This window comes from Ambystoma mexicanum, chromosome 4p, assembly GCF_040938575.1.
Source record: "Ambystoma mexicanum isolate Mex_15411 chromosome 4p, UKY_AmexF1_1, whole genome shotgun sequence".
Lineage (NCBI taxonomy): Eukaryota > Metazoa > Chordata > Amphibia > Caudata > Ambystomatidae > Ambystoma > Ambystoma mexicanum.
Window position 1 is genome coordinate 189652527 of NC_090927.1, and position 72089 is coordinate 189724615.

Here is a 72089-nt window from a genome sequence, read left to right on the forward strand (position 1 = left end):
GGGGCCAATCTGTGTCAGCATGGCCCTCAGGCCGAACGGTCTGGCATCCACTATTATTTCAGACTGTAGGGTGGGATCAAAGAACGCCATGGTGTCTTCCGCCGTGAGGGCGCTTTTAATGTTGTCGAAGGCCGCCGGCTCGAGCGGTCCCCACTGCCATGCTGTCTCTTTCTTGGTGAGGGCCAGCAGGGGCTCGGACCTGGATGCCAAGTTTTTGATGAAGCGGCCACAGTAGATCACCATGCCCAAGAAACTCCGTACCTCAGACACGTTTTCATGTGGGCGTGCGTCCTTGATGTCCTTGACTTTGCGGGGATCAGGAGACACACCTCCCTCCTTAAACATGAATCCGAAAAATTCGATGGTCGGTTTCAGAAATTCATATTCCTCCCGATGGAGCATCAGGCCCAGTGATTGCAGCCGCTCAAATGTCTTTGCAAGCTTGTGTAGATGGTCCATCACAGACTTTGCGAACACAAGGATATCATTGGTGATGTTCAAGACACCGTCAAGGCCTGCCAAGGCACCCTGTATTATATTTTGAAAAACCTCAGCTGCCGAGGATACCCCGAAGCTAAGTCTCTTACACCTGTACAGGCCTCTGTGAGTCGTATAAGTTGTAATGTACCTGGACTCGGGGTGTAATACAACCTGGTGGTACCCGGCCCTGAGGTTTAGTTTCGAAAAGAAACGGGCCCCCTGCAACTCGGTGATGATGTCGTCTATGGTTGGTGTGAGATGCCGCTCCCTTCTGATTGCCTTGTTGGGGAGCCTCATATCCACACAGATCCTCACCGAGTTTGGTTTTTTGGGCTTTCTGGCCACCACAATGGGGGACACCCACGGTGTCGGGCCATCCACTTTCTCGATGGTGTCGAGTTTGTCCAGCTCCTTGTCCACTAACTCTCTCAAGTGGAAGGGCCCCCTGCAGTGCCCGAGAGCAATGGGCAGCACAGATCCGTCGATGTGCAGACTTACTGGGTCGCCAGCCATCTGTCCAATTCCTTGGAGTATTTGTCTGGTAGAGTTGAAATGTCTTCCACGTATACTGAATACGCGAAATTTACAATCCGCAGGGCTTCTGCCGCAGCACAGCTCAGCAATGTGTTGGTGCTGACAGGTGTTACATAGAAGCGTGCTCTTATTTTTGACGCTCCATGTCCCACCTCCGCTACAAACACACCATCCAGGGGAATCGGCTGAGAACACCTGAACGTGAAGACGCGAGCCCTGGGGCGACGAGTTTCGGGGGGCATTCCATGGCGTCACAGTGTTCTCTGGCCATCACATTGACGGATGCCCCTGTGTCCACCAGTACCGGGATGGGAGACTCATTGACTGCGACAATGCACCTTGGTTGCCGCCTGCTCTTGGATTTGAGGGTGTCAATGCTCGATACAAAGAAATTGTTCTCCTCTTCCTCCTCGTCCAGTTGTGCACCTTCCACACCCTGATCGACCTGGGCAACGATGGGTGGGCGACATTGTCGGAAGAACGCACCGGACCCTTCGGCACCATCACTGGCAGAAACGCCCTACATACCTGGGCATAGTGGTCGGCCAGGCCGCACCGGCCGCAAGTCTTTCCTGCCGCTGGACACTCAGCCGGTGGGGCAGGTCATACCCGCACTTAAGTCACGCCTCCTCTGGCTTGCCACTCCTGTCGCGGAAGTTGCCTGCTGGCCACCGGGCACCTCTGCCGCCATGACCCATGGCACAGACCTCCTCCGTCTTGACTGGACGTGCACCCACTTCCATCCTGGACGAACGTACCTCTGATACTTCTTGCCAGCGACCCAGTTCCAGGATGCGGGGCAAAGTGATTCCCAGTTTCCTCAGCACCTGTCTCCGTAGCTTCCCCGACAAGCATCCTTGAATTAGCTGGTTCCTGACCATGTCGTCAGGGTTGTCCCAGGCACACACCACTGACAGCTGTCTGAGACGGCCATAGAATGTGTCCAATGTCTGATCCTCTTTTTGGCGAGTGGAGAGCATTGCAAAATGTTCATAGTCTGCATTGGCTAAGGGAAGAAAGTAGTTGTGGAGAGCCGTCTTCGCTGCACCATACGAAGCATCTGCAGGCTGGAGGGAGTCAAAAATGTTGTGAACCGCAGGCCCTGAAGCATACAATAAGGTTGCCAGCTTGCTGTCGTCGTTGGTCTCCATTGTAGCCCAGAAATACATGTCGAGGCAATCAATCCATCACTTCGACCTGGGCCCCAGGCTAGATGGAGGGCCTGAAATGTCAAATTCTGGGATCGGCTGAAGGGCCCCTGGGGGCCTCATCTGGGCCATGGCTTGAGGCACAGGTGGAGGCCCAGGCTGGGCTGCAGATGGAAGCTGGCCTTGAGGCGGTGGCTGTGCTGCTGGTTGTCTCCCGTCTTGAATAGCTGGCTCTCTCATGGGTCAAGCGCACAAGCACCCCTTTGAGATGACACAGGGGCCACAACTCACCCAGAAGGTTTGGCCTGTACAGGCCTCCTTGATCTTCAAGCTTCCGCACCAGTCCACCATGAGGCATACATGTGCAGGCCTTCCTGATCTTCAGACTTCCTCACCAGTTCAACATTAGGGCATAGGCCATGCAGATCACATGCAGTCATAGAACAGCCGGCCACCCAGATGTAGATGGGCTCACAGGCTAGTAGGGAGTGTCCAAATATTGAGCCAGGGATGTCCAGGGTATTCCCAGGGAACAGCAAGTTTCCCCCCAGCACCTCACCTTCACTTGATGCAAAACACCTTAAAATCGAATATTTTCCGTATTTAAAGGGTCGTGTGAGCAGAGATAGCTGCTTGCTACATGATTGTCAAAAAATGAGGCGTGGGTGGCATTTGTGAGCCCCTCAGGGGCACCGTGATCATCTTAGGCCTCAGAGGCAAAATGGCCACCAGCCACGTGGTCTACGCCCTCTCTGCGGCATGGAACAAGTGGATTTCCACCCTTGTTCAACATAAAAGAATTGAAAGTATGTTCACCGCCGGGCCCGGGCGAGACTCCGGTCTCGTCGCCACTGTTGTGGGGAACTCTGTACCCCTGTGTTGTTCTGTGAGCCCCCGCTCCTGCCACAGACTCACACACAAGACGTCCGCTCGGTTCGGGCTCCCCGGTCGCACTGCTGGGGCACTCCCCCTTTATTTAAAGGCACGCGGCAGAGTGCAATGTCACTCCGCCGCGTGCCGAAGCCCTTAAAGGGGCAGCACCACACTGGCCACTCTGATGTTACTTCCAACATCAATAAGCTCATCTGGAGCAGCGAATGACCCGGTGGTGCTAACCACAGTTTCTTCTCAGGATGCACCCACTGAAGACCTTGACAGACCAACACCCAGAGGAGCGCATGTGTTCAGAGAGTTGGAAGAGTGTGAATGTGGTGTTTGCCTCTATGTGCATTCTCCCCCTTTGCCAAGAGTTCAAGAACTACATCACCCACAACTCCCCTCTCTGCCTCCGTGAGGAAGCCTGTTGTTCTTGTGGTAGAACACAGATTAACTGCAGCGATCGAAGTTGGACAAACAGTCTAAACTCTTCTCATTCAGCACTGTGTATCAACTGGCATTCTGAGATCTCTCAGCAACTACCAGGAAAGTGAAAGGCGCAAAGCCCGTAATAAGTCCTGGGATGATCGAGGACATAATGATCCCTCTGCCCCAAAATCCCTCATACAGCTGCACATTGAAAACACTTTGCAAAGCCCTGCAGTAACACCTGAGGAAGACCCAGATTCCTTGTTTGAGTATGGAACTCCCGCTACTACAGAGCTTGTGTGTAAATCCATAGCAGCGACTCATGAAACCAGAGCTCCCAGAACCACTCTCACTGACTCACTTAGTTTAAGAGAAGACGAACCGGACAAGCAAAGTCATCTGACCACAATTCTACTGAGATGTAACCCTCTTACTACTTGCCTGCTCGCCGCCTGACTCCGACCAAACATATGTGAAGAACTCACAAGCATCAGACGGCTCGCGAACCACCTTAGCAGCCGAAGTCGTGCAGCTCCAAGAGCCGGAGCAATTATATGCGCTAGAAACATTGGAAACTGAATGTTTTCAAAGCACCACCACAGCATAAGTGTTTAAACAACGGGACACCTTGATTCAAGAGAATTCATGTCTCTCGTCGTCCTGTTTGTCACAAAAAACAAAGTACATGAACACAAACTGCAATGGTTAAAGTAAAATTAGAAAACACACAGTAACTAATACAGGCCATTGCAACACCTTTACCCACCAAAAGTGTCTTTGCGGTTTTTGCAATTCTTACTCTGACACTAGCAGTGATTCGATTAATAACACATTTGTTGCCCCATTCGCGGATGCTCAGCCTAGGACCCACGTGAGCAGAAGGAATACTGCGGTTCAAAATACCTCATCTAGCTATGAAACCAACTGTAGACTTATGTCTGCATTAACAATTTCTTTAGCCCAGTTCCTCAAATTGTATGAGTCAATTAGCGAGAACTACAACGACCAAGCCACTTTACTGGCAGACCATATGACTGAAATCGGAGCGAGTAAGGAAGTCCAAATGGAAGTAGCAAAATACATTTTTAAATGGTGACAAGATGCTGCTGAAAGAACACACCTCAATCCCATGCATCAAAGACACCTGTCTTTCCACAACGCAGCCAATCATCCAATTGAATCCCAATACCTAGCGAGGCGAGATTGAGGGCATATCAATGACCTCAGAGATGGACATAAACGAGAATGTACAACAGAGTGAAATACAATCTGCACCCAAATTGCCAGTGCTAGCAATAAAGGAGTCTGAGAAGATTGTCCCAAACAGCCAGCATGAAAGCATAAAACTGGATTTAACGACCAAAGTCATCGGCCCTGTCACATCGATGCTGGTTGCCTGAATAGCCAAACTGGCGACAACTCTGATACTATAATCCCATGTGCATCAAGCAGAAGAAACCGCTTTCTTCTACTCAAGGAGAAACCTCCAATGAAAACTATGACATATTTTATTCATGGAAAAAACGAAAGCAATTTCTAAGAAATAATAAACAAATCCAGCAACAACAACAACAACAACAACAAACTAAAAAGATGAAAAACATACCTTAAAAAAATACGCTTGTGCGGATTCATACTAAACCTAAAGGCTCACCTCCCTAATACAGAGTACTCTAATTCTGTGTTGAAGAATAAAGATCGCAGTATGCTCAACTCAAGCTCAGACCTAATATACTACTCTTTAGCTCAAAACGACGTAGCAGTGTTTGGAGCCTTTTAACTGTGATGAAAGACAGGCTCTCAGTGATTTTGAAGAAATATCTCTTTATGAAGAATAAGCTGGAGAAATAATCTGTGTAGTAGTTCCATACTTCTTCAAACTCAACAATAGAACCTTCGGCTACACTAGAAAAAGAATGGTAGCCCAGTGTCAAGTTTGAATTACCCGACCCCAGTTGATTTGATAGAGCAAAACCTTTTAACTTTGGAAGAAAGACGACGGAAAACTCTTCTACCGGTTTAAGATAGCGTTCCCGCAGGTAATGGAGTAATGACAAGGGGGTGCGAAAAACCAGCTGCATCGTTCCCATGGGTTCCAGTATATCCGAAAACCTTTTCGACCATAAAAGCCTCCTCAGACTGTAATGTCTCACAAGATGATCTTCGCAATTCAAAAATATCAGCTGAAACTGAGAAACCAGTGACTGAAGAAGATACTTAACACATATGCCAGTACTCACCAGCATATCAAGGCTTGAAATCCTCGATGAAGTGCACTGCTGGTAGGATGCAAATAATATTGGAGAGAATGCTATCATTCGATGATGGCCTAATGCTGGACCACTTTAATGTGTTTAGATTATTCCAGCACATACCGAAACTACAAGACCTAGAATCCAGTGATATTTCAGCTATTGATTTTCGAGTGTGAAATTGCTTCGACTGTGCTTGCCTCTACATGAACTCTAAGACAGTTTGCTCACTACTTTATGAAGCAGTTGAACTTTTCTGGCCTATGGGGTTTGACCTAAAATAACTTAGATCAGTCCCGGACCTACCAAGAGCAAAAGTAATCGAAAGTCTAAGAGTCTTCCCAGCTTCCACACAGGTTATGTGAAATGAAAACACAGTCAATGGACTACATAACCAACACATCTGCACTGATCCCTTTAAAGAGGTTGAAATAGATCTACCAGCTGAAAAAGTCATGTTTAAAATTATGATTAGTAGACAGCAGGATGCCAAAAGAGAATTACAATTCCGGACTCTAATCACCGGAGTCCCCAAGACCAGTTAAATTGGGGCTAGCTTATCCAATCGTTAAATGCAAATAAAGCGCAATAACAGCCAACTTGCCTGTCAGAAGAGTTTACCACCATTAGCAGCTAGAATACCTGAGTATTTAAACATCTTTTTAATGCTGGAAAATCTCTGCTACTTAAATTTGACATCTTCTGCCTACAGGAAACATGGTTATCTACTCCACCTGTTGTAGATGGCTACTCTGTGGGGGTCATTCTGAGATTTGCGCCATGGCTGCCTCCAATACCGGGTCTGGCACCGGTCTGGTTCAATGGGGACTTAGGGTGCATTCCGACCCTGGAGGGACCGGTAAGTCCCCATTGAACCAAGCATTCCCCATTCCCATTTGAGCCCCTGTAGGGCTCAATGGGAATGGAGAGGGCGCTAATAACGGGCTCGCGTATAGCAGGCCCATCATTAGTGCCCTGGTCCCTTAGCGGGACCCATAAAGGACGTGCGGTCAGACTTCAGGTCTAATGACATTAATAAAAAATGGTAAAGGCATACAGGTTCTATGCAAGACGTATCTTAACCATCACATGCAGATTATAACATTAGAGCTACAGAAGGATTTCAATAAGAAACCCGCCTACCTAGTTCTTTTGAATCTATATTGGAATCCCGTTGCATGGAAAAAGGAATGCTTTATTGACAGTAATGTCGGCTATCGATGACAGTATCATCGAATACGAGACCTCAACCTAAATTGTATCGGAAAAACCCTATGCAATTTGAAAACACTGGCTGGAGTCAAAAATAATAAGGGATCCTCTAATGACAAAAAGTGGAAAATGGAAAAGTGTAATTTCCATCTTCTAAATGGCCAAGTTAGCGGTGACATTCCAGCTGCATCAACATGGAAGTGAGGCAATCAAGCTTCAATACTCGATTATGTTTTTGTATCATCTAACTTGTTGGCGCTGGTTACATTTTTAGTCGTGACCAGCATGTTTCGAAGTGATCATGATCTTGGCGAAGTAGTCCTTTGTTTATCAACTGGTAAAAATCTGCTGTATGGGATCATAAGGTATGGCAGGACCAGGTAGAAATAGATTCTACTTTTTGCCTCAAGATATACAACAAATGAACACCAACTACAAATGTGCACTGGCCAAGTGAATCATTGATGCCAACTATGTGACGCCGTTTAGCGACTTTCTGATGTATAAACCATCAAGTAGTAAACACAATTTAAGCCAAAACACATATACAACGCTGAAGTTGCTCGAATGAAACAACAGCTCAACCAGGACCTGAGTGAGGCATGTTAGACTAGTTGACGGAAAGAACATTAGATATACCATCAAAAAGCACAAATAACAGTATAAGAACTGGGTGCTTAACCATAAAAGTATAATACTCCAAAGAGATGCAGAAAACATACTGAAAATCTTAGCAGCGAATGATTCAAGACGTCTATGGCTGTTATTGAATGAACTAGATGGAAAACAGTGAGCTCTCCAAAGTAATCCAGTACTGGAGAAAGATTGGGTCATCTTCTTTGGTTCATTACACGCTCCCCGGAAAGTAAGGCGACACTTAACAGACAATCTTCCAAGCCCCCTTGGGCCTTGAATTTTGAGAAGGAAGAACTGATTCACAAAATAAGTAACTCCCGTGCGCCAGGCACAGATGGCCTCTCCAATGCAATGCTCGAGAAAAAACCAGAATGAATGAGCAGAGTTCTGTATGAGCCTATTTAAGGAGATAACAACTAAGAAACAAATTACGGAATCAAGGAATACCCATCTTTAAAAAAGGCAAATAGGGAAGATTCCAAGAATTATCGGACCATCGCCTTATTGGACGTTTTGGGTAAACTGTAGGAATGGGTCAAGAAATCAGGCCATTTTGATCAGAGACATACAGGTTTTGTCAAGTGGGTAGGCTGTACTCTAAATGTATTCATTTTAAACTTCCTTAAATTAAGGGTACTAAGAGAAAGAATGACAATTTACATAGCAGCAGAAGACCTTGCACAAGCGTTTCACAGCATTGACAGGGAGCTACTGTGAAAAAAAATGAACATCTGGGGCTGCCCTCTTGACATCTTGGAACCCATAAAAGCTCTTAATACGGCAACCTCAATATGTATAAGGTTGAATCAGGCGGGCCAACCAACTAAACAAACGTTTAGACGTTTTGACTGCTAAAACAAGGCTTGCATTTAGCTGCTGAACTATTCAATCTTTTCATCTCAGATATAAAAGAGCCAATGTCATCTGATGGTTCCTTCCCACCGAAAATTAAAGGGTCATCAGTGGGGTGGATGTCATATGCTGACGACCTTATTATACTCGACCAACCTCCCATTGGCCTACAGAGAAAATTAGACAAATTACATACCTATATCTAAGCCAATGCGCTGAAGATCAATGTCCCCAAGTCCGCTGTCCTGGATTTCCAGAGACTAAATGGGAAGATGAAGCAACAAAGCTTCCAATGGAGGATTGGAAACAAAAGCTCGACACAAGTCTCAAATATGAGATACCGCGGTCTTGACATAAATCTGAGTGCAAATGATACACCGCAAATTGGTGAATTAAGGTCTAAAGCAAATAATTTGGCAACCCAATGAACCATCAACCACATAAAATGTTGAAAGTTTTCTTTGCTACCAATGGTCAAATTTTCCAAACAAAAAGTAATTCCCGTATTGACTTGCAGTGCTTAATCATCCCTATGCCTCCGGTGGGATGTATGGAGTACCTTAGAAGGTCTATTTTGGAAGAAAATATTACGACTACCGAGCTGTGTGCCTATATCCATCATAATGCATGAGTTAGGCCTGATTTCTACCTATGCAGCCGTAGTAAGGAAATCCTTGTCCTTGTTCAGGAAGCTGACCTTGGAAAAGCAACCGATCAAAATTTCATATACTCCACCTGGAAAACATCTTGAATCAAAACTGGGCTCTTAGCCAATGGGCAGACCATTGTCTAGCAGTGCTTGCAGAAGTGGACATAAAGTTGGACATTTTACTTAACCACCCGGATGCTTCAAAAAAAATATATGGGAGTGGGACTGGATGAAAACAAAAGAAACTAATTCCAAATATACGCTCAATGAAGCCATAATAAATGACATCAAAGCAAGAAATGTCCTTCCTAAATATCTGACTAAATTCCCAAGTAGCTACCACCGATACCTATCATTGTGCATCAGATTGAATATTCTTCCAACTAACCAAATTCTCACATCAAGAAAAGAGGGATTTGGTGACACAGACATTTGTAGGCTATGTAAACTGCAGAAAGAAACATTAATGCATCTGGTTGCCCAATGCTACGAGAGCGAAGAAATATGTTTTTGGGCCTCTTTGTGACTAAGCTAAAAATCCTAAATGCTGAAGCCTGGTAGCTTTCACTGTGTCGAGGTGATAAACTCAGACAGACTTTTGCCTTGACGTCTTTTGTACATGAATTACTTAAAGGAATAGTTCGCTCAGAAATATTATTGTCCCAAGGGTTCGGGCAATTGTTTTTAAGCATACGTTGATCGATCGTACAAACATTTCCTATGTGCCTTACTGTAGTTTTCTGCTTTTGTACACATGTGAAATCAGGCAGCATTGCGCGGTCATCTTGTGATAATCTGATCAGTTGCCGCATCGCCCAAGCGGGAGTGCCCTGGCGGCACTAAATCATATACCCCACCCCTGAGGCTGAGATCACTAGACACGTACCACCCGTTTCACAATGCCAATGCACGTCTCGTGTCAACTTTCTGTGCGCTTCAGCTAATGACGTGTCTCCATGGAAATGGCAGGACGCCTCTTTCCTCAATAAGTATAAACAGACCGCTTCTCAACAGACAACATCAGATTTTCTTTTCCATTCCTTTCACTGTATTTTTTTGAGTATTCTGTGCCTTGTTTCAGTGCTGTGGTCAGCTACCTTCGTTGCTTGTAGCCTGTGCGAACAGATACCAGGACCATTACTGTCAATTTTTTTTGTTTCCCCCCATAATGGCAACAATACAGCCATACCAGTACGAGCCGGATTATTCCGAGGCGGAATTACTCAAAAGAGAAAGATGCGCAAACGATGGGGCTTTGGACGACAGTTAGGAGGACGATTCAACAGATCAAGAGCCTGAGCCTAGTCGCATGGACGGCGTTTCCACCTGGTGTACCTGCAATCGGTGCGCGCTAATGCCAACCGAGGAGGAAAACTACTGCTGCCGAGAAAACTCTGGATGCTTGTCCTACATATCGGAAGGCGAGACACGGCCACAATGCGTTACCGAGCTGCCAGACTTCAGGGCAGCCTGCCTCACACGGACCGTGTTGAGGATTATGATGGTCCTTATGCACGAACTTCGAGCAACAGTTCGCCCTCGGAATCCAAGTAACGAGTAATTGTACTTTAGTTGTGATGTCACTTAGGCCACTACCATTTCATGGTTGTCTCCTATATTTTCATAACTTTGATATATCAATGTCAAACGTATGTAGTCTTGCAAATCTATAGTAACAGTCGTATAATAGTCGTTCAATATTGTACAGTGTCTAGGTAGAATTTGTACTGGCAACAATGCCAAATGGATACAAGAATTGTCATTGGCAACTAAGGTTTAATACACTTATCTTGTTCATTTAAAAACAGTTTGTAGCTTTCTATTTCAAAGCTTGTACAGGCTGGTGGTCTATCGTTCGTTTACATGGTGGCTTCATGAGATGCATGGACACCGCGTTCGACAAGTAATACCCGCCTGTGTCGTTGGTGCCATTAGAGAAACTTTCCCCAGTGACAGTCGTCAGTACAGGGGATTTTCCCTCACTGTGCTGCAACCAGAACTTTACAATGTCTAGTAGTTTTGTGCCATCAAAATAAGAAACAAAATATAACACAACAGAACTATTATCAATGGTTGTTTTAATTTTTCAGTTAATCAAGTGTGTCTCCATTAAGCAGTGTTCCGGGCCTTGCCTGCACGCCTCAGGCCCATCCACCCCCCCTCCATTATCAAAGGCAGTTAGCACCAGTGGATGGGCGCTGCCAAGGGGTGCTGTCGGGGGTGGGAACGGCCAAGGTGCCAAACACCATGTACACTTCAAAGGTATCCTCCGCGCACGGGCCATTGTACACATGGCCTCCCCAGACCCAGTGTCTTCAGGCGCGCTGCCGTGAGGCAGGTCGCGCCCCTATAATCCACATAAGTGTGTCTCCATTCAGCAGTGATCCGGGCCTTGCCTGCACGCCTCAGGCCCATCCATCCCCACCCAATTATCAAAGGCAGTTAGCACCAGAGGATGTGCGCTGCCAAGGGGTGCTGTCAGGGGTCACCACTCTGATGCCCACAAGGACAGTCTTCTGACAGCCACCCTTATCTATAAAGAAGCTGTACTCCAGGCAAAAAAAGATTCTTACAATAACCGCATTATGTCAGCCCAGTCTAACACCAAGGAACTCTTTAATATTCTTAAGGAACTTGAGACACCTGCAGCCCCCCCTGACTCTTGTACCAAAGACAGCACTTGGTGCTCCAACATTCAGTCAGCACTCTTGGGTAAAATTGCCACCCTTCAATCCAAAATCAGAGACAAACAGAAATCCCTACAGCTTGACCAACCACTGACCACACTCACACTCAATACACACCTAGCCAATCCTTCTCATAAACCTTTCTCCTTCTCCCCGCTCACTACTCTCGAAGTAGAAGGCATCATAAACAATTTAAAACCATCCAATTGCCAAGGTGACCCTTGCCCAGCACCTATTATCAAGGAAGCATCTCATGAGTTAGCCCTGTTCATCACAGCATTCATAAATGCTTCTTTCAAGACGGGTATTGTCCCTGACAACCTAAAGGATGCATGGGTTATCCCACTCCTCAAAAAACCCTCCCTTGACCCTAATATCCCAACTAACTTCAGACCAATCACTACAGTCCCATTCTTGCTCAAGATCCTGGACCGTGCAGCCTACCTGCAGATTCAGGACTACCTCGAACTAAACAATCTTCTGAGCTTAAGACAATCAGGGTTCCACCCTAAACATGGCACGGAATCAGCTCTGATTGACCTGAAAACTCAGATGGAGTCACTAAAGGACAAAGGGAAGTTAGCTCTTCTCCTCCTCCTTGACCTCTCTGCAGCTTTTGATTTGGCCAACCACCAAATACTCTGCCAGCATCTCAAATCTGCAGCCCACTTCTCTGACTCTGCCAATGCCTGGATCCATTCATTCCTGAGCAACAGATCTATGAGGGTCTTCTCACCCATGGCCTCAGCGGACCCCTCCCCCATTCATTGTGACGCTCCTCAAGGCTTGTGTGTATCCCCTACGTTGTATAACGTATTCACCAAGCCCGTCTTCGATGTGCTTGACTATCTGGGTGTCTCCTACACCAACTACGCGGATGACACCCAGATACTCATCACCATCACGGGAAACTACACAGCTGACACCAAAGCCCTTAACAATGTTTACTTGGTCATCCAGGCCTGGGTGGCACATTACGAACTTTGCCTTAACGATGATAAGACCGAGCCCCTACTTCTAGGATCAAATCATCGGCTCAACAAATTAGATCAAACTTACAAGCCCTTCATTATTGACGGCAACGATATTAAAGTCTCCAAAGACACCAAGACTCTAGGCGTCTATCTCGACTCCACGCTCTCCCTGAACAGACAAACTAATGCAGTTAGGTCAGCTTCGGCTTATACTTGCAAACTTATCACCGCCTGCAGACCCTTCCTAAACTCTACCAACTGCATCACCCTTGCCAGAACACTTGTCATGGCCACAATTAACTACTGCAGTGCTCTCTACCTTGGGACTAGTCAGTCTAACCTTAATACATTGCAAACTGTACAAAACAATGCCTTAAGGGCAGCCTTAAACATCCTGAGACGTTCCCATATCTCCTCCATCAGATCAGACTTACGTTGGCTCCCGGTAAAACAAGGAATTGCCCTGAAAACCCTAGCCCTGACTCACAAATGGCTGAGCAACAACGCCCCACCTTACCTGTCCACTCGCTTCACACTCCACACATCCACTTGACCCATTAGAGCAGCGCAAACTCACAGCCTCATCATGCCGAGATGTAAACTCCAAAAAGCTGATGGGGTGAGTTTCCCTGTCCTAGCTTCCAAACTTTGTAACACTCTGCCCACGCCTATTAGAACTGAACCATCGTTCCACTCCTTCAAGAACAATGCTAAAACATGGCTGTTCTCCCAAGATCCATGATACCCTTACTCAGTCCAGTCCCCCTGTGTGGTACAGGACATGTATATACATCTCTGTCTGCTCTGTACTTTTATTATATTATGTTAATGGTACTCCTCGGTACATGTATATATGCTGTATATTTTGTAACTTACTGTGTAACTACTGTTTTATTGTACCATGTTTAAGAGTATGCGCCCGGTTGCCCCTGGGCCTGGTTTTGTGCGCTTTATAAATAAATCGAATCAAATCAAATCAAATGGCCAAGGCTCCAAACACCATGTACACTTCAAAGGTATCTTCCACGCAGGGGCCATTGTACACATTGCCTCCCCTGACCCAGTGTCTCCAGGCGTGCTGCCGTGAGGCAGGCCGCACCCCTGCTATGCACATAAGACCACGACATATGTACGTCATTCATTCACATACACACCCTCTTTTCTAATTCTTTATAAGCCACTTGATATGTACCATGAGAACATCTTTGAGCAGTGCAAGTCAACTCGTGAACGTGCTACCTGAGAACTTCTGTGACCACTGTGAGTCAGCTCCTCGTCGTGCTACCTGAGAACTTCTGTGACCACTGCGAGTCAGCTCCTCGTCGTGCTACCTGTGAACATCTCCCTGTTCTCCTGCCACTACCCTGATTGCAGAATCTAACTGTTTGTTGGTCAAGGTAAGGGCAGGTCACCTAATCATATCTCCTTGATCTCTAAATTTCTATCTATATCGAACGAACGTACCCAGTAGTGTTATGTTCATTCATCTCATTGCCATTGGCTTGAATTAAATTTGCTATGTTATCGATATATATCAACTGTCATCAGTCTCAATTAGGTTCGAAATGCATCCTTCGCGGACCGTGTCTACAAGCATGTTTCCTTTTGATGCACGACAGTACATTCAAGGGACGAGTAATATGTTCTGATTTTTGTCACATCAATGAATTGTTTTTGAAAGTTATCCTATATTACAGCCGGCTACGGTACACTGGTTTTGCTGTGGTGAACAAAACATAGCTTGCATAGAAGAATGTATGGTATCATTCCTTCTTTCTCACGTTTTTATGCAAAGTAGTGTTCAAATAATGATGACCTTTTTTTTGCAGAATTTCCAACAATGCCTGCATGTGCGATTTTCAGTTGCCCTTCTAAGACCCATGAGAAATCTGAAGGCACTGCAATGCATGTATTCCCAAAGACTATAGATCGAATAAGAGAATGGATGAGATATTGCGGATTTGCGCCAGCAGAGCTTGAAAGTAGAGTCAAAGAAGTCTTGCAGGACAAGAGGGGTGATCGATTCCGCATCTGCAGCCTGCACTTTACCCTGAATATGTACGACCCATCCATGTACACAAAGAAGAATCGACTCAGAGCGACTCGTAAATTGCTCCCAAATGCAATTCCGACTATTCGTTCACAGGCCGCCTGAGGTGAGTCACGGTTCCGGATTTAGCCCTTGGGGTAGTGAATAGGTAACTAAATGGACGGATTGGTGTTTTAGGTGTAAATGTCCCTTGTAATACTTTTCATATTTACAATATTGTATTGCTTTATAACTAAACCCCAGTTTGCTAATCATCTGTCCTTGGTTTTTGGAGCATCATAGAAAACAATTTAGGGGCACAGATAACGATGCTATAGTGCCCTTTGAAATAAGCATAATGTTTTCATAATCTGTCTCCTTACATGCCAATTTTTAAGATTAGCATTTCTAAATCAAATCAAATTTTTCCTTTACAACTCCATGCCTATGCAGTGAATATCAAGGAGCAAGATTCAGCATCCATGTCATGTCTTTCCTGGAGTCAACAACAACTTTGAGCGCGTATCAGGTAGTCTTACTTAGCTATTCAGTTCCGGAATTGTTTTATGCATGGCATTTGAGATAATGTGATCATATTTACGTATCGTGTTATTCGTGGTTTGTTATTGATATGTACCATTGTCTGCTTCACACTTGTGTGTAATCAATGTCAATATTTTCATGTATACTAAAACAAGTGCTGTGTTACAGGGAGATGCTGAAACTTCAACAACAATGACATCATCCATCGCAGTTGATCCAGAGCCAGAGGTATGCGTACTGACAGTTCCCTCGAATGAGATAATATGATCATATTTCCATATTGTGTCGTTCGTTTACACAATGTTTCATTTGTGGTTTTTTTATTGATATGTTTCACTGTCTGCGACACATTGTGTGTGTTCAATTTCAATTTTTTCATCCATTCTAATATAAGTACTGTATTACAGGGAGGTGCTGAAGCTTCAATTACATCATCCATCGTAGTTGATCCAGAGCCAGAGGTGTGCGTACTAACAGTTCCCTCAAATTAAAGAAAGTCGGTCCTAGATCTGATACTATTAGACAGTGACAATATTAGAAACAAGCAGTTTTAAAAAATTGCTTGAGTACAAAATAAATTTCAATCAGTGTGCTTTGCACAGTCAACTTTGATCGAGTAAACTAGCCATCAATCAGGTGAAATTCAAAATGTATATCTGGACTAAATGAAGTACACGATGTACGAGTTTATCTCTGTAAGCCATGTGTGCGAAGGAATAATTTGGTTTCTAATACAAATGACTTATTTTTAATGGATACTCTTTTCTAGGGATGCATACAAGATCGGGATATAGAAGAGGAGGCACGTGGATCCGAGTTGGTGGACAAGCTTGCTGTTGCTGATGTTACAGTAAACAAGAAGGTTTCACAGAAATGCAAAAAAGATAAGGTAATTTACAAACAATTTCATTTGTAAACATTGTTTTGTGCTGGCTCCTTCATAACATGCTTTTTTTAAATGTAAATTGTCCAATATTGTATGTATCTTTTTCCAACCTTTCTTCTTGTTGCCCGATGGTGTACAAACTATGCAGACACAAACAGCTACAGAAATGAGAGATGCTGCTTGCCAAACTGATTTCACCATGGAGCAACTATTATTTGAGGTGCAGTGTGTTCAAATCAATAAGCAGACTCAAGATGCTTTTGCCCAATTGCCAGGAAATTAATTTAATGTGTCCGGCGAAGCTAGCAAAGTGTTGTTGGACCATTGCTACAATGCGACTGCTCCACCAGATGAAGATGAAACTGAATGTATTGAAGATGCTTTTGAATTAAACCACTTGACACAATCGACACCTGCCAAAAAAGGGCCACCCAAAAACCAGTCGACATTGATGTTTTCTCCGATTCATGTTCAAGTAACAGACTCTGAAATGACAGAGACTGAAGCTTCAATACAAATGACCCAGGAACTAGACAAAGATCTCGACTACAGTATGTCCAGTATGTCTGATATGTCAACCACAGTTCAGTCAGAATCAACTTTAATGCAGGATGATAGTCTAATAAAGGAGGCCAAATACATAGTATTCGACAGCAGCTTGTTGGAGATTATAATGATGCTGAAATGTGTGCATTCAGTGAGAGTGGAAATATGTGGGAAGCCATTGGTGAATGTGACCCGTGTATCACAAGGCACTAACCTCAAAATACATGCCACTCCATGAAAAATGTTCATGGTCCGCTCAACCGATGCTGGGGAAACTGCCAGCTGGCAATCTACTGTGTGCAGCAGCTTTACCTTTCAGTGGCTCTAGTTTCATTAAGTTGTCCAGTTTCTGTCAATTTGTGGGACTCCATTTCATTTCTAAAATGCAGTACTACAAATATCAACGTCAATATCTATTCCCTGCCATTAGTGAAGCTTGGAAAATTGAACAATTGTCTATTCAAAGTACATTCTCCGACAAAAGGTTCAGGCTAGCTGGTGATGGACAGCGTGACAGCCCCAGAATTTCAGCAAAGTACTGCATATACCACTTCCAGGACATGGAAAGTAAAAAAATGGTGAGTTTGGTGGTCGTGCAGGTGTCCGAATGTAAATCCTCAGTGGCCATGGAGAAACTTGGTTTTATAAAATCACTGCAAGATCTCCAATCGAGGGGAATGCAAATCGACCTCATAGCCACGGACAGACACATTTCAATAGCCAAGACAATGAGAGAGCAGTTTCCAAATATTCACCATCAATTTGATGTATGGCACGTTGCCAAATCCATCAATAAAAAAATCCCAACTGCAGGGGAAAAAAAAGGTTCAGAAAATATTTCACAGTGGTCCCAGTCTTTCAGCAACCATCTTTGGTGGAATTCCAAAACTTGTGATGGGTCTGTGGAAATTCTACTAGAAAAATGGTGGTCACTAATGCACCACTGTTCCAACGTTCACTCTTGGACAGGAAACCAACATTTCCACCATTGTGAACATGGACCTTTGTCGCCGGAGCAGGAACGGAAGAAGAAGTGGTTGATTCCATCTTCACCTCCACACAAAGCCCTTGAGAAGATTGTGTTTGATAAAACTCTATCAAGAGATCTGAAGGGACTCAAAGAATTCTGTCACACGGGAGATTTGGAGGTGTTCCACAATATGTGCCTAAAGTACAGGCCAAAGAGATTGCATTTCGGCATAGAAGGGATGAAATATAGGACATTACTAGCGGTATTAGCGCATAACGAAAATGTCGGCCGTGAACAATTGAGGAATTAGGGATACTTCGCTACACTATGGCCTTAACGAAAAGAAGCAAAAAATGGGTGGTCAAGCTAGTATATGAGGAAATGGAATTCGATTTTGGGAAATATCTTATTATTAATGTCTTGGAGATGCATACTCACGGAATTGCACACGATTTTGTTCCGAGTACACATACATTGCCACAAAATATTGCCAACGTGCCCTGTCCACCTAAAGCAGAGCTCGTGGAACAGTTCACTTCCCGGTTCAAATGATTTCCATCTCTTTTTTTGATCAACAATGTTTTAATGAAGTGTCCAAATAAAGCATTCAATGTTTCTTTTGAAATCTATCCTCTATGTCAATTTTTTTTGCAACAAGTACCATTTTTACGAATGCCATACAATGTAACGCTGAGCTTTCACAGTTGGGGGCATGTGAGCCCCCGGCCAACATAAATTATACGCAAAAGTGACCTCCTGATCTTGCACTCGTGGGGGCCGCCTCCTTTGCCCATCTGCTGCCATAGGGAAGAAGGCCTTGACATAAGCAGAGGTAGGGTTATTGCTAAACACACTTTGACTCCATTTTGTGAACCCTCGACGAATTTTGGGCTAGGGCGCATTCTGTCATTGCGAAGTTTCCCCTACCCCTCAGCAGCGCAGCGAACAGTTCACAAGTCCAGTTCTCATGGATGCGGTGAGACAAGATGTTGCAAACTAAGAATGTTTTACAAAGGTAGCGGGCGCCCCTCTCTCGCAAGAACAGACATGATAACCTGTTCAGTGGTTATTAACCACTTGAGAGTTCGCAGCCACTGCTTTTACTCACTGTGCCTTTCACAGATGGGAAATATCCATTTGCATATCAGTCTTTGTCCTGCCCAGGGGCAGTCCAGCACCGAAATACAATGGCAATTCCAATCTGAACGAGAGTACCACCAGCAACCCCATACACGTGTTTCACCCTTGTTGGGGGTTGCTGGTGGTACTCTCGTTCAGATTGGAATTGCCATTGTATTTCGGTGCTGGACTGCCCCTGGGCAGGACAAAGACTGATATGCAAATGGATATTACCCATCTGTGAAAGGCACAGTGAGTAAAAGCAGTGGCTGCGAACTCTCAAGTGGTTAATAACCACTGAACAGGTTATCATGTCTGTTCTTGCGAGAGAGGGGCGCCCGCTACCTTTGTAAAACCAAACTAAGAATGTATCTTCATTCTGAGTGAAGGTCACCAGCTTTGAATTTTTGCTTGCAAGCTGAGGAAGCCCACGCATCGCACACAGTATAAGGTTCAATTGTTTTTCGACCTTGAGAGAAAGGGACCATTCCGAAAGGAATTGAATTAAAGGAGGGGTTTAATAACATAAGATATGATAAGGTTCACCATTCCTAAACTGGACTAAGGAACATGTAAGTTCAGTTCATGAAAAATCATTGATCCGACGGAGTCTGCGTTACGGTCTGTGTTACGCCAAGAGAATGGAAATGCCGAATATAATGTAAGTTTCACTTTCGACGATTTTATACCCGACAAGTCAATTTATCATTAGCTCACCGTTTTTGCTGGGTTACATTGTACTCGTTTGATCTGTGCGGCATATTGCAATGAAACGCAAGTACAACCTTTTTGTGTACTGGTCTTTCTACCGGGCACATGGGAAGTCCAGCATCGAGATGCATGTAGACCACCACTCGATTACCCCAGGTTCAATGCTAATATTTCATTAACATGCCATCTATGTGTTCCTCGAATGGTAGCGTCAGCTTCCGCATCCCGTTTCGAGCTGAACATACTCCATAGCACTAACATCCAAAGCAAACTGTGTACTACTTTCTACGCTAAAATGATAAATTGTAATAAAGATCGACTTTTCTGTTATGTTTTCCAAACAGGTACATCATGCCATTCTGCGATTGTCATCGATTCCAGATACTAACTGACGGCTTCTTCAACCGGCAGCTGCAGATACACGTCAATAGCTGGATATCGATCACTCTTTTTTGGGACGATCGCCAAGGGCCAATATGCCCTTACGCGGTACCAGCGATTAGGAGCAACATAACATCATTTACGGTGGTCTAGCGCCAAGTTGATGCACAAGCCTTGCGATTCACTGTGCGACCAAAGCGCTTCTTTTACCCAAAAGGAACACCGTGTGTACCCAAAAGGAACACTGTGTGACTCACGATAAACATTTGTGGACCGAGAAAGAAATTACCCATTTGATTGAATATGCCATTCGCCGGATGTTCTCGGAGCGTTTATTGTGAAATAAAAGTACTTTACAAATTGTACAGTCTTGCTAATTCACTTTTAAAGTACAGTTTTAAATCCCCAATTTTGACGTGCTGTGTTGTGAGACGATGTGTGTTGATTTCCCGGTTCTGCGTCACGTCACGTAGGTGATGACTGGGCGCGTTTGGCTATGCTGGCCAGTAACGTCATGGAGATAGGTGGAGAATATCACTAGGTTTGGTGATGTCAGCCTCAGGGGCGGGGGATATGTATTAGTGCCGCCAAGGCAGTCCCGCTTGGGCGATGCGGCAACTGATCACATTATCACAAAATGGCCGCGCCCTGCTGCCTGATTTCACATGTGTACAAAAGCGGAAAACTACGGTAAGGCACATAGGAAATGTTTGTACGATCGATCAATGTATGCTTAAAAACACATGCCCGAACCCTTGGGACAATAATATTTCTGAGCGCAATATCCCAATAGCAGCGAACAAAGAACTTAAACACATGGTCAGAAAACTTAAAAGGAAAGCTATCAGTTATTGCATGCTCAGTTGAAGACCTTAAGCATAACCCAGAAAGAGTAAAAAGAAAGTTGAAGGAACTGGACTGGATCCTGACCCTGTCAAAAGCTCAATCAAATAAACTGACCATGAACCTTCCACCTACCTTTAACAGACTCAAGGTACCGATACCATACTGTTCTAAGTTTCCAAGCCAACAGCTAAGAAAATTCTTCATGAGAGCCCGTTTCAACCTCCTGCCGACGAGAGAAATTTTAGCAATCAGATCCAGTTCAACAGACACTACCTGTCGCCTTTGCCACAATTCCACTACGACAGAATCAATCAAACATCTCTTACTTAGTTGTCCTAATGTGAGAAAAATTTGAGCCACCTACCTGTCGACACTAATCTGCGAACACTCATCTCTCGGAGAGGAAGAAGAACTTACGTGGTGGAACAGGTTAATGTCGGGAGAAAAAACCAGATGGACAATCGCGACTGTCAAAATCCTGGAATCTGCCTTTGAAATGATCAGTTCCAGTTCACAAACCATGAGCGAGAGTACAATTCCCGAAGACTCCACTCCCCCACAATAATGCTGTGAAGGGAGATCATGCTTCCTTCGGTATCCACTCCTTGTTCGGACTCCTATGTCCGTTTGAGCCCTTACCAACATCTTTTAGACATTACACTGAGCTGGAAGAGGTAATCCCGCTCTTACTGGATTCCGACATAACAACATGAAAGCTCGAGGCGCATCTCATTAGGGGTTGCTGCCGTCCTCAACCGTTTGTAAAAATTCATTTCAATGAATTATAAACAAATAAATAATAAAAAAAAAAAATATCCCTTTAAAACAGTCATCTAAAGAAATGTGTAGAATTAGATAAAAAGACTACTGATAATAGACACATTTTTTTGTTTTCTTATTGTTATTTAATCATTAATGTTACATTGTAATGAACTGTTAGATTTGTATGAATTGGTAAATGGTTTGCAATAAACCATAAGCCAAATAAATAAATCCGGAACAGTGGGCTGCATTGCTTAAGATATTGTTTGACAAAATCTGTGTAACTGGGCAGATCTCGCGCCTTGAAACACTTGTGTATAGGCTCGTTATAAATGCCATATCATATCATATTATATCATATCATATCCCTATATCTTGGTGTTGCTCTATCTTGATACCAATCTACAAAAAGAGCGGCTGCACTAATCCTGGCAATTATCGTTTACTATCAATGATTGACATCACTGGCAAGATTTTTGCAAAGTTGTTATTATCGTTGCAAGATTGGGTGATGGCACAGAATGTCTTGGGCCCATTCCAAACCGGCTTTAGGGCTGGCTCATCAACTACCCATAACTTACTACTATTCGACACCCTGGTAAGAAGAGCGTCTTCTGAGATATGCCCCTGCTAAATATGCTATTTGTAGATCTGCAGGCTGCATTTTACATGGTAGACAGGGTAAGGTTATGGGGGAAGTTAAGCTCACTGGGTATCCCAGGGTGGCTTCTATTTGCCATTCGACAGTTACATGAGCAAACCCATGTGTCAGTACAGTTGTACAGGAGTGGTGCCAGCATGCCGCCTATCCCCACCAGGTGTGGGGATTAAGCAAGGCTGCATGCTGGCCCCACTTCTGCTGAACCTTTATCTAGCTGATCTGCCTGGGATTCTGTCTGGGATTCAGAGATACCCCCAATGATTGGGAATACTCATGTCGATTGGCTGTCCTACGCAGATGATATTATATTATTCGATCATACCTTGGTAGGCCTGCGTAGGGCAGCCATCGCCTTAGAGTCTTACCTGGAAAGAATGGTATGATCATGAATTACGCCAAAACTAAGTTTATGAGGAATGGTAAACGTGTATCAATCCCTACCCTGAGATTAATAGGGGGGCTGGTCGAAAAAGTTCCTACATACAAATACCTGGGGCTTGAAATGGACATGGGTAAAAATGAGACCATGAGGGTGGGAAAAAAAACACAAAGACATTATTCAAACCCAACTTATAAAGAAATATGCACTGAATACTGCAGGGTATTTGTTATTCTGTGATATTGAAGCTCTATAAACAGAGCTTTTGCCCAGCAGTATTATACGGCTTAGAGGTCATATATATGGAAGACCTGCAGGGGGTTAATGGGCTTGAAGGGGAATTCGGCGCTCTCTTTTAGGTTTGCCTCTCTCAGTTCTAATCGAGCGTACAAGCCTGGAACTTGGGTTGTTCTCATTGAGGTCTGAAGTTTCTAGGAGAAGAGGATTTCTATTATTAAAGGCATGGAAAACACCTCAATGTCCTCTGCTTGCCTTATTGGACCAGGAGATGAAGAGTGATCTTGGGAATAGCGGCGTTTACGTTGGGGTAAAACTGTCTCTGGCCTTTTTTGAAAAAATGTATTGGCTACCTGATGAAACATTGGACTTCTTGAAATTGAAGGAAGAATTTACGAAAAAAAGTAAAGGCATGGGACTAGATTGAATATTTTAAACATCTAGAAAGCTTAAGACGATACCACAAACACTATCAATTGAACTATAAATATATGTCCCCTCAACGGTACTTGATCAAATGTCCTGAAATCCGAATAAGAAGTTTCTATCTACTCTTGAGGTTGGATCAACTCTCAGTTTTGTCAGTAATTGGCCCACAGTAGGGTGTGCCGAAAGGGAACTGGAATTGCTGTATCTACCTAGGGATAGGCATACAAGAAACTGTTCACCATGTTCTGACTGACTGTAACCAATTGGCTCAAATCTATGAGAAATGTTTGGGCCGTTTTGTTGCTCAAACGTCCAGTTTAATCAGTGACGCTTTTTGTATTTATTGCATTAATTCATGTAATACAGTTTTAATGATTGCTCTGTACAATGTCTGGAAGATTGTTCAGGGTATTCTAGGGGTTTGATGGGCTGATTTGTGTAATATGTCATCTTTACTGTCTTAATTCGGGTTGAGTTATTCTTATTCATTTGCACATAACTATTTATTTATTTATTTCATTTGTAAAGCACGCAGAAACCCTTAGGCATCAGGGTGCTGTTGAAACAGTTAAATGGGGCCCGAAGGCGAGAAGACATAATGTTACAGAGGAACTGGCAGCAGACAACGTTCAAGAGGTCTCAAGCAGGTGCGCGGATTGATACATGTATTGATAAGTGTTTAGCTTTTGTCTCTTTATAGTTTGTTTACGTGTTTTATACGATGAAATTACATGCATATGTGAAATAGTTCTTATGAACTAATATATACATTAAATTAAATAAATAGCATTTACGTACTTATTTGTAAAAACAATTTTGGGTGATTTCCCCGGCATGAAGTTACGGAGCCACATTTTACTTTGATTGATGGCTTTCAATAAAACTCAATATTCAGATCAAAACAGCCTGTTCCTTGTCCCAGAGTTTTCGGGTGGGATTGTTGTGGCAGACGGTGCTATATCAGATGCTCCTCACTGCATGAATATGCAAATGAGATAGAATCAATTGAAACTCCACAGGTTAGAACGCGTGGCTGTAGTATGTAGTGAGCGGTGATGGTTGTTTTCATGTTCCCGGTGAGAAAGGAGGTAATCCAGCATAGCGCAGCTCCTTGTATTCCAATGTGGTCTAGTCGCTAGAATATTGCGACTGATGGGGCCAAAAGCTGCTGAAATGTAGAGCAGGATGAGAGGAGGGCACTGTGAAAGCTGTCATCCACTTTGTTCTTTAGCATGTTTCAGATCAATCAGACAGTGTATTCTGTACCCCTTAATTGCCTAAAACTATGCTGGGATTAAACGTAGTCTTGGAGCTGGAGGTATATATATATTTTTAGAACTTTTCCATTGCGAGCAGTGATTGAGATGGGGAAGTAGCTTACTGGATCGTTTGGGCCCTTAGTGTGTTTTTTTAGGAGTGGCCTGAAAAAAGCTGATTTCAAAGCCGCAGGGAACACTCAAAGAAGTGATTGAGCCATTGAGGAAGGATAAGACCATAGGGATTAACTCTTGGTGTTTCATGCTTGTTTGTACGGGCTGGAGGTCATCGGTCTTCTAGGGATCCCGCTGGGTTGTAGGATTTGAAAGTAGACACTAGGTCTTGTATGAAAACGATGGCAGAAAAGTGATATTTGGTGCAGTGGGTGTTGGTGTCTTGGTTGGGTGGAGTGGCAGTCTATCTTTTCTGTTCAGATGATCTATTTTCTGAAATGTGCAGCAATCTGCTTGCAGAGTTCTTGAGTCATTGTTTTTTATGCTTCTGGGTCTTTCAATTCTTGGACGATCTTTATCATTTCCTTTTGGCTATGTTGCGCCGTTTTACTATGTACCTGTGTTTTTTGCTTTGATGATTTCGGCCCTGTTCCAACCTAGCTGGTGGTGGTAGGCAGCTGTATGCTCATGCAGAATCTTTGCCATTTGAGATTGAATTTTGGAGTGAACCACTCAGCAGGTTTCTTCTTCTGTGAACTTTTAAATGGATTTATTAGTGTTGTGCTGTCCAAGGTGGAGTTTATCCTTTTGGGAAGGTTGTGGAGTTTCTATTATGGTGTTGCAATTTGTGAATCCAGTGTAATGTTGGGATTGCTCGCAACAAATCTCTACATTAGGATGTTAGGTTGTACGTCCTTGTAGAGACTAATTAAGGGGGTGGGCCTTTGCATGATTCTGCTAGTCAGGGGTGCATTTTTGAAGATTTTAAATGGGATAGATTGGTGATCTGCTCAGTGAAAGTGAACTGGGGAGCAGATATGACAATGTTCTCATTACAAAAAAAATCAATTTTAAAGTGTGAGCAGCAATGTGGGTGTGACCCTTACCCATTTGTTTGAGATGTAAAGCAGCAACTATTTCTGTAAGTGACCTTGTAGCAGGATTGTCCTCTTGTTCACCTGCCAGATGTGGAAATCTCTGAGTGATGTGAGGTATTTGTCGACAAGTCTGCAACCTCTTGTGAAGGTTTGTCACTGAAGGTCGGCTGTACGATGGTGGTCTGTAGATGAGAAGAAATCTAAGTGATGGGGTCTTGGAGGCTCAGCAAATAAGGAAGAGGGATTCAGAGCCTGGGATGTTGTCGATGGTGGGTGGTAAGACTTGGAACAAGAGTCTGTTGACAAGTGCTATTGCTCTTCCTCTACTTTTGGCAGGAGTTGAGTCTTTGATCTTAAAACCTGGCCACAGGCTGTCATAAATAGCTGGCAAGAGATCGCCAGAGGGCCAGATCTCAGTGAGCTGGGTCTCAGTGATGAAGAGTAGATCTATTTGTTCCTCTGAGAGGAGGTTGTCAGAGGCATGCTTGGCAAATGAGCAGGCATTGATCGAACGGAATCTGGTGCCAACCCTTTCCTTGTGGTTCTTGGTGGTGTCCTGTGGGCTGTATGTTGTTGTTTTCAGTGGCTTTCCTGGCCTCTTGGTTAAAGTGCTAATTTTCGAAAGGCTGAGTAGGTTCTTCTTGTGGCATGGGTCCTCATTCTTGCGTCATTGAGGTGGTTACCACCTTTTTGTGGTTGTCTTGTAACGAAAGGTGGGCCTTGTGTCCAGTTGGTTGGATGGTGGGGTTTTGGTGACCTGGCTTGTTGGAATAATGTTGTGATCTGTTGCGCCAGGAAATGTGTCGGTCTGGAGTATGGTGGCCTGGTCAAAAGAGCTTGGCTTGGGTCAGTGATTCAGGAGGTGTCTGTATATATAGGTTGTTAATGGTCCCTGAAGGTCTGGCACTGGCTTACCTCCAGGGTTTTTGATGTTTTCCATCTCTTGGGTTGAAGCTGCAGGGTTTGGGTCAGGTAAAAACCCCCAAACACTGGGGAGTGAAGGAGGGTGAAAGGGCAGGGGCGGTTAGTACTTACCTTTTGTATATGATTTAGAAGAGTAAGCTGGCTGGAGATTGTTAGAGCATTTGCTTTGAAAATTGGGTACTGAGAAAATCTAGACAGCCCAAGGCATAGATTGAGGTTGTCAGTAAGTAAGATAAACCAGTCTAGCTGTACTATTCAGTTCCTAGGATTCGGGGATCAAACGAAGTTAAGCTACTTGTCCATGGTCAGCTGGCTGCAAGATAAGTTAGATAACCTTTGCAATGATATTCACAACCTGCAGCAAATAGACCAGTATGTGCATGTGGGCAAGATGGCATCCAGTAAGCAGGATAATTAAAATGCAATTGGTATCACTGGCTATAGATTGGAGAAGTTCTATCTACCGGTAGCACCTTCCTGGTAAGTACAGTGAAACAAGCTAGCGATGTGATGGGCTTATTTGACAGCAGAAAGGTTGGACTGGGTAGTGCTATGTCTGTGAAGGTAAAGGAGAAGAACATTATACACCTTGCAATGGTCTTCTCTGGGACACCTAAAAGAAACACACAGTGCACAGAAAAATGCCTTGCGTAGCAGACATAAGCATAGAATAAGCAATGCAATGTGTTCGGTCTACTCTGTTTAAAGCAGATACACAGTAAAAAGCTGCATGCCGTTACAGGAAAAGAAAAACTAAGCTCAGTCTGCAACATTAAATGAAGGACAGTGTAAGAAAACTTAATGTGTTCAGTGAATGCAGTTTAACCTGCAAAGTAGTATAAATGCTGCAGCACAGTGTAGCGACATGGTGAGCTCAGTCCAGATCATGTGGGTCTACAATATAAGATATGCAATGCTCTCAATCACAGCATAGAGGCAGCAAGCACAATATAAGAAGCCTAGCGTGAGATGTTAACAGGGCGCAGTGTAAGTAAGGTGATGTGTTCAGTCTATACGATTCAAACAGAACAGAGCAAATACATCAACTCAGAAAACCAAATTGGATATTTAAAAGCACGAGAAACAGTTGTGAGAAACCTGAGGGTATTCTCCCAGTAAGAACCTCTCTTATTCAGGTGACCAGGACACAGCCATCGTTGTTGGATCAGTTCCTGGGGGTGGACCAGTGGGGGAGGATTAACTGGATAGGGGAACCGAGGGTTATGCTAGGGGGAATACCCAAGGTGAGACGTGGTATTCTACAGAGGAAGAAGAAGAGGGGGATGAACTACCTGTGATTTTCTTTAGTTATTCAATTTCTACCTCCATTCCACCCATAGAAGATCCCTTAGTAAAGTCCTATCAAGTCTACACCTCTGATAAAGCAACTAGAAGTCCAAACTCTGTGGCATCTCAAAGCTGTATCTCCCAGAAACCCTTTTTCCCTGTTCCCTACCTGAATACTCCCGGCCATCCTTTTCCACGCCCCTCTAGTCAGTATTTCCTGCGCTTCCCATTTGCACAGAGGAAACACTACCATTCCCACAACTCCCCTTGTCTATATTGTGAAGCCTATCAATCCCATCCCTTTCATTCTCATCTTCCGAACACCCAATCTGCTCAGATAAAATGCTACAATTGCCACCCTCCCCTATGTTCTGTCCTCCATCCCGGTAATTCTCTCCCATTTCACAAACCCTACCCATTCTGTTCTTCTCAGCCTACCACTCGGACCCCTTTTTACAATAGCACCGTTTCCCAATCCTATCCCGTATGACATTCCAATATGCATATTGTTTTACGGACTGGTAATAAAGCTGTTTACCTGACATGTCCTGACATGAAGGTCAGGCAATTAATTCTAATCACACACACACCTGACAGCCCTTCCTTTTCCCCACAGGAATAAAAGGTGGAGCAAGAGAGCACAAGACGAGCAAGGCAAGCATAGCAGACATCACAACAAGACAGCTACAAAGCGCAGTTCAAAAGAAGGAGAAAGGTGGCAGGAAGCGAGAGGTTGGCAAAGCCAAAATTAATCTTGCCCTTTTCGTCCTAGACCTGCAGAACCTTCACTGATGAAAGCCTAACACTGTGAACAATAGCACAAGTGTCCTGCAACAGATGTCAATGGTGCACGGGATGCTGATAGGACAGAGCAGAGGAGATTCACATGCCTGTGGTACCGGCCTTGACTCCAGAGAAGCCCAAAAGCCAAGCGGTTCATCACAGCCAGTGAGTCGAGAGGAGAATCGATAGGAACAGGGCTGTGTTGGGGGACAATTGCAGGAGTGGCAAAGCTTTGCAACAAAGCCATATTGAACTTTGAATTAACTGTTCAAAATGTGATCGGTAGACCAGCAGTAGAGGGAAAGCAGCACCACGTGGGTGCTAATTTGAGAGACTCTGCCGAGCCCCGGACGAGAGAAACTACAGAAACCAGAAGGCCATAGGAAAGCCACCAAAGGAACTCAAAGTGGTCATACGTGAGGGTCGAGCAAAAGCCCTGTAAATTCGAAAGATTTTGATCTGCGAATTGGTATGAAAGCAATAAAAGTGAATCCCGTATGGTAAATAAGAAAAGGGACGTGATTCCTGCAAACATTTGAAACCATTGGAAAGCAAAAGAGAAGGGTCCGAGCCCAGACGAGGGAGATCCGGGGTGAAGCTAAACTCAATACTGCCAGTTGAGAGAGGTCCGAGCCCGAACGAGGGAGATCCAAGGGTGAAGCCATCACACAAGGGCTGGCAGTTGAGAGAGGTCTGTGCCTGAGCAAGGGAGATCCATGGAGTTAAGCTATCACCCAAAGTTTAATGAGAAAAGAATAAGAGATGCACAGAAATACTATTGAGAAACAGATGAAGCTATAACCCAAGTACTAGCAGTCAAGAGAGGTCCGAGCCCAGCTGAGGGAGATCCAAGGGTGAAGCTTTCATCAAAACATTATGTGGAGAGAGCGATACGAGAAGGGTCCGCCCAGAAGAGGGGGACCCAGGAGTAAAGTCATCACCCTATTTGTACTATGGAATACAATTGAGAAGGGTCAGCCCAGAAGAGGGGGACCCAGGGGTGAATCGTTATCACCCTAGTGAACTTTCATTTGTTAAAGGAACTTTTATTTTTGTTATTGAAACACATTGTGTCCTGAAGGCAAGAGACTTTCAGAGGAAACGAGACTTGAACATCGAGGCTCCTGAGAACTGCCGTTGGGACTGTCATCTTGTGCTGGAGAAGCCAGAGACAGTACTGTGCTCCAAGCTCCCATCCTACCTCGTGTTAAAACGTGGGGAAGGGAATCCCAAACCACACCATCCTGACTTATTATTTGAAGACACTTGTATCTTTTCTTAAGAACTATCCTACACCCCTTTGTCTGTAGTAGCTGTAAGGTTTGGCATTAGGTTTCTTAGTAAAGGCCCTTTTTATTTTTGACACAACGCCACTAGGAATGCCTTATTTTTCATTTGATGGTTAACATTGGCTTCCATCTTAGAGTTAGGTTTAGAATAGGCGTTTTTCCAATCCACACTCCATTCTCATTGTTCAATAAACACCTTTGAACTGTGATCACTTCTGTCTGTCTTACTGTTGTCACCATGAGTTTCTCACACAGTGCAAGCAAGATAATGTGCTCAGGATCTGCTATATGTGTAAATTCCTGTGGAAATCTTCAGTAGCTAGTAAGTAAAAGTTTATGTGGGTAAAAGGGTTCAGGGACATCGCTGAAGGCTTTCTGTATGCGTTTCAATGTTAGGCCTGGGTGAACGTGTATGGGCGAACTCTCAACCACATGAATTATCTTTATAACGCCTGCTGCACACTCTCTCAGCAACCGACCGGACATCAGGCCCACACCGAACAGCCACGATTAGCCTGGACGAGTAACCAAGAACACACTAGGTACAACCATCCACTTGCCACCATAACCTGCAGGGAAGTCAGCCACCTGACCCAGAGAGGATGCGAGATGGGCTGACGAACCACAACCAAGAACGTATGTACATACCATTAAGTGGCAACCGAAGACTCACACCAGAATCTTCACCAAACCGACCGACCGACTTACTAATCCATTTGCGCTTCCTGCTCCTCCAACATCATCAACGCCACTACACTTGACTATGGGATAGCCACACTACACATAAACACACCAAGAATCAATCTAAAGTTCACACCCTGCCATCTCTTTCAGATCTTGGAAGCAAACCTAGAGGGAGCACCCCGGCACATAGTCAATACATTGATCAACACTACATAAATGCACACCAACACACTAGATATTCATCCGCGACTCTGGGCCCCTTATGTATACAGCTAACCAGTGCAAACAACCACAATTCATCCTAACATCACACGACACACACACCAACACAAACATTAGCAAACCCATCCGAGGAACTGAGTCCCACCCATACGGTTACAACACACAGGGCCTCTCAAACCAACTCCCATTTGCAAAACAACGCTCACAGACGCCAGTTCCTCCTGGTTCTGAGCGTATATGTCATCCTATCCCCACTAACACACCCTGCCCACCTCTCTTGCAGAGCCAGGTGAGCGCGTGAGGACTGCCCTTGGGTGGTAGCTGAGCGTGGTATTAATCGTCATAACATAACATGGAAATGCTGAAATAGTTATAATGGGGCAAAACACAGTATGAGCTTTAACAAGCATTAAGTGGGATATTTAAAGCCCAGCACAATCGAAGTGAGATGATATGTGCTTTATCTATCCTGTTTGGACAGAAACGATACAAAATAGAGCAAACACGGTCTAAAAAATTAAATGAGCTCAGGCTGGGATATTTCAATGCAGGAATTGCAGTAAAAGCAATATAGTGTTCGCTGTTAGAGAATCACAACACAGGCTGAATATATATATGGAGCTGCATGACGACAGATGTAATGAGCTCAGTCTGGGATGCATAAATGCAGTAGCATAGTATAAGTAATGTGTTGTTTTCAGTCAGTGCTATTTAAAATGCATTGTACAGTATAAAGTTAGCAAAACACAGTACAATGCAGCACAGGATAGCATAACATGTCATGTGGCATAGCACAGGAAAAGGTGGGCAGCCTCTGATGCTCCAGGTGTTTTGGACTCTCTCTTCCCCCATCAGTCCTAACCTGCATAGACCATAGCAATGGATGTTGCCAGTCATAGTCCAAAACAGCAGGGGAACTTCCAGTTGCAGCAGCCTGGCATAGGATCTCATAGCATACATTACACAGCATAACATTGCATCGCACATCATATCACATGGGATGGCATAGCATAAAATAACAGTATGGAATGGGATGGCATAACATAGCATAGCATAACATCGCATGGGATAGGCGAGCACATGACATACAATCAAATTAAAGACGCCCTTTTTGAGCCAGATCCCGTAAGGCCCGACTTCACGTGTTCTTGTTGGTTCCACACCGTGGAGCGTTCAGACCAAACCCAAGCCACTTTTCCTAAAGCCAATTAGCTCCACTGTGTCTATGAAAGCTCCTTTAGAAGAATTGCTTAGTTGTTCTCAAAAAGCAAGAATATTTTGTGAGTAAGCCCAGGACGTAGATGCCTATTTTAAATGCAATGTTAGAGATTTTGCATTGAAGCATAGCAGTAACTGTGAAGGTGGATCTCAATTCTACATTTTTAGTTTTGGCTATTAGATGGCGCTGAAAGCCCTGCCCACGCCATACGTATTGTAATGGGAAGAGAAGCTGTGAGAGAGAATAGATGTGAGGAGGGACACAAGCCCTTAGGTGTTGCCTGGTTTTAACCTACCCTTTCAACCTCTGTGGCCATGCTAGTCACTATGGCCATTCCCACACTCTACCTGCCCATTCATGCCAAAACGTTCTACAATTTAAACAGAACTGTACAAAATGTTCAAGTAGTGTTACAAATGATGTAGGTCAGGGGTAAAGAGGCCGATTAACGAGGAGAGAGATTGGCTTTAAGGCAGGGCACAAAAGATACAGAAGCAGAGCGGGGGGGGGGGGGAGAAGAGAGAGAGAGAGAGAGAGAGAGAGTGAGAGAGAGAGAGAGAGAGAGAAAAGTTAGAAGGAATATATGGTGGGATACGAGATTAGAGGTAGAGGAGAGCAAGACCTTGGAGACATTTAAACACAGATGGTGGCTGCACACAGGGATATGCCAGGGGCCAAAGCGGTGTAGAAATCCATTATCAAGGACACAGGGTGGAGTGCAGGGGGCGGTGGAGGAGGTATCACCACCAAATAGCCATGCAGACAACCCTCAACCCGACACATAATATAGGAGAGAGGCCGGCCCCCTCAGCTTACCACAATATGCAACACTAGCAGGGACATGTACCACAGGTAGCCAAAGCGGAGGATGTAAGATGGAGCGCCACCATTAACCAGCCCACTAAAAATCTCATCCCTTTGGTTACACCTCTCAAACTCCAAACATAACACATACCTATATAGCACAACAACCTTCATGCACTTCACAACAACGAAACAACAAACCACACATAGCCTCGCACAACAGCGCATGACAACTATCCGCCAAAATAATCACACCTACGCTCTGCGAATGGTGGAACCGTACTGAAGCTGGCAACAGTACATCACAGCTCTCTTTTGCTTTTTCCTGCTTTTTACTGCTCGGCCCTAGTAACGTTCCCTACTTTCTTGATTTTCAAATCTGCCAGAGCGCCAGGGGACCACTACGGTGGTGATAGTGTGCAGTATGAATATCCTTAAAAATAACATAACAATGATATGATATGATAGTTTATTTATATAGCGCCTATACACAATGGGCCTCATTATGACTTATGACCCTGGGTGCCGGTATGGCACCGGCACCGTCCATGCCGTACCGCCTTATTCCGAGGTTCCCTCGCGGGTTTTGCGAGCAGAACTTGTGATTGCACCAGCACCGTTATAAACGGTGCGAGTGCAACCATGCTCCCAACCCCCATTGTGCCCTATGGGGCAGAATGGGGATCGGGAGCCCGGCATTGCAGCCTCCCACCAATGGGCAATTACCGGCCCCTTCATTTTGTAATGGGCCGGTTATTGCCCAATCGCGGGAGGCGGTGCCAGTAGCCAGCATGGCGGTAGCCGTGCTAGCAGGCACGGCTACCGCCATGCTCGTAATGAGGCCCAATGTGTTTCAAAGCACTTCAAGGCAAGGGAGGGAACAAGGGAAAATACAATGACATTCTTACAGGCCATGAACAGTAAGGATGTGAAATTAACTATCCTTCTCGGCCTGACGACATTTCATATAGTGCAAGAGCTAAGACATAGATAAGGAAGGGAGGGTAGAAAGTGGAAAGGAAATGGAAACAGACAGGCGACTACCTCACTAGGCCTGACGACATTTCTGGTAGAGCCAGAGAAAAGAAAAGGTGAGGGATAGGGGTGCAGAACAATGACAAGAAAGTAAAATAGAAGGCATGAGTCGAAAGAAAGGAAATGAAGAGAAGGGATGGGGTAATAGAAGTATGCCGCAGGAGAGATAAAAGGTGACGAATAGCAGCATTATATGTGTAGCAAAGAGGTGTGAGATGGGAGCTAGGAAGCCAATCAACAAAGCAGAACAATAGTCGATGCAAGAAAAAATGAGAGAACCATTAAGAAGTTTGGTAGCAGAAAAAGATAGAAAGGGCCGAGTGTGACAAATATTATAGAGATGGAAACAACAGACCTGAGCACTGTTAGATATTTGGGAAGAGAAGCAGAGTGGGCTCGCAGAAGACACCTAGATTTATTTTCAGAGGACGAAAAGGCAAGAGGGGTCGATGGAAACAGCAGACAGGGTGCAGGAAGAAGGGGTAGCTGAGTATTACCAGCAAAGAAGATAAGCTCAGTTTTTGCAGAATCGAGGTGAAGAAAATGGGATGTGATCCATGATTTGCTTGCAGAGAGGCAGCTATCTGCTCTTTCCCACATATAGTACACATTGAGCTACAAACCTGCAACAAAGAAAAAAATTGTTTGGGCACGCTGTGCGACGATATTCTTACCACAAATTATTTGCATTCATGCGACTTTCCAGGCCCCACACGAGTGAGTTTGTTCAAATATTAATTTCCTGTTTCAGTTTCTTATTTTTGCCTAAATAAAATGTGCTTTGGCTAACTGAATAGTTTGACCTATTCTATTCTTCAGTTTTTACAAGATCCCCTCGCTCTTAACCTACAGATAAGGCTAGCTAGATTGAATCCATTGAATACAATTGTATTGTATTATCTTCAATCGAAGGATTCAGTTATTTCGCGCTAAGAGAAAGACACCTCCTTCCCCTTTCCCTGAATGAAGTAGTTATTTTCATCATTTATTTTGTTGTTTCTTGCCTGTTAGTAACAATCTCTTTATACAAACCGTCGCTTCTCTATGCCACAACACTACCCAGATCTTACCGTCATTACGATGCATGGCATACCCCTGCCATAACACATAATGAGTTGGTATTGTACCATGGCCACTACCAAGCAAATTAATGATCTGTGAATGGGTGCCCTTGAGACACTCTGTGTCTTAACCAGTATGACACTGGACAATGGAAAGACCTCTTAAATGCATAGTATGAACAATTATGATGATTTCAGTACCTTGTATTTTCTGCATTCACTCGTAACGCTATGCATTAGATTCTTGTTATACTGAACTCTATTATTATACTATGAAAAACATTCTCATGGGAATTATTTCTTTTTTTCTTGTTCTCCTTTATTTCTATATTTGTTTTAAATGCTGCTCAGTTCAATTAGGCTCAAGAAGAAGAGGAAGAAACCTCGAAACGCGTCAGCCAAGTATATTGAACTCATGGATGTTTTCTTTTGCATTATCGTCAATATACTTACACTTGAAATTCTCTCTCTCCGATTAAACATCTTTAATCTCTCAAACTATTACTGAATATAATTGAACGTTTTTGCATGTTTAATCCTGACTGAACCATTGAATGTCCTTGGACAGTATACTATAGTGTGCAGGAGACGGGAGGGTTCCCAATTTGGATCCTCTTATTCTCCTCATTTTGTGTAATATTGGTCTTGTGCCAAGACCATTTTATCTCCCCTGCACCTTAAAATTCCAGAATATTGATACCCCCATATAAATATTAACTTGAAACTATTAGTGTGCACCGGCAAATCCACGTTTTTTGCATTACAGGTGTACCATGTAGTCCTCCTGCCTCTTCTTCCCAAAAAGAACACAGTGTCACACTCAGTCATTGTGTGAAACATCGGGAAGGCAGTACAATGATCAGGACCCAAAGCTCTTGCTAACTCATTAACAGCAAAGACTCTCATCACCAAATGCAACCCATAGTTCCTCAATGTTCAGACGTTGTGCAGATGTGATGGGGAGAACTGCACCGTCTGTGTCCACGGTGCATATCTCAGCTTTGTTATATCCTTGCTGCACAGCATCACATAAATGGAGTAGGATGTAAGTGTCTGCTTCTTCGTGTGAGCATGGAGCCAGTCCCAAGACATCTTGATGATTTATAGAAGGAACATTGGCACTATTTGTGGTAATTAGCTGCTTGTTCATGTCAATAACCGCTAAGGTTTTACCAAAAAAGAGAACAATTCAGTCTAATTTTCATCAACCTGGAGGAAATCCTAGAATTTTTACGAAGTGCGTTTTTTGGTTCAACACGTTTCCAAACACCTTTTTCCCTTTTACTGCATGTGTCGCTCTTCAAGCTGTCAGGCATGTACACATCCCAGATGATATCTTGCCTTGTAACATATTGAAGCTGAGGTTTGATGTAGGGTATGAACACAATACTGGCATAATCTAAGGTTTTTCGCAAACCCTGGTCGCAGTATGTTGGCAATTGCAGCACTGTCAAGGAGGGTAATTTGGACTGTTGGGTTGGAAGTAGTGTTTATTGCGGGTGTGAGTTCTTCCAGGCAAATCAAAAAAATCAGCTTTTGTTATGGTTTTTAGACTCCCTAACTTCGACATTGCTGGAGGATATGCTCGGTTTTCGTGTCTAAAGAAATCATCCAGATCTCCATTATGTATCTGTGATGCAATGTAGAGTCTAGAAAATAGAGAGCAGTCATTCCTCAGCGATGTCAGTTGTAACTGCTTACTTGTCTTTTCACAAACTGGAGCACGACTGAAGAGGTGGAGGTTATCCCGCTTAAGAGGAGCTGTGATAACTTTAGTTTAATTAATAAGCTTATTGCTGACATATTACTCATACTGGCCAACTCCTATTTTTTCAGTATTTAGCAATGTGTCTGTAACTACTATATTTCTGCTGTTAAAGTACCATTAGATAACAGCTGGTTTCACTTAATCGTTTCCCAAATCTTGTTTTGAATGAGTAAGAGACTTGATATCTTTTGCAAAAGCCATCTGTGAATGATTGTTGGCCTCATGGTGATGCTCATCTTTTTCCTATCTCTTTGTCTTTGTAGAATTATATTATTCAACTAAGCGGGCCATCTCACGACCAGAGACCATGCAACGATGCAGAGCTGTTGGGTTTTCTGTCGGGCCTAAAGCCCCTCCATCATCTTTAAATGATGCGTTTTGTTGTTCATGGGCTTGATCAATGGCAATAGCAGAGAACGTATACTTTAACTCTTTTTGTGGCAAATGTTCCTTTCATGAATTCTGCATAGGTGTTAGGGTAATGCTTTTTAAGTGAAAACATATCACATACATGGACAGGAATCCATTGTGCATAGTGTGTATGGTCCAAGGAAAAGAACCAAGGAACAATCCTGGTTAGCACCTCTAAATAGAGCTGGAAGTCTCCTTGTATCGCTCTTACAAAAATCATCAAAAGGAGTTCTAGTTTTAGAATGATGTACCTGAATCTAGATTGGGTACATAGATCACTTCTACACCAGTCTTCAAGTGACTTAACTTGACTGCTATCCTCTATGTCTTGGCTGTAGTCATTGTTCGCCTGCTGCAGATGTAAATGGAGACTACTGGCTGTGATTTGATGAGCCCTCCGGGTACCAGTCAGATGGGATCCTTTTATAAACTAATCCGCTTTTCCAGCTGTGGTAATATCAGCTTGGAAAAGTGCTCCAGTCTGCCCATTTTCATCCAAGAGATTTCTAAGAAACTTGAGAACTGCCATCCCACCATGCCGCCCACCAAATATTATAATGATTTGATCTTTGCCTTGAGTTGCTGGCCAATTCTACTGGATTTGTTTTGGCAAGGAGTAGATTGGCTGGTCAAATTTAATGATTGGAATCCATCCAGTATTAAGGCTGTTAACTGCTGTCTTCACAATATCCACTGAATGGCGAATCCTGGCCACTGACATAGCATGGTCTGGAAATAGAGGAAGCAGGGATAAAATAGTTAATTCACAATCTTTTGGGGTTTCTTCTTGTTGACTTGCGTGATATGCTGCCTAGGTGATTATTTGGTTTATGTCATTTTATCCACAGATTTCTTTGGGATGGGTTTTTTAATGAATATTGTTCAACAAAAAAAACTCATTGAATTATTTATTTTTTATTTATTGGGGGTCCTCCGCCCTTACCCATGTGCCCTATTGTTTTTTCTCTTTTCTCGATGATCTTACTCCTTATATGCACTTTCCCACCCCACCTATATTTTTTGAGTTGTTCTTTGAAAATGTTTCGTAAAAAAAAAATATACAAAAAAGACTGTCAATGAAAGGGCATTGTACTGATTATTTTATAAGTTCTATTCTACTTTTGGCAGAGGACAATCAGTTCTCATAGGAGGAACAGGTGCACGCTGGTGTAGCACTCAGGAAGATGTTTAGTCACTTTCTCGGCACAAGGATTTTTAGTCATAGTCTGATATGTTCCCGTTAAAATTATCATCGGGGTGTTGAAATATTGATATTCCTGTAGCATGGAAAGAGTCATGAATTGTGGTAGAGCTTGGATTATGGTCTATATTGTCAGCCACACTAGTCGCGGAGAGCCCTCCTTTTAACTGAAGAGGAATTACTGCATTTTCTGTGGAATAGAGATGACATACTTCATTGCCAAGTTCTGAGGAGATGTGTAACACATGGTCGTATGATATGCTTAACCCAAGCTCGTGTAGGGTTTCAACAAGTTCACGCTTGTGAGTTCTTGTATGGATTAAAATAGCTAAGTAGATAGGCAAATGAGTTCCCATTCTCGGATGTACCTGAAGGTTCTTACAGATTCATACTCCCAACGTCTCACTAAATGTTTTTTTTTTATTGATATTTTATTTGTATCATGCTAGTACACAAGTGTTTCAGAGCGTGACAAGGCAAGGGAGGGGAACAGGGGAGAACAAAACAGCGATCTTACTAGGCCCAGTGACATTGAGAACGTGCAAGTGCATGGGAGAGGAGGGAGGGGAAAAGTGCATGGAAGGCGGAGAGGTGGAAAGTGCGAAGCAGAGGAGAAACAGATAAATAACAATAAATAAATAATAAATGCAACAAACAGTGGTAATGCAGCCAGCAATTTGCAAGTGCTAGGTTTAAGGCAGCAGACAGGGTAGGTCTGATGAGTGCAGGAAGAAAAAGGGTGGGCTGTATGGGTACAGATACAGACCCCAGTGCAAGGGGTGGCCCGGAGGCAGTGCAGGAGGGTGGCAGGATGAGCAGGTACCTGGGCCCAAAGGACAGAGGGTGGCCAGGTGCATGGTGCCAAGAGAGAACAGATCAGCACGGGAGAGGGGGAGAGAAGGCAGAAGAAAAGAGGAAGGTCTTGAGGTGCTTCCGGAACCGAAGATGGTTCTCCTCAAGTTTTAGAGTGGCAGGGAGGCTGTTCCAGAGGGAGGCCCCAGGCAAAGACAGAGATCTACCCCCAGCTCGTTTCTTAGAAAAACGATTGACCCTGAGGGAGTTGGAGGTAGAGGAGTGAAGAGCTCGAGAGGGGAGGTATTTGCAGAGGGATAGCTGAAGGTATTTTGGACCCAGGATCCAGAAAGCCTTGTGGACAATGCAGAGGGTTTTGAATTTAATCCTTGCATCTACAGGGAGCCAGTGGAGAGATTTCAGAGCTGGAGAGATACGATCCCAGAGCTTGAGGCCAAGGACAAGTTTTGCAGTCCTGTTCTGGATTAGTTGCAGAGGGCGGAGAGTAGAGGTAGGTCGATTTAGAAAGAGGCTGTTAGAATAGTCCAAGCTAGAGAGAACCAGAGCTTGGGATACCATGAGCTTCTGGGGGAAGGAAAAGAAAGGCAGAGTACCTCTGAGGAGGTGCAGTCGGAAATTTGACTTTTTAGAGACTACAGAGATGTGGGCGGAGAAGGAAAGGGAGGAGTCAAAGATGACCCCGAGGTTCTTAGCCTCGCAGGTGGGGGTAGGAGGAGGGCCAAGGGAGGCCGGCTAGAGAGTGAGGGGAAAGGATGGTGAAGGTGTGCCGATGATGTGTACATTAGTAACAGTTAGGATTGGTTGTGGCATTGTTGAAGAACTGGACTGTACTTTAATGTTTTACCCGTTCCTAACCATAGCAACCAGTGCTAACAGAGATGCTTGCACAGAGTCTTTCCTGACACTTTTTTCCAAAAGATCAGTTGAAGTGATATTTCATTTTAAAGATGCCTCTTGTCACTATATTTGCTGCTTTAACAAGACGAACAGCATCACTATCTGCATCGTATTCACATGCTTTGCTCAGTGCAGATCCAATATCATTATTAAATATAAGCATCACATGACAGCCTTGTTTATGTACGTCCAAGTTAGGAAAGTAAGTATCCTGTTTTTCAATTTCGTTGAATGTATGCATCCTGAAATATCACTGGCAAGTTGTTTCATCCTCATGCTGTACAGATTGCATAGGTCGGCAGGGACTCTGCCAGCCCTGGGCTAGATGTTAGCTGTCTTGCCCCGAGGATGATAACGGGAGGAGATCCCCTGACATCCAGAGGAGGATTAGGCCCCCTTGAGGCGGCGACGCTGGGTCTGAGCTCTCCCCCGAGCACCTACAATGAATGTGATGGAGAGGCAGTGAGGGTGGCATGATAGTGAACAGCAATGCCTGGGAGCAGGGCGTTGTGAGGGGCAATCGCTGACCGGCCACATACGGTGGACAGCGGCACAGTCTGTCAGAGGCCGCAGATGGTGGCAGTGTCCGAGCTGTGCAGTGAAGCGCCGCCGCCTGCAATAGCCAGCACCGGCCAAGACAGAGAGGAGGAGCTCCGGCAAGAAGCTGGGACCGGAGCTCTGCATCCCGGGGCAGCTGAACGGCGCACCCACAAGATCATTCGATCTGACACTAGCTGGTAATGTGGGATCAGCAAGCAGAGGTGGTGGCCCTGCTGAGGCCTGGGGATGACGCACTAGCAACCGGAGATCGGAGTGAGGCACCCTAGGGCCTCCTGAATGCGTTCAGAGTGCCTGCAGGCTTGCAAGCAGGAGCTGAGTAAGCAGGTGGGGGCTTGGGGAGAAGCAGAAGGATAACAGTGAGAGATCACAGTGAGAGATCACACATTGGGTGCAGAGTGGGAGTGAAATTACCACAGATTCGAAATGAAACTTTGCAAGTGCACTTAAAGGCAGGGGCTCAACTCCTGAAGCTGGTAAGGGAACTAACTCTCCATATAATAATCTGATTGATTTTAAGGCTGCTGGAGGTGAGGGGCCCCAGGGCCTTGTGGATAGGAGGACAGAACAACTCACTCACTGAAAATGAACTTTCTGGAAGGAGCCAGGGCTTCGAAGCAAAGTGGAGGGAGTGGGGTAGAGCCATGTAAGCGATTTGGACCTTTAGTGGCCCCAATTGGTGGATCATTTTGACTACAGAGAAAGCCAGGACTATCCTATCTAGCTGGAAACCTGCTGCATACCTGGGCGAGTCAGAAGGGAGATTTGAGAAATGATGGAGGGGATCCAGAAATCTCTTGCAGATCTCCCCAAAAACCTGTGGCAGGTTGAGATTGGGGATTCAGAGGGGGCGATACAATACCTCCAAGAGGATGTTATTCACCTGCATGGAGAATTAGCGGGTGATAAGCAGGGCATGGATGAACTGGTTGTTACCATTGAGGACCTAGAGAATAGGCACAGACGAGAGAACCTCAGAATCAGAGGCCTCTGGGAGAACGTTAATGGGCCAGACTTGAGGGCCTCGGTTCTCCAATTCTTTGCAGATACATTCCCTGAGATTGCGACTGAAGAGGTTACCCTGGATCATCGGCATAGGGTAGGTCCGCTACAGAAGGGGCCCTGCGTACAACCTAGAGACATACTCATGAAATTCCACATCTACACAATTAAGGAGAAGATTTTGAAGGCCTCTAAACCAAAAGAGGAAATCACCTACAGCAACCAGAGGCTTCTCATCTTCCAGGACCTGACGGCCGTGACACTCCAGAAAAGGATGGCATTTTTACCAATCACAGGAAAGCTGCGGCAGGAACAGATTCTATTTAGATGGACATTCCTGTTTGGACTGCTTTTTTCATAGGAGGGGAAACAATGGCGTTGTACTGCACTGGAAGAGGCTGCCAACATCCTGGGGATTGTCCTGGGCTCTGATGGAGATGATGACAGTTATAAAGGATGGAAACTAGTTTGGGGCAGGAGGGTGAGGGGGGAAGAGAGGCATTGCAGGGTCCAACAAGGTGAGCCCGCTTTATGGTGAGGAGGTGGATCATCAAGCAATTTTGAGATTGCATCATGTCTGTGGTTTGGGGATTTGAGATGGAATGGGGCACTGGGGGGTCTTGACCCAGGGAATGTTGAAGCAGGCTTGTTCACCGGGGGATTTGGTCCTATACTGGTGGCCGTTACTGCTTGTACATACTTTACACAATCGTGGGGAAGTTTCTCTGTAAATGTTAATTGTTTCTTGTTCTAAGATGTGTTTGTGGGAAGCTATCTTTGGCTGTTTGATAGGCAGTCTTGGGGTAGGGAGAGGCATAAAAGTGATGCAACCCTATAAGAGATGGGGATGTATGTTATACATTTTTCTTTGTTTTCTAGGGGGATGAAATTGCACTGTATGACTTATAATGTTAGGGGGCTGTACTCCGCCCGGAAACATAATATTTTATTTCAGAGAATGAGGCATCAGTCGATAGATGTGGCATTCTTGCAAGAGATGCATTTGAAGAGGGTAGATTTGGGGAGAATGGGAACCACAGTATACACCCATCAATATTACTCCACACAAAGCTTGAATAAAAGAGATGTGGGGATTATTATTGGGAGGAAGATTCCTTTCCAGATGGGCTAGATAAAGCTAGATAAAGAAGGATGATTTCTCTTTGTTTCAAGGCTGATGGGTAGGATACAGGTAACCCTAGTGTCAATATATGTTCCGAATGCTGGGCAGAATGAGTTTCTGCGTGCAGTATTAGGGGAACTTACTGCATTTGCAACCGGCTACATAATTCTGGGGGGGTTTTAATTTGCTCATGGACACCAATTGGGATGAGTCTAAAGGGGCTACTGGGGCTTGGTGAGTCCTTCCGGTGACCTCATTTATCACTTGGTGTCTCCAACCAGGTAGATCGTTGGCGGCACACTCACCCCATGTAAATGGACCATACTTTTTATTCACATAATCACCATACGTATTTAGACTATCTATGGATTGGCAGGGAGTTAGTCTCCAAGGTGAAGGAGCTGAGCATTGGTGCACTTGACTTTTCGGACCATGCCCCTGTACTAATGAGCGTGATCATTCCCTCTAGAGAACCAATGTGGAGTAGCTGGAAACTCAATCAATCCCTTATTAGAGATCCCATAGTGTGTAGGGAGATGGAACAGGAGATAAATGACTTCTTTCAATCCAACCCAGATGGCCAAGCCCCAGTGATAGTGTGGTGGGATGCCTTCAAGGCATACATAAGGGGCATTTTAATCTCAAATCGTGGGGATGCAGGCTATCTCATGGTTTGACAAGGTTGCCACAGTGAAAATGAACATCCTCCCTCGGTTGCTATATTATTTCAAGGCACTCACGTTTGCTGTTCCAGCTCACACACTACGAAAGGTGCAACGGGACATACTGGAATATGTGTGGACAAATGGGAGGGCGAGGATTGCCAAGACAACCCTATTTCAGGATTAGAGAGAGGGGTGGAATGGCACTGCCGAACATAAAACGATACTACCAAGCGACGCAGCTGAGAACTATGCATATGTGGGTTAATCCATACACAACCAAGGGCTGGAGTCACATTAAGGAGGATTTCGAGGGCACACCGCTCAAGTACGTTCCCTAGCTCGAGAGGGGGGATAGGCCATTAAGTATGTATGAATTGCCCTCCACTAGGGTGACTATGCAGGTTTGGGATACAGCAACCATTGATCTGGGACTCTCTACATTTGCCTCCCCTCTCGCTCCTATTCACTATAATCATAGCTTTCAACCGGCCTAACGGGAGAAAGGGTGGGTGTGAATTTCTGGCACATATGTTTGAGAAGGGCCAAATCTGGACCTTTGAATTTTGTAAGGGCACGTTTTGGGTTAATGAGAAGGACAGGTTCCCGTATTTGCAGATCCAACACTGGGCGATGCAAAACCGTCTATAGGAAGGCAGCCACTAGAGCTTTGACCAATTTTGAGAGAATTATATTTTTGCAGAGTGACTCCACTAAGCTCATTTCACAGCTATATCGCAGCCTAGGCAATAAGGGGGTGGGTCTGCCCAGCACATGTACAGGCTTGGCACAAGGAACAGGGGGTGGAGCTTCCCATACAGTGCCAGACAGAAGCCTGGAGAAGGCTCAATGGATCAAGTAGGAGTGTCCAATATGCGAAAAGAGGTTTCAATTTCTTAGCCAGAGGGTATTTATCCCTGGATATAATAAAGCCCATGAGTCGAGGAAGGGAGGATGGGTTGTGTTGGAGGGGACGTGGGGGCACAGGAACATATTTGCACATCTGGTGGTGGTGCCCTGAGCTCACCATTATTAGACAGAGACATTAAACAATCTCAGCTGCATAGCAGTCGTATCACTATCTCTGGATCCGATTGTATGTTTATTGGGTGTCTTCCGAAGGGATGAAGGATTAAAGCTCTGCTAAGAACTGTTCTCCTGATCACGGAAGCTGCAATTGCCGCCTTCTGGAAGTCGTTGAGACCGCTGACAATGGAGGACTGGTGGGCACATATGTTGTCGGCAATAGTGACTCAGAAGGTTGTTTACTTTTCGGTAGATGAAGTACGGCCCTTCTTTGCAAGATCGGTTGTTTTCTGTCATGTGCAAGATCACATAAAAGGGAATTTACCTGTCCTACAAAGTTGAAAGTTATGGGGTTGCTTGAATGCACCTAATGGTTCGCTCAGGCCTCTATTGGGTTGGTTCTCCAGACAAAGACAAAACATTGGGATCTAGGATCCAAGGGCGGACTTGCTTAGGCTTCTGAGTTTTTTTATGTTGTTAATGTGCACTGCGTATTGCTCGCACATTGCTGGGTAGTGTGTATTGTACCAGATTAACTGAGGATTAAGCACTGGTTAGGTTTACTTTGTTTTATTATGAAATGCCAATAACATTATTTCAACACAGATTCCATAGGTGAACACGTTTAAATGTGCAATTTCATTGTCCGTTCGAGCATCTTTGATGCATAATAAGTTCTGTAAAATACCATGATGCATTTGGTCCATCTCAGTTTCTTGTGTTTTTTAGTCTCTTGATCTATTATATAATAATACGAGACAATATAATATGGTTCATGGCATCTTGTGCAATATGATCACCTGCACGCAGTTTAGCAAGCAGGGTTTTGTCTTCTAGTTTAAGGGCACATCGACGAACGCAAGTATCAAGGTCGAATGTAGATGCTGTACACAATGATCTTACTGTCACAAAAAATGCATGTTAGTTATGTATTCATAGAACTTTGTTCTTGAACACTCTGATGGGTAAGTTTTGTCGAACTATCAGCATTAATCCGTTGGTGATATCTTCCTTTTTTCTGCTCTTTGCAGTTTTGTTTTATTGAACGGCAATCTACATTATTCATGAAACCGAGCTTTAGATCGTACCAATGTTGCCTCGATACCTCCACTTTCATCCAGATGCCACAGATAAATTGTCCTTGGTAAACACCCAACACTACTAAACCTCCTGAAGCAGATCAGATATTCTGTTATAATTAGCTCCCTTTGTATTTTGTTCAGTCTCTGCTGGACAGCGAAGAATCTCTGAGTTGTCTTCTTGGCAGATGAAACTCTTGTTCCACTCTGTTTCTGTGATTTGTCTAGAAGTATCAGGCTTGAACGGATTCATCATCTTATGTACTTTCTCCATATTTATCTGCGTTTTGTTCTTAACTTGTCATACAAACTCCTCCATCTGTGAACAAATACATTATAATATTACACTACAAATTGTTCTCACACTTTTTTTCTGTATGCATTTTTATGAAATATTGGATGTTGTGCACACATTTATAACATAAGCTCACGGAAAATCACATTTAAGATGGAAGTAACGGCATCAAATAACATACGAAAGAACAGATTAACAATTTACTGAGGGCACCATTTTGAATGTCTGCCATTACTGTGAACTGGAAAATCTGGGATGGCCTCATAGCCAAAATAAAATCTTTCCATATGTAGTATATGATCCCCAAGTTCATACTATTATCAATAGCACAATTCTTCCAAATATTTCACCTTTCCGTTGTACTAAAAAGTAGAGAGCAAAGTAGAAAGAACAGAGAAGGCAGCCTGATCAGACGAGAGCAGGGCAAAATCATTAAGAAGGGAAGAAAAGGTAGAGCAAGAAGAAGGAGCGGAACAGTGGGAAGGAAGCATAGGCAATAAGCCTAGAAGGAAGTGTTCATAGCAATAGGTAGGATGGTCAGAAACAAACATGGTCAAAACTGTAGGCTTTGTCAGTGGATGTTTTACAGGCTAAAGCTTCTTCCAAATTTATTGCAAGCACCCACCTCCCCACTTTTGCCACTTGGAAGTTTATTTTTCCACTAACGATGGAAATAATAGAGGAAAATAGATGCATTGCACAGTATTAATGAAGGGGGGACTTTTCAGTAAGCAGGACTTCCAGGGAGGTATGTGGGGTATATTTATAGGGCAACAATTAATGCAGGGATTTTGTTCTCCCCACCCAATCAAAAGCTCCACACCAATATACCTGTTTACATAATTCAATCTAGTCCTGTCTATGAACCATATCATACCACGTAGATCCCTCACCCGTGCCACAGATAAGCCAAGAATCAGGCCGGTGTGTGGAAAGAATATATCATTATTAATGAATAAGAAAATTTGTATTTATACAAAATCACAAGTCGCGCCACTTCACTCCGTGGCTCAAATGCTTTTCTTTGCAAACAATTCACTTTTTCATACAAATTGAAAACACCATTTGGTTTAGCATAACACAGATCACAGACTCCTTAACCCAACAACATGTACAGCTTTCCTTCTTGGGTTATTTTCTATCTTGGTTACATAGAGGCACAGGTTTGTAGATTACTTCACATACCCGGGTCACTCACAAAATACTCTTAATGCACACTGGACATGACCGAACAATTTATGACAGAGGTATGTTCAACTTCTTAAGGGCGCATCACCTGTGGAGTCCAATTAACTGCTTTCAGCACATTAAAATCTTTACTAACCTCCTCTCAGGCCAATCAGAATGCTTAGAGTGCAGACAATAACTACTGATATTGACTGCATTCTGAACACTCCATTGGACACTTCAAGCGACAATTTATACACAACGGTGGCCACCACCATCCATGTCATCCTGAGTCCGAAAAAAGGGCGCTGCCTTCTCAGCTACCATACAGCATCCTGCCTAGGTCTCATCGATATATGCACTTTCGTCAAGGGGTGGGGATTCAATCGGCCGCACTGACAAGTGACAGGAAAGAGAGAGTGTACACGATCAACAACGCCTCCACATGGCCAAACTTCATCACGAAGGAGACGACCCTGGTGAAATTCACACACTTATGCATAGGACTTGCAAACTGAAAGGGGCTTCTGTTAAATTACACATAGATGAGTCCGTCCGACCTGTTCCCCAACACCCCAGAAGGGTGGGATTTCATTTGGAAGAGGATGTCTCAAAAGAAGTCAATCAACTACTTAGCGATGGTATCATTGAGCCAGCGATGAGCCCCACCCCATGGGTGTCCCCTCTGGTTATCGTGCCCAAGGAAAGTGGATGAATGAGGTTGTGTGTAGACATGCGGATGGCGAACCCTGCTATACAAAGGGAGCGCCACCCTGGCCCGTGCATAGACGACATGATCGTCCAGCTTAACAAGTCTGTGATGTTTTCCAAACTCGACCTAATTCAAGGGTACCTCCAGCTGAAACTGTACCCTGAATCGAGGTGCATCACCACATTTGCCACACACAAAGGTCTCTTTCGGTACAGACGCCTCCATTTCGGCATCTCCTCTGTGGCTGAGATTTTCCAGGAGGCCATAAGACAGGTGATCAGACACATCAAATGCGTGCTGAATTACAGCGATGATATACCTGTATTTGGTACATCATGAGACGACCACGACGCAGCCCTGCTAGCAACATGCACAGCAATACAGAAGGCCGGCTTGACACTCAACATTGAAATGTGTCGTTTCAGCAAGTAGAAAACGACATTTTTTGGTCACATTTTCTCTGCCGATGGCATGACACCTTAACCCTGACAAAGTGAGTACCATCACCAACCTACGGGAATCAACGTAAGTAGCAGATGTCCGAACATTCCTGGGGATGGCCGTCTACTGTGCACACTACATCCCTCACTGAACCGATACGAAGAATACTGCAAAAAGAGTCTGCATTCGTCTGGTCCGCAGATTGCCAGGAGGCATTCAAGCTAATCAAAAAGGCCCTGGCAGAGGATTGACACCTCGCGTATTTCGACCCCAACTGGCACACAGAAATCATAGTTGATGCAAGCCCTGGAGGATGTGGGGCCATCCTGGCGCAGACGAGCAGGACCGAAACACACCCCAGACACATCGTCGCATACGCGAGCAGAGCCTTGTCAGCCCCTGAGTCTGCGTACTCGCAAGCTGAAAAGGAGAGCCAGGCGGCAGTCTGGGCCTGTGATTATTTCCACAACTTCATAATTGGGAAGAGATTCACGCTCATCACGGACCATCAGGCACTACTATCCATCTTTGGAAATCCACACACGAAGATGCCGCCCAGGATAGAGGGATGGAGCATCAGATTGCATGCGTATGACTAAAACATCATTCACAGGCCAGGTGGGGATCAAAATCCGGCTGACTATCTCGCCATCCAGCAGGTACGCCGATCAGCTGGGAGGGAGACACAGAATACATCAACTACGTGGCTGCAAACGCACCCTCCAGCGATATCACTTGAGACAGTAGTGACTGATCATATAGTCCGTCCGATAGCACAGCAAATAGAGCGCTCGCTTTGACATCTGTGCAGAGCCTGCTGACGCAGATTCGAATCCAGGTATGGCCAAACTCAGCCTTTCATCTTTCCGAGGTTGATAAATGAGCAAAACACACTGGTTTATAGCGCTATATAGATGCTAAATTATTATTATCATTATCCCTGCTACGCTCAGAGCAGAGGTCATTAAAACGGCACATGAAGGGCACCAAGGAGCAGACAACACGAAAAGGCAGCTGCAGTGCCACGTATGGTTCCCCTTCATGGACTCACTGGTAGACAGCTGGGTCAAGAATTGCCTGGCATGCCAGTGTACAACAAGAGCGTAAGCCCCCATCCCACTACAGCCGACGCAAATCCCAGACCGGCCATGGGACAGAGTAGCGGTCGACTTCTATTGGCCGATGGAGTCAGGTGAATACCTTCTGTTCATCGATGAATATTCAAGATTCCCCATTGTCAAGAAAATGACAACAACAGCATATTCCAAAGTGGCTGCAAAGTTCAACGAAGTACTCAGTGAGTGGGGCATCCCTAGGTCCATCAAATCGGATAATTGGCACCCATTCAACAGCCACAAATCTGCAGCTTTCGCAAAACACATGGGGTTCACGCACCAAAGGATTACCCCCAGATGGCTACAAGCCAATGGAATGGCTGAACAATTCATGGCTTCCATCAAGAAGACAATCCGAAGAGCCCACATACAAAGCACCAAGCCACATCAAGCACTATGCAGGTTACTATGAGAATATCGTAACACGCCACATGAAGCCACCGACAAGACGGATGATACGGTATGAGGTACACACCCGCGCCGTGAGACATCCCAATGCCCAAGAAAAAGGGGACGCAGAAGTCATAAGAAGGGACACTGAAAGGAAAGAACGGGCAAAGGTGGACTCAGACATGAGAAGGAGTGAAGTGCCCAAAGACTTCCAAGTGGGACACAAGGTCCTCGTCCAACAAGCCATGACACAAAAGACTGATGCAAGATATGCGCAGAAGCCACTGAACGTTGTCGCCATCAAAGCAACCATGGTGACCGCCAAAACACAGACCGTGAAGTCGTGAAAAACAGTTTGCAGTTCAAGCATCTCATCAAAAGAAAGGATGCGAATTACCCCCTCCTGAACCTGATCCCGAACCAAGGAAGCTGCAAGATGACCCGTGGACTCCCCCAGAAGAGGTCTGCCACTGGGTGCCGGAGACACTCGAGGCACCAGGAGGGGCAGGACACGGCAGTAGCAGCACACAACCCCAGCACATGATCAAGAGACCCACCCGTCTGGTTGAGGAATGTTAAGCCGGAACCTTTGAACATTTGTTTAGGCATGATGTTATAGGTCTCTGCCCCTTTAAGGGAGAGACATGAGCTTTGCTGGAAGGAGAGGAGAAAGGAAGAGGAGGAGTTAAGAAGTCAGTACGTAGATAGATTTAATGATATGATACGATAGGTTATTTATAACACACTTAATACCCAGAGGTTTCTAAGCGCGGACCCAGGGATCGAACCTGTGGTGCTCTGTGTCGCCTTCCTATCCCAAGAGACTAATAAAGTGAAGACGTTTGTTCCAACCCCCGTGTCCTTTCTTGATGTGTATGGTGAAGGTAACACCAGGACTATTGTATTATATTTCCCAGAATCAGCCAATAAAAGACTGATTGGTCGAAACACGTGTTGGCCTTTGTGAATATGGCAGTCATGGAACTACGACAGTGAAATGTTTTATGTATAATAAATAATAGAGAGTATAGGACCACATCAGATCACAATTTGACTAGATTTACTATAAAACATATGGACAGAGAATATTTTCACATAATAATTGGTAATAGGATATGCGCCTGAGTACATGTCTCAGTAACAAATCACTTATAACACTATTCTGCATTCTTACTGGGCCTCTTGTAACAGGTGGAATACAAGGTGAGAATACTGATCCATCTCACCCCATAGAGCTGACACCTGCCTCATCGCAGCATTGAGGTGAACCCTCAGTAAGCAGGTTCTCCCGCCTTATAAACCTTTTGCCATGGTTCTTTCAAATTTTGACATCTTTATAAAAAAAGTATTAGAATACTGACAGACTCTTGGCTTAGCTGATGGTGGATGTCATGACCGCTTTATACACGGGTGGGCTCACTGCCATGAGTTTAGCCACCGCCTTTGTGCAGGCACCGTTGTTTTCCAACACATTAGCTACAAAGATGCGCCAATGACACTACTTCCTTAAAGTAAGACACGCAATAGGGAGTTTCATGCTGTGGCAGCAGAATGCAGGTTTTGGGCACTATACATTGTGTGAAGACTAGACAAATAGTGTTAGTTGCCTGCTCTTGATCCTCTTCAGGCTCACAGTGCAACTCAGCTCTGGGGCACTAAGATGGTGAATCACTGGGTACCTCGCGGCTCGGTGGGGAAGAGGCACACGGTATGCCTACTGATACCTAAACCCTTTAAGTGCCAAGGACGAGATATCTCGTCCTTGGCACTTAAGGGGTTAATGAAGGAGAAAATGTTAGAAGGCTTTGCATGGTGAAATACTGAAATCACCAAAAAAGGCCTTGGCACTGGGGGGAAAACCCATGGCAGTTAAAAGGTTAAAAGTTGTTTGTAATCGGTGTGGGGCCCAGTACAATGAGAGATTGCGCCGGCTGTGCACGGATTACTTGCCAATTCCGACATATGTGATTATGATGCTTTTCTAATGCGAGCTGCACAAGGTTTGACCGTGATAGTGATGTGTTTTGGTTTTTTACAGGGAGGCACTCCACCTCTAGCTGCTATACCCTTTCTCACCCAGCCATCAGCACTCATTCCCGTTACTCTCCTGTATGGATGAATGGCACATTGAGCATTTACACCGCCGGCATATAGCGGGTGATTCTTTATAAATGGTTTCAACAGAGGCCAAAAGCAAGAAGACATGGCCTCCGCCAGGCCTTGGTGGTGGCAAACATAGCCGTCAGAGGAACCAGTGTCTTGAGAGGGGACGAGAGGTTGGGTTGGTCACACTCGGGTTCTCACTTAATGGCTCTTTGGATAAGGAATGCTCCTACTTAACACCTAGATCCACACCCGCTCCACTTCCCACTTAACCGGAGACTGGACGATCTTCTCCACCCTGTTTCCTCCCCTGGTTGCTTGTAGATTCCATTCAGCTTAATTGCCCGTCCTGCCCCTCTCTCTGGCCCCTTGTTAGCTCCATACTCCCTTGTATTGATGTCTTGCGTTCTGCTTCCCTCACTGTGTACTTCCCCCTATGACTTGCAAAGCGATCCATTGCTTATTGAAGTTGGGTCCACACTCAATAAATACCCTAATAATAGTGGTTGAAGTGAGCAGCAACGGTCGGGAGCAGAGTTCCACCACTTTTATTTTTTACTGTTAACAGCTCCATTACTTTTTACAACCATTTTCACCATTCTGGAACTGTTCTTTATGAAGATAAAGCACACTTCTCCACTTTACCACTGGATATCAGTTACAGCTAAACTGAAATCTGTTTCAACTCAATTAACCAGCACAACTGCAACCCTTGAAAAATGTGTTGCACGTTGCTCCTTTCCTTCCTACTCTGTCCCCCGCCGGAGTCACAGTTCCACTACTCTTTTGGTACACTTCTATCACTGCCTAATAATAATAATTAAGCAATATCGACCCGAACGGCGGGGGCATTACCTGAGTCAGTAATGCCCCCGCCGCGAGGGTCATATTGCTTTTAGTACCCCGGCCTGCAAGATTTGCATGACCAGGGCACTAAAAGAATTGTTTCTGTCCGAAAACATTTCTGAACAGAAAAAAAAACAACCAAGAAAATGCCCACCAGGAAAGGGAAAACAGGGTCTGTTTTCCCTTTCCATGGCAACAATCGGGAGCGGACGCGCTGGAAACAGAAGTGTTCCCAGCACGTCCGCTCCTTGAAAAAAATGAAGGTAAGTGGGGTTGGGAGAGAGGAAGGGAGGGAAGGGAAAAAAAAAAGAACAAAAAAAAGTACCTGCGTCACCGGCAGGGGACGATGGAAGCCTCCAGTTGTGTGGAGGTGCGGAAGCAGGGATGGCCCCACTCCGAGCCTCCACACGGCTGAAGGCTGCCATCATCCCCCACCGGGGACAAAGGAGCAAGCAGGTAAGTGGGATGGGGAGGGCAGGGAGGAGGGAGGAAAGGGCAAGGGAAAACAAACAAAAAAAGCCTTACCTGAGTAAGCCTCTCAGCCGTGAGGAGGCTCGGAGTGGGGATGACTCTGCTTCGAGCCTCCTCATTGGCTGATTGGCTGCCATGCCCCCCCCCCCGCCGGGTACAATGGCCGTGGAATCCCAGCCGAGGGATTCCCAGCTGGCTAATGCCTCGGCGAGGGCCAATCAGAATGGTTGCTTCATTCTGATTGCGCCCTCGCCAGGTACTAATTATTATTATAATACCTCGCAAACCTTGTAGGTATCTAGAGGATTGTCGCCATGTGTTACTGAGTGCATTCACGACTGAACAAAACTGAATGTTGCAAAGGCAAACAAACAGCACCAATGTAGTGTGGGGTGTGTGTGAAGATCCTGCCACGGATCATTGTGCGGGAGACAAAAAGCGTCAGAAAACTAGCAATGCCTCTTCCCTATGTCCATGATAAAAGGGTTGCAAATGCAGGAGGACTTGGGAGGATTTCTGTGTAGGGCACGGTGTAGTGGAGGCAGTCCCTTATGCACCCTTCATGTGCGCTCAGTGTTGAGCATGTGCTAAGGGGGTTCTATGTGAAATATCCAAATATTGATGGTTGCACACAAAAATAGCTGATGTTGGTGTGGCCCTCAATATTCAGAAATGTCGTTTTTTTTCACCTGCCGACCTCTTTGCCCACCTATCCCCCTTATATCTTTAATTCGAGGGGGTTTCACCTCCCCTGGGGTCCCCTTTGCTTTCGCCCCACCGTTCCCTTCACTACCCCCCCACTCCTCTCACACACACAAGCACCAACAGAAACGCACACACAAGCATACCAATTACCTGCTGTGTCCATGGCTTCCATTAGTCCTGGGGGTTCCTGTGAGCCTGGTAATTATGAAGAAATCTATTCTGATAATACTGGGAAGAAGAAGAAAGATCGAGTAATACAGAACACTCAAGCATCAGCAACTGTTAATTCTGTGAAGAAGAAGAGTGATTGAATGATACAGAACATTTGAATGAAAGATAAAAATGACTGTGATACTCTGCTAGGGAAGGCCCAGCTATGCATCATAAAAAAGGAGGAGCCCTGTCCTGTCGAGAAACCCGGGAGTTTCAAAGCAGCATCGGAGAGAGAGAAGCCGGAGAGATTCCAATCAGCTCTGTTGAGGGTGGTGACAGAAACAGGGAAATCCTGCATATCCACCTGGTAGACAGCTGATGATGAGAGCGACCAAGAGGCGAGCTGCAAGCAGGAAACGTTGGGGAAAAGGAACCCCATAGAAGAAAGCAGATTGTGAGTGGTGGCGTGACCGAGCGGTGGATTGTGTAGTCCTGTAACGACGCCAAGACCACAGAACCTCTGCCATTGCGGATCGGATTCAGAGGGGGAGAGCAAACCAGAGAAAGACCAGAAGGCAAACTGACCGAGAGAGAAGAGTTTCCCACCCTGCACAGAGGCCCAGGTAACGCTAACCGCATGGCAAGGAGGTAACAGGGACAGCCGGAGATACAGGAAGGACAACAAACAAAATGAGTATTTGAATCATACTTGTCCCAGTAATAATGAAGAGAGGAAGTTATGTGTGAATCATTACTGGTGCAATCATACTCATTCCAGCAACTGTGAAGCAAGGAAGTCAAGCGTGGATTATTACTGGCACAATCATACTCGTCCCAGTAATCATGATTAGAAGAAGTTAAGTGTGAATCATTACTGGTACAATCATACTCGTCCCAGTAGTATTGAAGAGTGGAAACCAAGTGAGGATAATTCCTGGATCCTTAATAAGGGAGAGTGTAAAAGAAAGTGAGGAACCTGTTGAAAGTGTGGTTAACTGTCCCACCTAGGAAAGGGAGTGGACATTGTGTCAAGAAAGAACAAAAAAGAGATTAGGTCGAGAGAAAGAACTCCAGAAAGGAAAAACAAGGTGTCAAGGATACATTGGAAAAGTTGAAGAATCCTATTTCAGAACAATATGAACATGTCAAAGTAGTTTGTAAGAACTATTTAAGTATCAACTACTGAAGTGACGTTGCTGAAAAGCAGCACACAGGGGAAGGGAGTCATTCTCCTGTGCATTGGTTCTTTTGTGACTAGTGGTAGAAACAGAGGAGACTAGATTTGGACAGAGGACTGTACTTCCTTTGAGACTCAACGATGACTGACGAACACCCTAGTTAGTTGTGTTGGGTAGGGAAAACCCACAGCTTAGGTATAGTTGGGAGTTATATCTTTTAATTTCTTATAATAAAAGCTGCTCAAATTGTAGACACTCGCCTCTGTCCTTCCTCTAACCCGCCACAGTACTCTGAATAGTTTTGCATTGGCACACGGCACACACAGTTGTTTTACAATTCCAGAAAGCGCACACCCAATGATGATGTGGAAAATAACATGTGTACCCTCACAATGGCTGGGATATGCAGAACAATGTCTGCTTCTTGGAAACAGGGGATGGGTGCTGGTGACGGGGCCTCTCAATTTGTAGACGCAGGATGTGCGTGCTACAAGGGTGGGTGGAAGGAGGAGTCTATTAGGAACTCCCTATACGTGTGCAACCCTGCAGGAAAGGGAGGTGTTCTGTGATGGGTCTTCTTTGACAGCTAAGCAAGGCCATCTCTCTCTCTGTCTGCTGGCCTATGAGAGAGGAATGCTTAAAAGGTAAGCGAGCGAAGGGGCCAGATGGAGGTTTCTGTCAGGTGGGAGAGAAGAATATTATGGTTTATATCATGTTGAGCTTTCAGGGGAAATGGGAATTGCAAAGCAAGCACAGGACATAACCACATGGCCTAGTTCAGTTACTAGTTATAGACCATTTGAGTTATTTGTAATTAGCAGTTAATTTGGTGTAAAGTACACATCCAAGAACCATTGCCTAAGGAATAAATGAACACATTCCCTGGGTAGCTCATCCTTGCTAATTGACACAATAAAAGCAGTTTACAATGCTTGTAAACAAGCTTGTTTAAAAGTCAAACATATATTAACATATGACACCCAACCCTACCATTCATCTCTGGGCATGCCACAGGACAGGAACATTACAAACTGATGTGTTACATGCAGACAGCCTTGATTCCTCGGGTAGTGAGGAGCAGTGCGGTGTTTCAGGAGAGTGTGTTATCTGTCTGAGGAACATTTTATGCTTTAGAGCAGATGGAGAAAGGCTTAGTGCTGTCCATGATAGGAAGTAATCGCCCATAGGTCATAGAACATTGTAATTGAGTTTATCCTGCACCCTTTCCTTATCTAGTGCTGGTGGGTAGTAAGGTATGTCTCTGGGGGGCAGGGAGACCACATATCAGCCTATCGATATCCCATGCCAATAGGAATATCAGGTTGTGATGTTTTTCCAGCATAGAGCGGGGGAAACCATGTATTTTCTATTCTATGCACAGATAGATGACAACAAAAGGGAAGCACCTGGCTTAGTGCTGTAACATACAGAATATTTTTGAAAGAGTGCTGCTGAGGATGGGACGGTGCCAGGCAAGTGTCAGGTTGGTAAATGTGCTGTGCGTGCAACCTACCAGTGTGCGTGACACTTTCTTACACGCACCTGAAGGAAGCGCAGCCTTCATGTCCATTCAAACTTGGGCCTCTTTTCTGGGAATAAAAATAAGCATGGTTCTGTATTACTGAAAAAAGGATGCCTACTGAGAAGTCCAGATATGTTTTACACTTAAAGTGTAGAAGACATGCTGGATGTCCCCATACTGCTTACAATAATTATTGTAACCCTGACACTATGCTAGTGCCTTATTGAACGCACAGCAACAGGCACACCACCAAGAAGGCCCAGGACTGCCCTGTTAAACTTGATATATACCCTGTTGAACAATGCCATACTGTTTTATCGCATGTGCATCGGCCCCACTGAGGGGTGCGAGCACTGACAGTGTAGCAGCCATTCTGACAAGTGACATCCAGTCCCCCCAGAGGTCTGTCAGCATTGCTGAAAATGCAGCACTGTCTGTCCCTTTAAATTATAAGAGCCTTTACGCGAAGTGCTCGGCTTACACAGCAGCTCCTCTGAGAAGTGCTACACTGCCATGTTAAAAGTACAACAGCCCCGCTGGGCAGTGCAGGTGTTGCCCCATTAAAAGTACTCCCGTTGCTGCCCTCCTAAGAGCCCTTTGGGCAATGTTGAGGGCTCCATAACAGAAATAAAAACTAAATTACATTCCCTGATTAAAGGTAGCAGCCCTGCTGAGAAGTGGCAGCACTCTCTAGATCTCTCGCAGACACACACACGCATGCGCACTGCTCATGCTCAGATCATACATTCGATATCCGTTTGCCCTCTTATGGTTGCCCACAGTCATGTCATTTCGACTTGTCTCGTGAGTTGGATGATGGCTGCGCCTTTGCAAGGTCCATTCCATATTCAGCACACCATGCAAATGTAGTCACTCACTCACTCACTCTTTGGGTTGCACTGCAGTGCTTTGAGCGGATGTGAGGCGAGGCAACACCGAGTGCTGTTTAAAACAAACCAGCCCATAGTTCTATTAAAGTTAAAGCAGCCCTGCCCATAGGCATTGTCGCTGTCTCACTGAATGAATTGGGGCGCTACTGAGAAGTGGGAGGCTATGTTAGCCCAATTGGACTCTAACCTGTGACCTGTAGGTTAAACACATTTTTTGCAACACTTACATCACAAAGCAAAACAAAGAGGTGATCGCTAGATGGTTTAGAATTAATCAAAAACCTCTGGCATTGCTCTAGGCAACCGTCCAGACCATTGTTCTTTGCCTGCCAAGCCATTACAGAAAGAAGAAAGACCATATGCAAATCAGGCTTGGTACCACCCCAAGTGGCTGTCCAGCCCGAACTGCTAGGTCACATCCCTTCTGCACAAGACCACAAGCATCCTCAGACATGTTTCAGCATCATCAGTGAGGAGTAGCTTGGGTGTCTAGGCCCAGCAGGCACAGGACCTACTTCTGGGCATATCCGTCCCACTAAGGGTGACAAAGCAAAACAAAGAGGTGATGGTTGTAAGGTTTAGAATTAATCGGAAACCTCTGGCAATTGCTCTGGGCAACCCTCCAGACCATCGTTTCTTCCTCCCTGAAGACTACCAACAAGGTTGAAACATGTCTGAAGGGATGTGACCTAGCAATTCGGACTGGACTGCCCCTGTTGGAGTGGGACGAAGCCTGATTTGCATATGGTCTTTCCCATTCTTTAATAGTAATGGCTTGGCAGGCTGAAAAACGATGGTCTGGAGGGCTGCTGAGAGCTGTGCCTGTGGTTATGATTTGTTCAAAACCATCCAGCCATCAACCGTTTTGCTTCAGTCACCCTGCCATGCCCTGACAAGCCCTGACATGGTTCCCGAGCCTTCTGGGCCTACAGACACAAGCTACTCCTCACTGAAGACACCCAACAAGGCCGAAACATGTTTGGGGATGCTTGTGTTCTCATGCAGAAGGGATGTGACCTAGCGTTCAGGCTGGACTGCCCATTCTGGGGTGGGACCAAGCCTGATTTGTATATGGTCTTTCCCCTTCTGTAATGGCTTGGCAGGCTCAAACACTGTGGCCTGGATGGTTGCCCAGAGCTGTGCCCATGGTTATGATTTGTTCAAAACCTTCCAGCCATCAGCCTTTGGTTTTGCTTTAGTCACCCCGAGTGCGAGAGTGGGATGGGTATACCCAGACGTGGATCTTGAGTCCGCTGGTCCTAGAGACCGAAGCTACTCCTCACGAGACGAGCACGGAAGGAATCCACTTCTAAATTGCCTATAACATTATTGGGTTACACCAGTCCGCTCCATCAGAGCGTTATATTCAGCTTTTTGCCATTTTGTAGGAGAATCAATGTTTTTATCAATATATACCACGAGGTGCTGATGCCTCCAAGATGGCCGCCACTCTGTAATCGACACATCTGACCAGGAAAGGGTTTCTAGGCACGGATTGGCCAGCCCTTTGCCTTTTTATCCAATCCTGCGCCACCGACAGGCACCAGCCGACAAACGACAAAGGCAGGAGAACAAGGCTCCTGACTGAGCTGACCGAGCTCAGAGCGAGTCACTCCCGTTCCATCTTCACCTCCAGTCTTGCCTGAACTGTGCCTTTCAAACTGGCTTACAAACTGCACCCAAGACACTGTATGGTTGACGTCCGCCATCAACCACACCCGGATCCGACTGCACTACCTGTAAAGGCCCGGTGAGACTATTGTATCCTGCTTTACTACCTAATTTGTAAGCCTTGTGCTTTAACGCCCTGCCCTATAAGTGGCTTACTGTAAGCCCCTCGCTGACCGAACCAACATATATATGTCTAAAGAGTATCGTAATCTTGGCTAACGTTTCGTTATTACCCGCGAGCTTCTATTGTGATCACCTGATTTAACCCGCCCACGCGCCATCACTGAACCAGCTCCGGTAGCCTTCCGTGTGTATCTCGCGGATCTTATTATTTACAAATATAAACCTTATCCGACTTCTTCTGTAAACAAAACATGCAACTCTTCACGCATATGTCCATTTAGGCATAGTAATCTGGTATCTATTCAAACTAGCAAAGCACTCAACCGGCTGATCAACAAGAGTATGTTAGCATTTCCAGTCCACCGCGATATCTGCCTACTCTCTGTACCAGAACCCTGTACTTACTAAGGCACATATCATGAATCCCTAATGTTGATTCCGCTCAACCACCAATACCGGTTATTCACTTAACCATACCCATTGATTCCTAACTGCAATGCCTGTTACTTATACATTATGCGTGTTATGCATATGATAATACTAGGCCCTTTATCACTGTTAATTCTTCCTATTCGAATTTGTACCCATCTCCTTTGTATCTACCTTGCATTCTTGACCTTTGCATTTTTGATCATAACTGCCTCACCGACCAATACCTGAATCTGCATGGTATACATATTAAGCTTTAATGTTCCTATTGCTTCATTTTGCATAATGACCTAGACCTGCCTACACTGCTCATATCTTGTATCTGACACTGCATTTCAACAGACTACCTATCTAGACTGCATACTGTGTAACCATAACTGATCCACACTAGAACCTGATCTGCCTAAGCCAAGCAATAGAGCCGTATACATGGCTGTTACTATTTGTGACCTGCACTAGGTCATCCTACTGTGAAAGCGTAACTTCTGATAGGTACTATCCCTTGTCCGATATGAGAATCGTGCAAAACACACTCCCTGCTATCTGAAAGCCAGACTACCACATCAGCGTGGAGAATATTACCCCACTAACCCAAGTGCACTTGGACAATAGCACAAAAAAAACATGCCGCAACCACTCCATGCATTAGCATACATCCAAAATTGCATAATCTATTGTGACCTAACTCTACCAGTAGCTACCTTTGTCCACAACCTCCCATTAACCATGAACACTCCTAGTAATCCTCCTAGGATTTCCATTACCTGCATCACTATGTCAACTACACTGCGGGCCTCAGCTCTCATACCATCGTTGACCTTCCTACAAACAGGCCTGTACCCTGAACAGAAAGATCCTCTAAGGCTATCTCTATCTAACTCCTTCACTAAACAACTAACTCAGGACCGTCCCTTGACGTCCCACTTTGCTACGCCAACACAAGAACACATGAGTATTCCCACATGCATCTCCCAGACAAAACCACAGCAGCCTAGCACACTCACCAGAACGCACTCCTCTCCTTGCCCACTACCTCTCCGAAATCACAGGCTCGGATGCCACCTCACACAACCTCACACCCCAACCAGCAACAACCATCCCAGATCAGAACCCACAGCCACAACTAACTCATTCTCCACACCCCTGAAAACTAAGAATAGTCTACACACGGGCAAACCAAACATCCCCACTCCTACCATCAAAGCTGGCCTCATCAACGCTAGATCACTACCTGCACATGCACTTGACATCGCAGACTTCATCACGCTCCATGACCTGGACTTCATTGCCATCACAGAGACATGGCTTCACGCAGCATCAGGCCCCTCTCTAACATTAGCTATCCTGGATAACTACTCAATCATCCGAGCAGACAGAGAGGGTAACAATACCAACAATACCAAATGAGGCGGCACAGCCTTTATATACAAAACGGCCCTTGGTCTAAGAATGACCAATAACCAACACATGCCATCAGAAGAATTACTCTCTGTTAAATTGTCCACATCTCCTACAACTACCATCACGATCCATCTGATCTACCGACTACTTGGCCCAACATCGTCCTTCGAAAACGATATTGCAAACTTACTATCAACCAACACGAAAAGTAATTCCCAAGTCATTGGGTCTCATTACAATTTTGGCGGCAGCCATGCCGATATTGGCGGCATGGCTGCTGCTAGAATCGGGGCGGGGTTCCCAGAATGGGGAATTACCGGGCCATTCCGAGTTCGGAGGGCCCGGTATTTCCTCCCTCCAGGAACCCGGGCCCGGACCTTCCCCATTCCCACTTCAGCCCCCATAGGGCCGTTAACCCCTTACCGTCTCACTTATAATGAGGCCCATTATCTTGGGTGATTTCAACCTAGGCCTCCTAGATCCTCAAGAGCCTAAAGTTGATGCCCTTAAGGATACTATCACAGAACCGGGTTATACACACAGAATACTTAATCCAACCCATACAAAAGGAAGAATGCAAGATTGGCCAACGGACCTAAATTGCAATATTGACATACTGTTCAATACACCCTGTGCCTGGACCGACCCCCACCTAATTTCATTCGCCATCAAAACTGTCGAGACACTGACACCAACCAACCTTGCACCGGCCACAATGATGAGAAACAAGCGCAATCTAACCTTAGAGAACCTCCTTCCATTACTGAAACCTATCACCCACCCTACTGTAACGTATTCGGACCCATCTATCTTAGTTGACCTGTACAACAAGACACTGTCCAAGGCGATCAATACCATAGCACCTCTCAAGTTATGGAAATCCAAACCCCACGCACATCTTAATAATTGGTATACTCCACACCTAAAAAATCTAAGAAAAATGAAAAGAACTGCTGAATCACTCTGGAAGAACAACCCCTCACTCATCAATAAGGATAACTTTACTGCAGCCTCTGTCAACTACAAGCTAGCAATTAACCAAGCGAAAAAAGACAATTTCAATTAACGTATTACCAATGTTAAGTCTAGCACAAAGGAATTATTCAATATCCTGAAAGAGCTGGAATCCCCAGCACTGCCTCCTGACATTTGTATTAAAGACACCCAATGGTGCACAAATATACAAAATGCATTACAAAATAACATTTCCTTACTCCAGAAGAAAATAAAGAACAAAAAAAGCCTCTTAACCGATCTGGACCCCAGCCTTGAGGCTCATAAAACCACCAGGAATGACCTTACGCAATTTCATTTCACTCCCCTCTCTATCAAACAGGTTGAAACCATTATGCTGAAACTCAAACCCTCTAATTGCCAAGGAGACACTTGCCCAGACCCACTCATCAAGGAAGCCATGAAAGTGCTAGCCCCTTTCATCACTGATGTCATCAATGTCTCCTTTAAATCCAACACAGTACCCACCAACTTAAAGGACGGTTGAGTACTCCCATTGTTAAAAAAAACAACATTAGACCCGACCAACCCATGTAATTACAGCCCGATCACAACTGTCCCTTTCTTATTAAAAATCCTAGATAGGGCAGCCTACCTTCAGATACAGCGACACCTTGCAGCCAACAATCTGCTAGGACAAAGACAATCGGGCTTCAGACCCAGGCATGGGACTGAAACAGCGCTCATTGACCCAAAGACCCAAATTCAGTCGCTGAAGGACAAGGGTGGACTAGCCTTGCTTCTACTCCTTGACCTCTCAGCGGCATTCGATTTGGTGAACCATGACATCCTATGCAAACACCTCTCAACTGCGGCTTAGTTCTCGGACGAAGCCAACCCTTGGATCAAGTCCTTTCTCAACAATAGATCTATGAGGGTCTTGGCACCTTCAGCTTTGGCCCTACCTACTCCAGTTACATGCGGGGTACCGCAGGGATCACGCATGTCCCCTACTCTCTATATGTGAAAGTTATGTGTTCACCAAGCCCCTATTTGATAGACTAGATGATCTGGGAGTCATATAACCAAACTACGTTGATGACACCCAGATACGTACCTATCACCGGTGACCACATTATAGACAGTAAGACCCTTAACAATATCTACAGTATAATACAAGCATGGGTGGGGACACATGAACTGTGCCTAAATGATGAGAAGACTGAGCTGCTTCTACTAGGGTCCTCAACTAAACTAAACAAACTAGGAACAATTTTCAACTCCTTCAACATAACACCGATGGTAACTCAATCAAAGTCGCTAAAGCAGTGAAAACATTAGGGATCTATTTGGACTCTGCACTCACGCTAAAACGACAAACCAATGCGTTGACATCATCCACAGCTCATACATGCAAGCTTATTACAGCCTGCGCCCTTATCTCACAACACCTAACTGTTTCACATTAGCCAGAGAACTAGTATTATCTAAGCTAGACTATTGTAATGCATTATATCTTGGAACTTCCCAACTTAACCTCAATAAAATTCAAGTTATGCAAACTAATGCCGTCAGAGCAGCATCAAACATTCCGAGGAATCAACATATCACTGCAGCCAGACAAGCCATCAATTGGCTTAACATTAAGCAAAGAATTGACCTTAAAACGCTGTCCCTTACACATAAATGCTTGACCAACGAAGCACCTATTTACCTCTCTAGTACTATCAGCCGATCGTCGACCACTAGACCTAGCAGAGCAGCCCAATCACATTGTGTCACTATCCTACGCTTAAAACAACAATGCGCAGGAGGGATTAGTTTCCCAGTCTTAGCGGCCAAAAAGTGGAATGCTTTACCCACCCACTTGAGAGAGAGGAACCTGCATTCCTTCTCTTCTGCAAAAAGGTAAAAATATGATTGCAGGAGCAACCCCCCCCCCCAGTGATGCATACATATGTAAGAACACACTGTATATATGTAGATCCAGATACTGCCTCTCCTTCAGCCTCACTAGGGTCGACTGACTTAGTCATTTCCTTGATGTAACTAAATATTCTGTATGTACACTGTAAATATTGTATTTGTATAACGTTTTGATTATGCCTTATGTTTGCCTGTATACATGTAACATGTACGAATAGTGCCCAGATGCCTAATGGCTGGGTTTGCGCTTTATAAATAAATAAACTAAACTAAACTGAAGATGCTCAAAAAGGCTGAAACATGCCTGCAGAAGCTTGTGGTCTTGTGCAGAAGGGATGTGACCTAGCAGTTCGGGCTGGACTGCCCCTTTTGGGGTGCACCAAGCCTATTTGCAAAATGGTCTTTCCCCTTCTGTAATGACTTTGCAGGCTGAAAAAAGATGGTCTGGAGGGTTGCCCAGAGCTGTGCCCGTTGGTGAGGCGGATTAGTTCCGGGTCAAAGCTTTTGTCTTGGAAGCAAGACAACGCAGCGCAACACAGGCTTGAATCCTGATCCCACGCTTCAAAACCAATCTCTGGTATTAAGCACGTTATAAAAGAACAATTATAATTATAAAAGAACAATTATAATTATGATTTGTTCAAAACCTTGCAGCCATCAACTTTTGGTAACGTTTGCATCACCCCATCGAGCTATCTTCTCAGGATCAGAACCTGCCACTTTAAGATCAACATACCGCCCAGAAGAAGGTTGATTAACCAATTTAGCTATAATTTTTAAGGTACTGGTGGGAGGGCTGTAGGTCTTGGCATTTTTAGTGGCATACAGTGCATTCCTAACTTTTGACTGGCTCTGTTCCAGCCTTACTGGTGTCTATAAAGACTATGCATAAGTAAGGGGGGTTCTGGGAGTTTCTCTCTACCGGCCTATATCCCGGGTTTTAGTCTCAACCAGAATCTTTGGCTCACCATCCTTTCACAGAAGAGAAATTACGACTATATATCAGTCTTTGTCCTGCCCAAGGGCAGTCCAGCACCGAAATGCCAGGCAATTCTCTTCTGAACAAGAGTACCAACAGCAACCCCTGACATGTGTTTCGGCCTGGTTGGGCTTCGTCAGTGAGCTGGAGCTGTGCCTCTCTTAAAACAGTATGCAAGGGTTCCACTTCTGGAGTACCCTAGTAACTTAGGGTGAAAACCCAAAGCTACTTAATATGCATAAGTAAGGGGGTTCTGGGAGTTTCTCTCTAGTGGCGTTTATCCCGGGTTTGAGTCTCAACCAGAGTCTTTAGCTCACCATCCTTTCACACAAGAGAAATTTCCACTATAAAGACTATCGAATGTGGAAAATAAAAGCTGTACTGTTGTACTGTGTAGTTTAGTTTTCGAGGAAATCTTTTATACATGACTTGAACTATTATAACCCGACACAATGATAACATGTTAAAATTTAATACAGTCAAATGATTTAGTCCAATCTTTTACTTTGTAAGATCCCATGTTAGGACAACACACAATTGCATTAGTACTAAGAAAGTGCATTGTAGAGCCTATCACAAATTCCACGTTTATGACATAATTAGATCCTGTCGTTATCATACCCACTGTGTTCAAATCATATTTCTGTTTAACTCCAAAAATTCACAATTTCTAAGCATATTCATAATTCTTCTGCCATTGAAAAACATAATCCAAATGTTTCCATGTGATAACAAAGAATAACATTATAACGAAAACATGTTTAACTAATAAAAAATAATGAAAATGTATCGCACCACAACCCCTTTCAATCCCTTACTCAACCCCCCATATATACCTTTTACAGAAAATTCGATATTTTTTTGTTATTATTAATTTGTTATTAAAGTTTTCGTTATTTTTAATTAATTAAAATCACTGTGTACCAATTCAAATGTGTCATTATCCCTCAACTGTTCAAATGTATAAAAAAAACATCTCCCCTTCTTTTGGAAACTCAGGGACATCAGCAGCAAGTGTTGGAGGGTTTCTACAACCTCTTCTGAGTGTCCCAGCTGGCATGTCAGGAGGTTTGCAAACAGGGCAATGCACATACGACTAGAAGAGTCTCTATTGCTTGAAAGGCGTAGGAGAGGGGGACAGGTGCATGTTGGAGAGCACTACAGTTTGCCGCTCTCTGGTGAGTAATTAATGAATCAATCGATTACCACCTTAACAGTCTCTAAGCATGTAAGCACGGACCAGTATTTGAACCTGTGTTGCTTTGCATTGTTTTACTTCCAAGACAAACAGCGCTGCCCCTGTGCTGTGCGCCTTAACCCCCAAGAGGGGAGTTCAGACAGTAAGTCCATTCCTGATTGGGTTAACTGCTATGGCTGCTCTTTTGTTGTGATGTGCTGCCATTGCAGTAGCCCTCGGAAGTGCTGGTACTGCTCCTTTAAGAGGTGTGGCTAGAGGAGAAATCCTGCTAATGTGATATCAAGGCAATTTCAGCAGTCCCGAAAATTGCAGGTGTTGCTGACCTATAAGAAATATAACTTCTTGCTGAATCACTATAGCGGATTTGCTGAATTGCCAGGAGTACCACATTAATGTACAGTCGCCCTACCACGAAATGATGGCAGCCTCTCACACAGCATGCATTGTAAAGTGGGAGAGTTCAGAATGCACACTCAGTCAAAGCTCACCCTGTCGACTGAGACTTCCAACGAGTGTATTGAGACCCCCAGAACAATAGGCGCAGCAGATCGTCACATTCAAAGCCTAAACGCTTTTGAATGTAAAAGCACCCAGCTATCTTTTGTAGTGCTTGTTACCTTGGTGTGATTTAAAAGACATCTTTGACATTGGGGGTCATTATGACCCTGGCAGTAGCCGTGTTGGTAAGTACCGAGACGACTGCCGCCGGAGTCATGAATTTACTGGCACCCGGCAATGGGGCCGTACCAGGGCATTACAGCCCTGGCAGACCCAGTATATCCCCACTGCCAGGTGCCGGTAATTATTACTCCCCATTCCCATTTGAGTCCCATTGGACTCAATGGCAAGGGGGGGCCGGTGCACCCGTCAAGGTCTGCTCGCGGGTGCAAGCAGAACTCGTAGTTTGCCGGTCGGGTAACAACAGTGCGGCAGCTTACCGGACCGGAAAACTTCTAATGAGGCCCATTGCCCCCTTACACTCGTGGATACCGCTAAAGTTCTAAAATGTCACCACTTTGCTTTGTAGTCAAGCACACGTAGATCCCAAAGATAAAACGAATTAGTGATCAGTGTAGAGAAGAAGTTGTTCCCTGATTTCTTATTAACACCACTTTGGAATTTAACAAACAAATGCACGAAGACAAAAAAGCATTGCAAAGGCACCGTTTTTGTCTTCTTTCCTTCTGGCCTCTCTATAACAATTATATTCACTATGTTACATTGGTCCTCAATTAAAAGAAAAGAATGTAAAATGGTGTTGAGTGAACATTTTTAATGACTGAGAAAATATCCTTTTATTTTGTTTCAATTACAACAAAAACATTGTTTTAGAATTGTACATTCACTTTCATGAATCCAAAATTGTCATCATTATTTCAAGCAACCACATGGCCGCCTTACTTTTTATACACTACATCATATTATAAAAAATAATATTTACAAGCTTACAAATTAGAAAAGCATAAAGTATATAAATACGTGTACATGCATTATTCTAAGGGGGTCATTACTTACTATATTATGCAAATAACATTTTTTTAAAAACATTTCTCATGTACAACAATGCTGGGCATACAATAATTCAATACTTTGCCTCCTAATCGATATGCATATGCTTTTAAGTATAGCCCCACTTAGACAGTTAGATCCAACCTCAGCTCTCCTAAACAGATGAAGTACACAGTTTATAATAGTACAATAAGGGGAGCCGCTTGGCATCAAAGGCCACTCCGTCCACCCCTAACACTAATTTAAGAGGAAGAGATGGGGCACCCCTTGGGAGAGAAACAAGCTCTTTCAACATAACCATTTCCTCTTCCATCCTCCCAAAATAAGAGTGACTCCAAATCACCGCTCCATAGAGGGCAGACGAATTAGCACAGGCCCTCAAAACCTCCAAAGCGGGAAGCACTGCATTCCCATGTAGTAATGCATGAAGCCCAGCACAGCCACCCCTGGCCTAGTATAATTGGGTAGGGACTTTTCAATATGTTTCCCCCAATTTTGCGCTCTGAAACACTTGTGTACGAGCGCGATATAAATAAAAGATCATAATAACTGCTTTCATTAAGACAAACCCCCAAATAGTCATATAATTCAACCCACTCGAGCTCAACAGCCCCCAATGAGACTGGAGGGAAAACATTCCCACGTCTCTTTGACCAGAGCATAACCTTGGTTTTAGATAGATTGATTTCAAGGGCCTGAGTCGAAGAAAGTTAATGTCTTCTGGGTGCCTGCTCTTGTTTTGCTGATGAAGACCGTATCGTCAGCATTACAGGAGAATTGCCATTTTCCTCCCTTCCAACATAGGGGAGACCATGTGGCATCGTTCAATCTCAACAGCTATCTCATTTATATATAAGCTGAAGAGAGTGGGAGCAACACTGCCACCTTGCTTTACGCCCTTATATACTGGGGAGGGTTTGGATAGTCCTTCACCTATGAGGTACACACGCGTGCATAGGTGCATACATGCAGACTGCGAATGGCCACTTAAAAGTTAACAGGAACCCCCAATTGAGAAAGGTACACCCATAGCCTTGATCTAGGGATTGGGTCAAAGGCTGCTCGCAGGTCAATGAATACTAAAAAAGATGTTGGTTTCTAAGTCTCATATATTTGTCACTAAGCAGAGACAACCTAGAAATGTGATCCACGGGACCAATGTCCGGTCGAAATCCTGCCTGCAGATCTGAGAGTACATTATTTAAAGACATCCAATCCTCCATCCTTTTTAAAAGAATGTTCCCATAGGTCTTTGAGGCTACATTCATTAAGGAAATGAGTGTATAGTTTTGAGGGTCTCCCTTGTCCCCTTTATTGAAAACAGGGATTGTAATAGCACCTCGTCATGACTCTGGGACAAGGAGAGGGCTCGTAATATTTAAAAATACATGCTGTAGAACAGGGCCCATACTCCTACCTCTGTACTAAAAAGCTCTTCTGGTATTGCATCTAGCCCTGGTGCTTTGCCATTCTTCAGCGAAAGAATTGTTTCCTTCGCCTCCTCTAGGGAAATGCCCGACACGTAGTGTGACATCAGGGCCTCCCATCCCATGGGTTCAATATTGGTCCATAATTGAACACCAAAGTCCTGATAGAGCTTGCTGGATGAAGTGTGAAAGCCAAATCTCCTCTGGGATATTATGCAGAGCTGAGCTAGTCAGCCGCTTAGTATGCACTGAAGCCATCTTCCAAAAAGCAGAAGAGGTTTTCCTTTTAGTTACTAATTGAAGCTCCTCCCAATTCTTTTTACGGAACATCACCCTCTTTTCCACCAGTAGGACTTTGTATTCTCTTTTGGCTGATCTTAGTTCCTTCACACTCCTATACACCTTCGATTTCACGATTGACAATAATTCTGACTTCTTTTCGCGACACTCCCGATCAAACCACCCGGCATGGGACAGAGTGCTCACTTACCATATAGCACCTGGTTTTGTCAGAATAGGGTTTAACAAGGAAGTCAACTGGTGCCACAAATCGCTAGACGATAGTCCGGTCCCTTCTGTGAGTGATTCCAGGAGCGGCACTAACAATGTGTGCACTCTACTGATATAGTAGCCTCTGAATCACAGCACAGCTGGACTGTGGCTACTGGCTGCCTCCCACGCATGGACTAGAGGGCAGGGCAGCCAGGGCGCCCCAGCATTGCCGTAGCCCCATTAGGTTGCAAGAGAGCCAGCCGTCAGCTCGTCAGCACGAGCGAACTGAAAAACGAGCGGTGAAAAGGACGCCGCCGCTTTAAGTGCTTCGATTCCGAGGATTCCCCTCTCCGTGACGTGAAAGTCACGTGACATCCAGCAGGGGATATCAGCTGATCCAAGCCGCCCTTGCGGCGTAAGCCCTGTGGCAGAAGGGCTGTGTGAACTGCTGTTTAGCTGTTTGGCGGCTTTGGCGATCGGCGATCCGTGAAACAAACGCTGTGAGCGCTGTCTGGTGATTGCTGAAGAGCACAGGTAAGAAGTAAAGAAATGGCTGAGGTGGGTCCTCAAACACGATCGAAACTAAAGACTTGTGCACAGGCTGTAGACAAAACTGTGTCTCTAGATGGCAAAACGATCACCAGAAAGTGTGAGCTTGAGGGGTATAATTGGTCGACCCAAAAGCAACAAAATGACATAGCGGAAAACGCGGCACTCACCACCCGAACTGTCCAAGCATTACAATCTTCAAGCAAAAATGCCTCTGTGTTTCCTTCACCAGCTAAACTCACTCGTATATACCTTGCTCGATTCTCGTCTGAATGTGCCCCAATACACCGAGTTGAGGTAGAAGGGAAAAGTATAGCAGACATCGCCCCCAAGGGTGACAAGTCAAACTATGACAGTTATAAGGAAATCACAGGGAACAGTGAAATCGCGAAGGAGGACGACGCAATCAATGCCAAAAGTAATTCACACTTAAACAAAACCAGCCTGTGCTGCTTAGAAGTAAATACAATTGAAATCTCACAAAACGTATCAAATGATAATGCGTTTGAAATTAATACAGTGGTTTTTGATTCTCCATTTGACGTAACAGACCTTGAATTGTTGCAACTCAAGGTTGCAGTTGGAGCGTGTGAAGAAAGCTCAATGAGATTTGTTTACCCTCCCACAGAAAGAAGGAAAAACAACGTGGGAGTGAGAAAGATGCTAAACAAAACAATTGCAAATCCAGGGCAAATATGTTACAAAATGCCCGTTTCTATCAACAAACAAGGTCCAAACAAAGACCTGACTGACAAAGTAAACGGAAATAGGGCAGCCATGGAATCAAGGCTTGTGAAGGGTCCAGCAAGTCCGAGCAAAAGTAAAAATGGTCAAAACAACAACGAAATTATGAAGGCAAATGACCAAAAGCAGATCAGTACCTTTGACTTTGCAGGTCGCGAAGCACGGCTAACAGAACTACTAAAAGCCGATTTTGAAGCGATGAAGCACAAATTGGCTGAAAGCTTTACCGACAAACACAAATCTAAAGACAGCCAACCATGTACGGAGTCTCTTCAAAATGCTGCAAAGAATGGAGAACGTCTAAATATACAAACAACTCCTGCAGTACACGGCAGATCAGGGTGTCGTGACTTCAACACTGAAAGACCAAGGTTCAAAAACCACTTCCATGGCACTCTGGAAAATGCACCTAATGACAAGCTGTATGATTCTCAGGAAAAAAGGAGCTGTATAAGAAATCCTTCACAGCCAATGGTAAGCTGCTCAACGCCAGCTGTGATGACCTCTTCAGTTGATGGCAGTCCATTGTCGCCAATGATCAAAGAAGCTCCAAATCAAGATAGACTCGACAGGGAAAGAGAGAGGAATGATTTAAAACACCACAATGCAGAAAACAAATCATCACTAAAATCCAATTCGTCTACGGCGGCAACCATGCAAATTTATAACAACGTACTCGCCGCAACGTCCATGGCACTAATTCCATTCATCAAACTATATGAATCTCTTCACGACTTCTGCAAGTTCTGCAAGCCACCATCATTGCAGAAAATAAAAAACTTGACTATTGGCGAAGTACATGCTGAAAGATCCTCGGCACTTCCTCATGGGTCGACTGACAGACTAACTTATGGAATCTTTGGAGGTGCAGCAAAAAACATCATAAGTGATCCCAAATCAGCTCAACCGAATTTGGTGAAGCAGTGCCCAGCTAAAAAAAAAACTGACAAAAAGAAAAATCTCGAGGTAGCAAAAAAACATTCTAGTGGCTCGCGAAAGTTCATACGAAACTTGCCTACCGCAGTCAAACAAAGTCTCTTTGTAAGAGATAAACAGGTTCATCAAAAAGGACTGGACAAGGAGAAAGCTTTAATAAAAATAACAGCAGTAACAGATAAACCTGACACGACTAATCCCAAAAAAAGAATGAGACGACATTCGGATAATGTTAAGGACTGGACAAGGAGAAAGCTTTAATAAAAATAACAGGAGTAACAGATAAACCTGGCACGACTATTCCCAAAAAAAGAATGAGACGAGATTCGGATAATGTTTCCATCCAATCTATACAATCTTCGGTGGATCTCTGTAATCT